The following is a 72,089-nucleotide window of genomic DNA, read 5'->3' as shown; positions in this document are numbered from 1 at the left end:
GATAAAACGAACTAAGATGGTTTAGAAAATAAATAAAATAATTTAAAGCATATAAAAATGATAACCTTAATTAAACTATTAAGCATATAAAAAACACAATATATGCCTATTCCAATAAAGCTCAATACAATTAAACATATATAAGCTTGTATGTTAAAAAAAAAAAAAAAAAAAAAAAAAAGCACGTGGAGAGAGAGAGAGATAAGATTTAATAATGTTTGGATAAAGCTATAATATTAATTTTTAAATATAAATAAACGAGATGCCACGCCATATCGGCGTCAGAATCGCATATTTCCCGCCGGCGACAAACTGCCGCGTCATCGCTGGCAAACCTGTTTGATCCTAAATTATTCTCTTCCACGTGTTTGTCCACGTCCTTAGACTTTGTTTAATTCTTTTGGTAACAATTTAATTTATTTGAGACTTTATTATATTTCAATTTCATTATTGTTTAACAAAATATTTCTTAACTTTAGTTTTTAATTCGGGTCATATTTTGTTTGTTGAGAAAATTATGGGCTCAAGACAAATATTTATGGATAAAACATGTTAGGTGTTGAAAGTTTGAAACCAACAAATTTGTTTAATAAACACTAATGCAACCTGGTCCCCAATTTTTCAAGACCCCTCATTTTTAGTAATATTATTAATTATATATTAAATATCATAAATTATTTATTTATATTATAATATAATATTCTTTTTTATTTATTTTCGTATAATATGTTAATTTTCTCCCTCCATATTATAAATAATAATATATTATTTTTCTCTCTATATATTATATAATAATATATTCCTTATTTCTCTCCATATTATATATAATATATATTACATTATTTTTTTCTCTATCTATATAGCAATTCATAAGCGTTATATTATTTTTTTTTAATATTTTTTATCCTTAATATTAAACTTATTTTCTATCTATTCCTATTTTAAACTTTTATATCACTATTTTTTATATTATCTTCAAATTTATAAAGAAAAATTGTAAAAATCTTATTTGAGGTTACATGTTAATACCCTTAAATTTACTTACATCACTTTGGGATCGATTTAAGCAATTTGAACTATAAAAAGAAATCTTTAAATTTTTATTCAATGAAAAATAAAAAATATTAGTGAAGATCCATTGTTGAAAAATTGTATTAAATTAGAAAGAAAAAAAATTGAAACACAACCAACAAATGAACATTAATGGTGATGCATTATTTAAAGTGCTTAATAATTTGAAGACAATGCTACCCGGAGAGAAAAATAAAAAATTGACATCCTTCATGATATAATTGGAAAAAAAAATTAGAATTTTGTCTTAAAATTTTAAAAATTTTAAAAATATTATGATATATTTTTTTATTTATAATTTATTATATTAATATTTTTAATATATATTTTGAAATGTTTTTTATGGGAAATTTGAGGAAATGACCCCAAAAAGGGGGCTAATTATGTTTGGTGCGGGGCTATAATTTTTATAGCGCTGGTGACCCCCAAACTTTTTAATGACCATTATACTCATGCGTCACGCACCCTCCAGATGCGTGACGCACTCCAAACCCTATAAAGTCTTAATTTTTTTTCATTTTCGATTCATTTTCTCTCTCATCCATGTCTTCTCCGCCGTGAACCCTACTGGTGGCGGAGAAGACTTTCTCTTCTTTTTCATCGCCGAATAACCAATCGAAGAGGCACCGTCGACCATTCCACTATATTCAATGGCCTAGAGCTGCGAATAACTTTCAACGGCGAACTGCGGTTCGCCGCGGCTCCAACGACGAACGACGACGACCGAAGCAAAAATTTTCACTATATTCGTTTATATTTTGTTTACATATGATTGTTTGTGTTGATTTCCTATACATATTATTGTTTGTGTTGATTTCCTTTACAGAACGTCATTGATTTGTCCTGATTCGTTGAATGCAGGTTGGTTGGTTGGATGCGTCACGTAGGATGCGTCAAGTAGGATGCGTCACGCAGGTGCGTCACATAGGATGCGTCAAGTAGGATGCGTCTCATTTGGTTAGCACATTCTCTGCCTAACGCTTCTTCTGGTTCCTTGTTTTATCGTAGACGTGAGAAATATATACCAACTTATTTAGGTTTCCGGAGGAAGGATCACTAGAATCAGTTATTATAGATAGTTATTGATTTATATCTAGGGTTTGAACATAGTGCCGATTTTCCAGCAAGCACACTCCCGTGGACGTGTAGTATCATATAGCTGTGGAATCTCTATATATGGTTTGGAACCTATTGCGCCCCATTTTTTTGTAACTATTGCTGTATCATTTTGAAAGTTATTTTGGCATGTTATTGTACCCTAAATAACTCATCTTGTGTTTTATAATTTGTTGCATCTTTTCAGTTATGTTCTGGATCTTCCTTTTGTTACCTTTTTGAGCATTATGCGGAAATTTGTTATTAGTCTTAGTTTCGAAAACCATTGCTAGTCGACTTCATACTGTTTTATTTTGAGATCTTCTGGTGGTGTAATCTTCGTTGAAAGCAGTATTTTAAAAGCATATTGCAGTTAATCAGCTTCTAGATTAGTGGTGGTTATTAGTAGAATGAAACTTGGAAGGAAACTTTTCAACTGAAGAGGCTACTGTTGTTATTAATATAGCTTCAAAATGTTTGCAGTATGAACCAAGAGAACACAAGAGACCTGGTTGCTACCCTTGCCCCATTGCAGAATAAACCTGATGTGAGTCCATTGTCTTTCTTTCACTCTAGTTTATTTTTTGTAGCAATTAATACAATTATATCAATTCCTCCTCCATTCCATTAATACAATTATATCGATTCCAATTCTACAGTAGTTGGAACTAAGGTCTTCAAAGAATAATTCTTGACTGTTTTGGTGCAAACACAAGCGCTTATTTGTTTATTTGATTTGTTCCAGCTTTCTTTTCAAGAATGGACAAACAGATGAAAGACACGCTGGATGCAAGGAAGCGTGGTGACTTGGCATTCCGTGATAAGGATTTTAGAACTGCTATAGATTGTTATTCTCAGGTATATAAAAATAAAACATTTTGGTATATAATATATGTATGTTTGGTTGTTTATAATTTGATTATGGTTATAAAAATGTTGCAGTTCATAGATGTGGGAACGATGATTTCCCCAACTGTATATGGAAGACGAAGTCTATGTTATCTTATGTGCGAGCAACCTGATGCAGCTCTCCGAGATGCCATGCAAGCTCAGTGTGTCCTCCCCGATTGGTCGACTGCTTTTTACATGCAGGCGGTTTCCCTTGCGAAGCTGGACATGCACAAAGATGCAGCCGATATGCTTAACGAAGCTGCTGCCCTAGAAGATAAGAAGCACAAAGGAGGAGGAACTGGCAGATGGCATTTTTTCTATTTTATTTGATTCCTCTTCTTGTTAATTTTATTGTTGTTGTTGGCTTTGACAGAACAATTGTTGTGTTTATATATATATATATATATATATATATATATATATATATATATATATATATATATATATATATATATATATATATATATATATATATATATATATATATATGCAAATGTATTGTTTTAGGGTGACATGCAATTCTTACAGAAAAATCATAGAAAGAGAATTAGGAAACATAAAGTTCATCTTTGCCATCAATAAAGAGGCTCATGAACTCTTCACCATCAAAAGTTTCTTTCTCTATGAGAAGTTGAGCAAGCTTATGGAGAATGTCAATTTGGCTTGTGATTATTTGTGTTGCTCTCGAGTATGCTTTATCCACCAGCTCCCTCCTGCATCCACAACATCTGCTGTCGCCATCGAGTAATCTTTCTGTGAAGACATCTGCAATCACAAACACAACACAACACAGACTAACTCTGTTACTACACATAACATTTTCATCAAATCAATGGATTTCGAATTTTTGATCAACACCTGTTGACCAAGAAGGGATTTCCACCGCCTCCACCAATGGCAATCTGGCCGATCTTCTTACTGAACCCAAACCGCTCCACCATCTGTCTAGCCACTCGCGATACTTACATAAAGTCATTTGATGCTCCTGTTGTTACGTTGTCTGGGGTGCGTTACGCAACTGCGTTACGCACCCAGATTTCGCCGCAACGGTGACATTCACCTACTCAATTCCTAATCACTAAACCCTAACAAACAATGCGTCGAAAGAGAGAAATAAAGGAAGGAGGAAGAATACAGTTTACAGATTATGAATATATAATGAATCTGAAATGCAAAAAGCTACAAAATGATCCATTTGTGGTAACCTGTAATCTGTAATCTGAAGGATAGCAGCGAACATCTCCTTCGTTGGGATTCCGCCGTCTTCGTCGGGGTCTTCGTCGGGGATCGTCGTCGGGGGTGGTCTTTTTAGAGAGAAGGAGGAGAATGAGAAGTGAAGAAAGAGAAAAGAAAGAAAGAAATGGGAAGAACTGGATTTTTTTTATTATATAGTAAGGGCATTGTGGACTTTTCACAATGCCCTCGGGTGCGTCACGCAACCGGAGGGTGCGTGACGCAATAGGGGTATTTTCGGCAGAAAATTTTTTGGGGGTCACCAGCGCTATAAAAATTATCCCCCGCACCAAACATAATTAACCCCCTTTTTGGGGTCATTTCCTCAAATTTCCCGTTTTTTATACTAGTTAATTTTGATATATATTAAATATGCTTTTGATAAAATATATAATTATTATATTTATTTTAATTTTGTGGGTTATCAAATTTGAATTTGCATTTAGCCTTCTCAATTATAGGACTGGCCTTAACAGGTAAGTTAAATATATTTGTAAGAATGTTTAGTTCAAATTTGTAAGAATGTTTAGTTCAAATTAAAAATTGCACACGAAAACATTATAAAATAACATAAAAAAGGTTAAATAACTAAATAAAATTTGGTTTTAAATTGTATGTCTCAATCTAACAATATTGAACAATCATGCAACTTTTTTAGAATAATTTTAAATATAAAACTCATTTAAATTTAATAACAACAACGATCAAATAAAATAAATTGTACGAATCAAGTAAATTGTGTCGAAAAATCTTTACCAAATATATACAAATAAGTAATAGTAAAAATTATTATTGCGCAATAGTTCAATAAATAATGATGAAAAATGTATAACAATGCGCGAACAGAAAATAATATAAAATTCATACAAATATATATTACATTATATAACAAATGAATATTAATGGTCATACATTATTTAAAGAATTTAATAATTTGAAAACAATGCAGAAGTAAAAAATTGACATCCTTAATGATATCAATTGAAAAAAAAAATTGTCTCAAAATTTGAAAATTATTATGATATAATTTTTTAATTTATAATTTATTATATTAATATTTTTAATATATATTTTGAAATATTTTTTATACTAGTTAATATTGTTATATATTTAATATGCTTTTGATAAAAATATATAATTATTATATTTATTTTAATTTTCTGGGCCATAAAATTTGCATTTTGACTTCTCAACTCTTGGGGTCAGCCCCTAACTGGTAGGGATGACAATGGGGCGGTTCGGGGCGGGGAATGTATTTACCATTTCCGCACCGTTTTAATTTTGAAGATTTTTTTAATACCATCCCCGCCCCGTTCGGTTTTTTCGGTTTCGGTGAATCCCACGGAGCACCGTGCATAAAAAAAATTAATTTTTTTTAAAAAATAAACAAAAATTATAGAATAAAATTATATAAACGAATTTTTTGATATAATATATATTGTAATATATTAAAAATCTATATTATTATAAATAAAAACATTATTACTCTTATAAAATATAGTGAATAAATAAATATATTAGTGATTTAATATATTTAATTATGGTGTTCGGGATAGAATCGGTGTGAAATCGATGCGGGTCGGGCGGGGGATACAAATACCATCTCCATCTTATCCCCGTTCGGTTTCGGGGAAAAACCATCCCAAACGGGATAATTCGGTTCGGTTTTCGCGGGGCGGCCATCCTTACTAACATGTAGGTTAAATATATTTGTAAAGATGTTTAGTTTAAATTAAAAATTGCACACTAGAAAACATTATAAAATAACATAAAAAAAGTTAAATAACCAAATAAAATTTAATTTTAAATTGTATGTCTCAATCTAACAATATTCAGCAATCATGCAACTTTTTTAGACTAATTTTAAATATAAATCTCATTTAAATTTAATAACAACAACGATCAAATAAAATAAATTGTACGAATCAATTAAACTCTGTCGAAAAATCTTTACCAAATCACGACCGTTCAATAAATAATGATAAAAAATGTATAACAATGTGAGAACAGAAAATAATATAAAATTCATACAAATATATATTATATTATAGGTAATATTAGAGTATAATTATATTTTAGTTCGGTATTTTGAAAGAAAAGAAGATGCATTTACTAAAATTAAGTCTGACCACCTTTTTACTGAAAATTGATTCTTTGTTGCCATCATTTTAAAATTGAAAATAAAACATAAATATTTATAATTATTAGTTATTATTTATTTCTTTATAAATATAATATATATATATATATATATTTTAATTTATAAATATTATTTTTTTATATCGCTATATACCAAATTACCAATATATTTTACCATATTAATAATTTTGGTATCAATATCATATCTTACCCTTTTTTTAGTATACCGAAAAAATATATATTTCAATATTTTATGGTATCGTATAGAGATGACAATGGGTACTAATATGTCCGATACCCATGAGTACCTGATAGTCGAGTTCGGATATATTAAATCAGGTTTGGGACCGGGGTCAGGAATGGGGAGGTGGAGAAGGTACTCAGTCGGGTATAGGATCGGAGATGAAGAGTGTGTGAAACCTAAACCCGATATCCGATACTCGACTATATTATTATTAAAAATAATTTTTTGTTAGTGTAACATGTGACTTTTTAAATTATTATCATTACAAATATCATTAAAAAATATATATCAAATTAATTAATTTGGTCTTATCCAAACATCATCATCATAAATACTCTACATTCCATATTAATTTTTATATTTCCAAAAATTTATATTTTTCTATATAAAGCTTTAACTTCACATTTTATTTTAATAACAAAATATTTAATCTTTAATTTTTTTAAATTTTATTATATATTTTCTCTACTCTAGTTAAACTTTTACAAAATTCATAAATTAAAAATTTTAAAAATAAGTATAAGTATGTAAATAAATAATATTTTTATTTATATTTTTAATATTTTAATTACTAATTTTAAAATCATTAAAGTTATGTTTCTTTTTCTTCAATATTATAATCTTATAAATTTTTTAATCGAGTAATGAGACACCTGTCGGTGATCGGGTACCCGACGAATCAAGGATGTGATAGAAGTAGAAGTATCCGTCGAGTTCAGGATCGGAGTTGGATAATAAAATAAAAATCAAATTAAAAAAATAGATACTTCTTTATTCGGGAAATTGGATGAAATGACCCTACAAATAGGCCAATTTGCATCCGTGGTAATGTTTCATAATTTTTGATCTGATGACCACTTATTTTTTTTTGACGAATTTACCCTTTTTGCGTAACGCGAAGGGACTCCGCGTTTCGCGAAGTGAAACAGTATTGATATATATACTCAAATTTTTTCATTTCTCTCATTTTCTTTCTCTCTCATGCTTTCTTTCCTCCTGAGTTTGTCGCCGGCGGCGTAAACTCCGGCGACGGCGACTACTATGAATGAAATCTACAAGATAAGAAACCTAATCCCCGAATCTATGTTTATATAACAGATTTATGTTCTTATATTGTATTTCTTAATGAAACCCTAACCCTAAATATGTTCTTTTTGGTGATATTGGTTAATATTGGTTCATATTGAATCATATTTGTTCATATTGGGTTATATTTGTTCATATATGTTCATATTTGTTCATATTGGTTTATTAGTTTGTTCATCTTATTGATTGTTCTTTTGGCTGTGATGATATTTGCAGATGATATCGTTTCTGCTAGTTACTTAACGAAGCGTTAAGTACTTAACGAAGCGTTATGTACTTAACGAAGCGTTAAGTACTTATCGTTTCGTTAAGTACTTAACGCTTCGCTAAGTACTTAACGATTCGCTAAGTACTTAACGCTTCGTTAAGTACTTAACGCTTCTGCACGCGCGCGTAGGAAGATGAAGAGGCGCGCGTATATGCACGCGCCGTACCATATATTTTAAAAAATAAAACATTTGGACATTCATTTCTTCCACTTTCCCTCTTCTATCCTCTCGATTCCTCTCTCTACAACCGTCTCACTGAAGAAGACATTGACAAGCCGATCTTCCCGTCCCCCTCGTGTCCTCCTCTCTATCATTGATTCCCCATAAATCTCAGGTTAGTTTTATTTTGGTTGTTGCATGTCTTTTTTTGGTTATGGGTGTTCATATTTGCATGTTTAGTTTTAGGGTTTTGGTTGTTTCAGTTTATTTGGTTAGGTTTAGCGTTTAATGTTTGTTTCTGGTTATTGATTATTGTATTATATTTGCATGTTTGTTTCTAGTTGTTGGTTATTGTTTCTAGTTTAGGGATTCACGAATTACTTAACGCTTCGCTAAGTACTTAACGCTTCGTTAAGTACTTAACGTTTGATGTGGTCTATGTATATGATCTTACATTTTTGTTGTTGTTCCTTTTGTAGATGGCAGAAACCACCGTTCCTGATTTCCCTGGACGGATTTCTTGGAAAAGCGCCCTCTGCCTGAAGAAGATTGTTATGAAGTTTGAGGAAATGGATCTTGTGGAGAAGGTGTACAATACCCAATTCCGATATATAGTCTCTGCGCCAGTGTTGCAGTTCTCAGGAACTATTGTACATCACATGTTGCTTAGGAGGGTAACCTCAACCTCCAAGGAGATTACTTTCAATATCAATGGGCAAGAACTTGTGTTTGGTATGAAAGAGTACGCCTTGGTGACGGGCCTAAACTTCGGAAGGTTTCCTGAGGTGAACGAAGAAGAATGCCGAGGTTGTCCACCTCTGTTGGTAAAATATTTTAAAGGGAAGTCGAGTGTAGTAATGCAAGACTTGGAGACTGCTTTTTTGAAATGTAGAGATAAGGAAGATGCCTGGAAGATGGGGCTGGTATGCTTGATTTGCCAGTACCTATTTTCATTTGACCCAAGGAGGGTGGTATTTGCCAAAATCCTCCACATGGTCGAAGACGAGGAAAGTTTCCTCCGATTTCCTTGGGGGAAGGTGACCTTTAGAGCCACCCTCAAGGGTTTGAACAAGAACATGAAACATCTCAGTCACAAATATTATAAGAAGAAGAAGAAGAGTACTGATCCTTATGCTCCTTTTGCTTATAACATTTATGGGTTTGCACTGGCATTTCAAGTGTGGACATACGAGGTCATCAAAGGTTTTGTTCCTAAATTTGCTAGAAAGAATGAGCTTAATGATCCTCTACGCCCAAGGTTGTTAGTCTATCATTCCAACAGGAAGAACACCTTGATCGAGATAAAGTCTGCCCTGGAGACAACGGATCTGACTGAGATGGAAGAGTCCTCCATGGAGAAGAGGTTATACAGTGGTGAGGACTTTGAACAAATAGATGAGTCAACTGATGAATTTTTTGAGGGATTTACAGAAGGGAAGTTAGTGAAGGAGGATTATGATGATGAAGAGGAGGGAAGTGAACCTGAGGATGAACAAGAAGAACCTACTTCCAAACCAAACACCCGGAAGAGAAAGGCTGCGCTTAATCTCAAAGAAGCAGTAAACCTGAAGAGGAAGCTTGCTTATGAATCTAGTCCTGCCAACATTCCTAGCCCCCCATCCGCTACTACTCCTGGATTACCTCCAACATCTTCTGTTGGATGTAAATGTGAAGAGCTGAAAGAGGAGGTAAAAGCGCTGAAGGAGGAGCTCATCAAAGAGGTGAAGGAGGAGCTCAAAGAGATGAAAACAACTTACGAAGAAACTCAAACAAATCACAAGGCTTATATGAAAAAGTTGGTTGTTAGTATGTGCGAACAGTTATTAGCCAAATCCAACCAAAGGATGGCCACGTTAATAGTCAAATTAGATAGTATGGAGGAGGAGAGGAAGAAGAAGAAGAAGAAGAGCAAATTGGAAAAGAAGGGCAAGACTGAGGTAAGATAAAGATACTTATCGCTTCGTTAAGCACTTAACGCTTCGTTAAGTACTTAACGCTTCGCTAAGTACTTAACGCTTCGCTAAGTACTTAACGCTTCGCTAAGTACTTAACGCTTCGCTAAGTACTTAACGATTCGCTAAGTACTTAACGCTTCGTTAAGTACTTATCTTTTGTTGTTCTTAACTGACCACACTGTTGTTTTATTTTTGCAGGAAGGGAATGTGGAGGAGATGAAGACGAATGACATGGAGATGAAGGATGGGAAGGTGGAGGAGGAGAGTGAGAAGGTGAAGGATATAACTGAGGTAAGTTTTACTTAGTGAAGTCAAATGTTGTTTCGGGAAGTAAACGCTGACCACACTGTTGTTTTCTTTTTGCAGGAAGGGAATGTGGAGGAGATGAAGACGAATGACATGGAGATGAAAGATGGGAAGGTGGAGGAGGAGAGTGAGAAGGTGGAGGATATAACTGAGGTAAGTTTTACTTAGTGAAGTCAAATGTTGTTTCGGGAAGTAAACGCTGACCACACTGTTGTTTTCTTTTTGCAGGATGGGAAGGTGGAGGAGATGATGACGAATGAGATGGAGATGAAGGATGGGAAGGTGGAGGAGGAGAGTGTGAAGGTGGAGGATAAAACTGAGGTAAGTTTTGATTAGCGAAGTCTAATGTTTCGGGAAGTAAACGTTGACCACACTATTATTCTATTTTTACAGGATAGGAAGGTGGACGAGACTGAGACTGATGTGAAGGTGGATGGTGGTGAGACTGAGAATAATGTGAAGGTGGATGGTGGGGAGATTGAGAATGATGTAAAGGTGGGTGTTGGGGAAATTCAGACTGATGTGAAGGTGGATGGTGGGGAGATGTTGCTCTCCGATATGATGTAAGAAATAATTGAGAAAAAGAAGGATAAGGTCAAGGTTGAGAAGGTTGAGAAGAAAGCCAAGGTTGGGAAGGTTAAACTCAAGGTTGGGAAGGTTGAGAAGAAAGTCAAGGTTGAGAAGGATGCCACGGATGGGAAGGATGAGAACGATGGGAAGGATGGGAAGGATTCGAGGGATGGGAATGATGAGAAGGATGATGATGATTTCCAATTATACAACACTCCACCTAAAGGAGTAGTTCCCAAAAAAAGAGTGAGGAAGCAGAAGAAAGATGAAGACTACACCAACCCTTCTTTGTCAAAACAGCCAAAGACGAATGATCCATTAACTATCAATCCCCTTCAAAAATTTGATGATGAGATGTTGGTTCAATTATAGAATTGGTTGAAAGATGAAGCTACCAATGATGAGACAAAAACTGTGTTTACTTGCAAAGCACGAAAGAAGTTGTTTGTTAGAGTTCTAACAAAGTGCACATGGCTTAAAGATCCTGTAAGTCTTGCATTTCATATTAATTCTTTAAGTTATGAATAAGGTTTTTGATATATGCTGCATTTTCCCCCATTTTGTAGGAAATCGACGCAGTCTGCCACTTGTTGCGCAAAAGGATTGAGCAATATCCTAAGACATATAAACATTGTAAAGTATCAATAGGGGATTGCTTATTAGCAGATATGATGAGGCGAGAGTACCCGAACTATAAAAAAGATCCTGAAAAATTTCCAATAGCAGACGTATTTTCTCAGTACTTCTGGGGAGCGCCTCATAGACATATGCCAGAATGGCCACTAGTAGACGATATTTACGTGCCTTTGAACATTGGCAACAAGCATTGGGTACTGTGCGTCGTTCGTGTACAAGATAATCACATTGACGTTTATGACTGCGACTCGAGTATTTATAGGAATCTCGATCCATACATGAGACCTTTGTGTGAGATGTTTCCACGAATATATGCAATGGGAGCCAGTGATGCTGAGCTAAAACGGTATCCTAATTTCAATTTCCAGAAACTGACATATAAAAGGTTGCCACACCCAGCCAAAAATGCAATCGCCAAATATGGGGAAGTCCCTAGAGCAGAAGAAAGTGGGGATTGTGGTGTATTTATGCTTATGCACATGGAATACTTGACTGCTGGTTTAGGTGTAGAGAAGGTGACTTCCAATGAAATGGAGTTTTTTCGACAAAAGATGGCGGTCCGGTTATTTCATCAAATTACAGAACCTTAGTTTGTATTGTAATCGTTTATTGATTTTTGGATAGAACTTGACTTGTGCTTATGTATTCTGAACTTGTATTACTTTTTGGGTAGAACTTCAACTTAAGTTACATTTCATGTTAAAATATTTGTAGTTTTAATGTAGTCTGGTTGGTTGGTAGTCTGATATTTACATACCAAATAATTGAACATATAAATCAATGTATGAACATATAAATCAATGTACCAAGTAACTAACTTAAACTCACTTAAACCAAGTTTTACTTAACGAAGCGCTTAACGAAGCGTTAAGTACTTAACGCTTCGTTAAGTACTCCTTCAGTACACAGATAAACTAGATACAACATACAGATTACAACTTATCCGATTACAACTTATCCGATTACAACTTATCCGAGTACAACTTATCCGAGTACAACTTATCCGAGTACATAATACAACTTATACAAAACACTTATACAACTTATCCCAATCAATCTAAAGGCTCATATTGTTGAGATGATGGCTCGTGCTGTTGAGAAGAAGAGTCATGATGCTTAGATGATGATGCTTTTGCAGTAGATGGAGCAGGCATGACTGCTTTGCATGTGGCCCTATTATGTCCTAGTCCACCACATGAGCTGCATCGTCTCGGAGCCTTACGTACCTCACCTTGAGATGACCTACGCTTTGTTTGTGGGCGCCCTTTCTTAACCTTGACAGGTGGTTTTAGACATACGCGTTCCTTGATCATTTCGGGAATATCCCAATCGTCTTCATCACCATCAGGGTAACATGTCTCCGCATATGCATTCATCCAAGATTCAGTTGTGTAATATCTGTAAGAATGGAAAATAAAACGATTAAAAAATTGGTTAAATAGATTGAACATGTGAGCTGAATAATACCTTGAACAAAAGTCATAACAAACCAAATTGCGGTGACGGGCAGCAGCCATTGCATGAGTACAAGGAAGACCAGAAACTTCAAATACCCTACAAGTGCAGTTCATGTCTTTCAAATTGACTTTAAAATGAGACTCATTGTCATGCACATAAAACTCGAATCGGTTAAGCGATGATACTGTATAGAATCTAGCCTTCTCGAATCCCTCACGTAACCACTTTTCATATGTTGGAGATAACACTTCTCGGTGGTTGGACGCTCTTTCTCTTCTCTCATTAAACCAACCTTGTATTGTCAATCTTAAATACTCGGCCATTGAGGGAATGGGGTACTTTCTGGCTTCCCTGCTCTGACTATTAAAACTCTCAGCATAATTGCTTGTCAGTTGATTGTATCGCTTACCGGGGAAAAATGCTCTACTCCATCTTTGAAATCCAATTTCTTCCAAATAGGCAGCAATCCTATTATCTTTAACCCTTATCTTGTCAAAAAAACGATTGAATTCGTGGACGGTGTACGCACGAGAAGCCATATCAAACTCCATATGACAATTATCAGTTTTGAATTTCGCGTTGATATTCATCTTTATGTGATATGTGCACGCACCGTGGTATGCTTCTGGAAAAACAGCACATAAGGCATTGGCGATGCTTGGGTGTCTATCGGATACGAAGACGAGATCATCAACTAATCCAATTGCTTCTCTCAATTTTTGCATAAAATAAGTCCAAGAGTTATTATTCTCTGAATCAACAACTCCGAATGCGACAGGATATAATTGTTCATTAGCATCTAATGCAATAGCCACCAATAGTTGACCTCCCACCTTGTGCTTAAGAAAACTGGCATCAACACACAATACGGGACGACAAAATGCTTTGAAACCCCTAATAGAGAGGCCTAGGGACATGAATATATACTTGAAGTGCCCGACCTCGTCTGTTTGGATGTCTGTTATGGTACCAGGATTATGCTTCTCCAACATGTATAGGTATGAGGGTAATTTTTCATATTAATCCTCAACCGTTCCTCGCACCGCCACTAATGCCATTTCCCTAGCCCTCCAAGCCTTATTATAAGTCAAATTTACCCCATAAGTTGCCTGCATGTCTTCAATTATTTTCTTAGGCAAGTGATTATGGTGATGGTCCATATACTTACTCTTCACGCACTGCCCAATAACCCATGCTGGTGTTTGCATTTTTTTCTCTAGCCTCGATAGAACTGAGCATGAGTGTTGTTGGTCGAATTTCCGGATCTCAAACATCTCAGATAATTTACCTTTCACGGCACGCAATCTCCACTTGCATTTCTCATCCAAACATTTCATATACCAAAGATGTTTTCTTGACTTCTCCACCTTGAATTCAAAATGATTAGCCATCGCATATTTATATAGCATCAGTTGTAGTTCTTTTTTATTTTCAAACAAGGCACCGACTTCCAATACAGTTTCAGTAGTTAACGCCAACGCAAATGAGGGGTCTGTCGGTGATATGTCTGTCGGTGATATGTCTGTCGGTGATATGTCTGTCGATGGTGTACCAAATGATGATCTTCTTGCACTACATGGTGTACCCAATGATGATCTTCTTGCACTAGTAGGTGTACCCGTTGATGCTCTTCTCGCACTATGTGGTGTAGGTATCGATGCATGCAAGTCCTGAGTAAGTGGGATGTGAGGCAAAGAGTTATCTCCGGCTTCATTACTTTCAACAAAGACCTCCGAGGGTAAAGCTTCTGGTACAATTTTCTGAGTAAATTGTGGGAGAATACTTTCTTGAGTTGGGTAGGTAAGTAGTGGTATCTTTTCTTTAGTAAATTGTGACTTCTCTACTACAGACACACACAATGGTGACACAGTTCGACCCAAAATCAAGCGTGATAAATATATGTTCAGATCCTCATCATCTTCAATAAAAACGGGTTTAGGATTTGTGATATTCGGAATATCATACTTCACTTGCAGCACTAAATCATACGTAGATTTCTGCACTTGAAGTCTTTCATGGAGTTTATCAATTAATTCAGCATAACGAGTACTTTGGGGTAAATCCAATGTTTTGATTGAAGAGGCATCAAAAAACCATATTCCATTAGCATCAACTTTCCACTCTCCATTATAGAAAACGAAAACTTCGGCTGCAAGAAAAATTGGAAACGGGATAATTAATACTGTGAAATGGAAACCCTTCGCGAAACGGGAAGTACTTAACGAAACGAGAAGTACTTAGCGAAACGGGAAGTACTTAGCGAAACGGGAAGTACTTAGCGAAACGGGAAGTATCATCAGATGAAACCCTAAACAACACAGTGATTCGAAAATGCATAAATGAACAACAATAAACTTGAAATACATAAACTTACCAATTGTTACAGTGCTTGTGCTCGTCGTGGAGCTCATTGAGTGCCGCCGTTGAACTCCGTCGTCGGCGAGATTAGAGAGAAGGAGGAGAAAAGCGGAAGGGAAGAAAGAGAAGGGAAGAAAAGAAATGAAAAAAAGATGGCCGGATTTTATTATATAGTAAGGGTATTCTGGACTTTTCACAGCGTCTCACTTCGCGAAACGCGAAGTCCCTTCGCGTTACGCGAAAAGGGTAATTTCGTCCAAAAAAAATTAAGTGATCACCAGATCAATTTCAATTATCTGATGACCACGGAGGCAATTTCCCTTATTTGTAGGGTCATTTCGTCCAATTTCCCCTTTATTCAGGTACAACATGTACCTATTGTACGATATTTACTATATACTAATAATATGTGTAATTTTCAATCAGCAAATTAAAAATAACTCTTAGATATAATGACTTCATGACAAACCGAGATACAATCCACTTCATAATTGAACAAATACGAATAACAAACCACAAGGTTTGTGAATTAAGAATAGGTAAGAATAAGTTGATTTGACTAAATATGACGTCACGCATGACAAATTAAACACTAATGCTTGAAAAACATGAAAGAGAGAAAAAAAAGTTTAATTTACTTAAAACATATTAAACAATAAATAGTATAATTCAAAAAAAAAAAATTTAAAATTTTTGACAAACCTTTCATTTCACTGTCAAGTCTGTCATATATTTAACTTCCACTACATTATTTAACAATAGAAAAATAGATGGATTCCTAAAATAATTAAGTTGCTCACCCAAACTCACAATTAAATTCAAATTCATATACATAATTAATAAGTTATTTTATATTATTTGTATGATTCAAACTTATTCTCGGAACTTTAATTAGAGCATTCATGAATCAAACTTAAAAATTTTAATCTTTTAAGTAATAACTTCACACTTAAATACTATTACTCAACATTATTTAAATTTTTGTCATTTATAATTAATTAATTTGACTGAAACCACACATAATTAGTCTATTTCTATTTTCATGTCTAAACTCAATAATACCCAAAAATAAATAACAAAAAAAACATATGTAGTTGTACATAGTTAATAAGTTATTTTGTTTTATTTGTATGATCCAAATTTATTCTCAAGATAGCTAGCTAAGTACAATTATGAATCTACTTTAATTAAAGTCTTAATATGAATTGAACTTAATTTTTTTTAATATTTTAAGTGTTAACTTCACACTTATATACACTTACTCAACATTATTTAAATCATTGTCATTTATATTTAGCTAATTTGACTGAAACCACACATAATTAGTCTAATTTTATCTTCATGTCAAAACTCAATAATACTTAATTCATGTTTTCTATATTCAAATATGAATATAGGTGAAATCGTCAGTGAATTTTAAATGAATCTGAAAAATGTTAGTCACTAAAAAAAATTATTCCTCAATTGATGCGAATATTAGGTTAAACTAGGGATGTAAATGAACCGAGTTGCTCGCGAGTTATTCAAATCTCGGCTCGACAAAAAGCTCGTTCGAGCTCGTTCGTTAGTCTTAACGAGTCGAGCTCAAGCTCGTTTAAAAGCTCGAAAATTTAAACGAGCCGAGCTTGAACTTCTCGATATTCGGCTCGTAAGCTCACGAACATGTTCGTTTATAGGCTCGCTTATAAGCTTGCGAACAAGTTCGTTTATAGGCTCACGAACACGTTCGATTATAATATTGTTTAAATATAATTTATAAATTATTAAAAAAATAGCAATATATAAATATATATTATAATAATTAATATTATTACATGATTATATTTATATTAATATAATAATAACTTATAAACGAGCTTTAAACGAGTTCTTAACGAGCTTTCTAAACGAGTTTTAAACGAGCCGAGCACGAGCGGCTCGTGAGCTCAAATAAATCCATACGAGTCGAGCTCGAGTTCGAGCTCGATTGTAGTTCGAGCCGAGCTCGAGCCGAGCTCGAGCCCGAATATATACTAGACGAGCCGAACTCGAGCATGATACTGTTCGACTCGACTCATTTACATCCCTAGATTAAACCTTCCCTAAGTATTCGATCACCAAATAGACTACATCTAATTTATTCTTTAGTCGAGTTTCCACGTCTCATCATAGATCTGAAAATATCCTATAAACCTAATTAACTAATATTAAAAGTAATCCTCTTGGTTAGTTGACCAATTAAATATTCTCACATTATTGCACCTCCAATAAATGTGGGTTTATACCTAACATCTTTTTAATTCAATTATTTTTCTAAAAAATATACTTTTCAATATCATTAATTTTAGGCCTAATTGATCTTGCATTATTTGATATTTCTTTGGATTATTGACAACAACCAAAAAAACTTAATTTATGTAAATAGTGGTTTACTGAATTATTTGAATAAAATAATTACAATATTAAAAATAAATAAATATAAAGTATTTTTTTAATAATTTGTTTTATAGCATAATTTATTGTATAAGAAAGAAAATAATCAATTATTAACAGTTTGGTTATGGATTAACTAAACAAAAGATGTTTGATGGAATGCTTATTATTCGAAAGTAATATCAATATACATCAAATCAACTTTTATAATAATACAATAAAAAATTAAATTGTTTGATGAAATTAAAATTTATAAATTGAATAGCATGAGACATAAAGAATTTTAGTATATTAATTTACTTTGAAACCAATATTTCATCAAACTGTCTCATTTAATTATTTCAGATAAATTTTATTTGTAAATGTGTATATTTGAACAAAGTTAAATCCATTTTCAAGAACGAATAATTAAAAAATTGCCAATGATAAAATGGGCATTGAAATGATTACAAATTGTAAAATTACATGATAAGAAAACATTTGAATAATAAACTAGAGATTTCAAGATTACACTATTTTTTTAGTATATTTCTATAATAATAAATGTATATAAATATTAAACCTATTATGGTAAAATGAAAAAAAAAAGATCCGAGGGATCAAATATCTAATATTTATTAATTTTTTAAATAAAAAATATGTTATAATATATTTGTAAAATATTATTATAATATTATAAATTATGATAATATTAATATTATATTAATTTCTTTTATATTTCGATATAATAGACAAAATTTATGTAACCAGGATAACAATTCAATACAATATTTCTTACTTTATTTTAACGATATGAATATCTCATTCCTTTATCCCGAACCAATGATTTGAACTCGTACATGGGTAATATATGAATTATTTGAAGTTTATCAATTGATACATTATATATATATATATACATAAAACTGTATGACTTTATAAGAGAGAAGTATTATGGCGAGTCGATACAACGAGACGTCACTTTATTTGTGTTTACATTGCAAATAAGACAAATAAAAAATATGTTATAATATTAAACCTATTATGGTAAAATGAAAAAAAAATGATCCGAGAGATCAAATATTTAATATTTATTAATTTTTTAAATAAAAAATATGTTATAATATAAAATAATATATTTGTAAAATATTATTATAATATTATAAATTATGATAATATTAATATTATATTAATTTCTTTTATATTTCGATATAATAGACAAAATTTATGTAACCAGGATAACAATTCAATACAATATTTCTTACTTTATTTTAACGATATGAATATCTCATTCCTTTATCCTGAACCAATGATTTGAACTCGTACATGAGTAATATATGAATTATTTAAAGTTTATCAATTGATACATTATATATATATACATAAAACTGTATGACTTTATAGGAGAGAATTGAGTATTATGGCAAGTCGATACAACGAAACTCACTTTATTTGTGTTTGCTTTACAAATAAGACACTAAAATAAAATTTACTTTAGATCAATATAATTATTTAACGGTGATACTGAAGTCAGTTATCTTTGGTTTGAGACTACGTGTCCACTTGGTTTGCCGATTATGCGTTCAAATATCAATGCATTACTTCATGATTATATAACAATATTATTATGAAATATTTAAATTAACAACCAAGTTTATGTTTTTTTAGAATATATGTTAATAATTTTATTTTATTTAAATTATATTGGTAAGACAATTATATATAATGATATATTTTATATTATTATATTATTTTTAATATTATTTAAAGATATTTTTCATTTATTTTAATTTTAAATTAAATTGTATGTTATAATATATAATGATTATTAATTTATAGACTATTAAAATATTTGAAATAATTTAATTAATTTGACATTTTTTGGGATATTAAGTACATTTTCCACTATTAATTTTATTATTTATTTGAAAGTCTTAATTTTAAATGATTTAACCGTAATAATTAATAAATTAGTTATATATTATTAAAATAAAATATGTATATATAATTTATTAAAATACAGTAAATTTTAACTTAATTTTAAAATTAATTATATAATTATTAAATAATATAATAATATATTAATCACATCATATCATGTTATTTGATCATCATATCATGTTATTTGATATCTGGTCCGGACCTACTATGTAATAAGTGAGACAATTGCCTCAGGCCCAAATATTTTTTGGGCACCAAAATTTTTTAAAAAATAAAATAAAATTATAATAATATGTTAATGGGCTTATTTTTAAAAAGTCCATAAATAATAATTGATAACCTATCAATGATAAGTCCTAACTTAATTTGTATCAAAAAAATAAAAATAAAAAACACTATCTTACTTGGAGAAAAGAATTGTACGATTCCCATTTATCAACAAAATCAAGGAAAAAAAATAAAAACAACATTCTAGAAAAAGAAAATGAAACACTTCCCCCAAACCCCAATCCCAAGGCCGTCGTCGATCCTCCAGCTTGCCGGAATTAGAGCAGAAAACTCGGTCGTCTCCTTCCCCGAGCTCTTGGGCTTATTTCTTTTCTCCAAGAGTTTAGAGAATCTGGATTTGATCAAGCTTTGGTTGAAGCTGAACATATTGCAAGTGAAATGAGAATTGAACCTATTTTCCGAGAAAAACGCATCATTCGGAGAAAGAGACAATTTTATAATATTAACAGTGAAGAGGTAACTTAATCTCCTAAAGAATCTTTTTGAGTTAATTACTTCTTATTTATAATTAATCAAGCTCTTTCTTCACTTCAAACTCGGTTTGAGCAATTCCAAAAGTACGAAGAAACCTTTGAGTTTTTATTTAGTTTGGAGAAGTTGAAGTCTATTGATGATAATGGTCTCTTGAGCTCATGTGTCAATCTTCAAAATTCTTTAATACATGATGGACACTCCGATGTTGATGGATCAGAAATGAAATTAACTTATTAATACAACTGTATCTATTTTATTCCAGCAATCTAACCATTAATAATAAAAATCAATCAATTCATGCGTAAATCTATAAGCACTTAATTTAACTAGATTCTTTTAAATCACATTTTTATTACTTTATCAAAAATAAAAAACAGTTTTTTTTTTATTTTTTTTTTTTATCTATTTTATGTTAAAATGTATATTGGTTATTCTTAAAATCTATAAAAAAAAAGTTGTTGGGAAAATGTTCTTTAAAAATATTAATTATTATAAAATGCTATTTTAATTTTTATAATATATATATATGGATAATACTTGTATTTATCCTTAGAAATAATTGCACCACGTAGACTTGACAACATGATGAGTCATGACTCATGGCTATCCAAAAAATAAACTTTGCCATAAATTATAGATTAGGATCTTAGTTTATTTAAAAAAGATTTTTGTTATGAATTTAAAATTTAATTTGACCCCAAAAAAGTTTATCTAGAATATTTAAGTTAAAGTTAAATTAATAAAATAATTTATTTTTAAAATATTAAATAATTTACAGCAAACAAACAAGATCTTATTATCAATTGTTCTCAGTTCTCACTACTGCTTTGTTGTTCCTGTTCCTTTTTCCAGAGAGAGAAAGAAAGAGAGAGAAAAAGAAAGAGAGAGAGAGAAAGAGATTTGTACTACTACTACTGTGACTAAGACCTATCGATCTTGAGGGTACGAGCGTGGGACCGGCAAGTATATGATCCTTCTCTTTCTGTCTGACTCCGGTTTTGTTTCCCGATCAGGACGACGGAATTCTATCGCTGTGTTCGTCTATTTTTGTTTCTATTTTGATGATGATGATGGAAAATAACAACGAGAGTTGCGGTAGTAGAGTTGTGGTGGCGGAATCGTCTTCTTCTAATTCGTTTTCCAATAGTAATCGCCTGGAACGGAGGAAACTAGAGGCTTACAATGAGGTTCTCCGCCGTCTTAAAGATTCTGATATAGAGGAAGCTCATCAACCTGGTTTTGAGGATGACCTTTTCATCCATTTCAATCGCCTTCCAGCTCGGTCGGTAACTTTACCTTTTCTTTTTACTAACTTTTCTGACTGTTTGTATCTTTAAGTTGTTTATGCTTCTGAATCTCATTCTTATGAACAATAAAAGGTGGTGGTGGTGGTGATGTGAATAATGAATGTTATTTAGGAACTGAAATAGAAGATTTCTTTTGTATTAAATTGATAAATTGTACTATAATCTGGTGGATTAATGTTATTTTTTTACTTGATTTGGTATATACTATATAGTGTGGTTTTAATCTTTATTTAGTATAAAAATGTTGATTTTACTGGTAGGATCATGATCCAGATAAACAAAATGCATAAGAAAAACAGCCCATTGTTTGCAATTTCACAATGATGTTTTTTTTTTGTTTCTTAATCTGTTTCCCACTCATAAATTTATCTTCTCTTCTTGAATATGATAAAATCTCTACTATTTTAGGTCATAACCTAGGTTTCATTACCAATTTGATTCGACGTGTTTTGATGCTTAAATGATTTAGTTGTTGTTCTTCATGCTTGAATGGTTGAGTTGTTCTTTTAGGACTTGATATAAACACGAAAGTGTCAGTTTGTATTGTTAGAAATCATCTTCATAACAACACTAAAACTCACCTTTTAAATTTAAGCCAAGAAAACTGAATTTTTTATATGTTATTGGTCTCTACATGCTTTTTTTTTTGGAATTAAAGGAGAACTAACATGACAACCCACAGAGCCATGGCCTCCCCGATTAAACTTGCATCTTTTCCATAATTTTATTGTTTTGTACTCTGTTATGCAGTTATGCACTTGATGTGAATGTTGAGAGGGCAGAAGATGTTCTCAGGCATAAAAGATTTCTTCAGTTGGCCACTGATCCTTGTAATAGACCTGTCTTTGATGTTCGTTTGGTCCAGGTAGGTAGACTGTGTTTCCTTCCTGCATTTTGTTCATCATTTTATGGCATGCAATGTTCATGTAACTTCGATTTCATTGCTAGATCAATTCATCTTGAGTTAGATCCTTTGTTCTAGTGACAGTTCTTTTCATATGATGTACTGGGGTTTCCTGTTAAAGATAATTATTAATACTTTGTTTATTGTCATTATTCCTATGTTTTAGATATTTCAGTTTTTATTTAGTAGATAGATATTAGATTTGATAGTCTAATATTAAGGGATCAATTGAATTTGGTTAACATAATTCTTTGTTTACATAAAGATAAACTGTAAAAAACTACTCCATTGTTTTAGGATTCTCTCTTCAACTCTCGTCTCTATCATACACGCTTCCGTTGCTAGGGTTGCTACTTTTCTTAATTGTGGTTTTCTCATCTTCTGTTGCAGGTTCCTCCAAATGTTGCTGATGAAAGTACAGCCGATTCCCTTTCTTCAAAGGCGGAAGGAAAGCTGCAGGCACAAAGGTTTGGTTCTTTTTTGTGTTTTGGACATATATTGGTGAAGCTCCTCTCTTGCCGGTGCTAATGTGTTGCATCTTAATGAAGAATTCTTCCACCACCTTCTTTTGGTTCGTCGCCTAACCTTGAAGCCCTTGCACTCGAATCTCAAGTTCAAAACGACGAGGACACTTCTATTTCTGGCGGACAGTCTTTCCGGTAAGATTTATGATATTAATAGTGAAGCTGATCTCATCATCTTCTTGATTGAAGGTATTTCCAAGTGTTCATCATATTTTGTAGATAATCTTGTTTGCAATCAAATATCTTTGCAGACCAATGCATGAAATCACATATTCTTCTGACGACAAACCGAAACTCCTCAGTCAGGTATTGACATGATGCAATGAAAAGAAAAAAATCATCAAAATATATACGAAGCCCATATATCACACTTACCTCCTACCTAGTAAGAGTCTCAAACTAAAAGGTTGAGGTCTCAGGTTTGACTCCCACTAAGACACCTTAATTGAACTAAGAGGCTGAGGTCTCAGTTTAGACTCCAGACAACGGAAATGACATGAAATAAAAGATGCGGTTTATGAGGAAACGATACAATTTGTCAGCAAATTTGCATGGCGACATAAAAATCTCAATCATCTCAATCCGTCCATCTCAAGATTTCCGTAGACACTAATATCAACCTCCAGCTTAAACAGGACTTATCCTCTAGATAGATGGCTTGTCGTTCATATCCCATTCAAGTTTTTTCATTTCATTCTCCTTGGTTTTGGAAGAAAGTTAGATTTTGATATGGTACTAAATTGACTGATTCAATGAATTAATATACACAGTTGACTGCATTGCTAGCTGAGATAGGGCTGAACATTCAGGAAGCACATGCTTTTTCTACAACAGATGGCTATTCATTGGATGTCTTTGTTGTTGATGGCTGGCCATATGAGGTAAACTTACTTTACCTCCATATTTATCATTAAAAGGCTAGACAACATTTGCTTACCACTTTTGCTTCCAATAGTTTATAAATGGGATAATGCTTGTTTTGCTTTGTATAATATTGTTACACAAACTTTAAAAAAAGTCTGATTTTGCTTTATATGTAAGTGTAACCGAGAGTCTGTCATGTGATTGTTGTCTTGGATGGATTTTTACACTTTGTCTTAAATGCAAGGATTTACTTGAATGTCCAATGTTTCTACTTTTTCATTTTTTTTAAGAGTAATATTTTCAATTTTTTCCTGCTCCCTATAGTAGAGTTCGTCTGATTAATCAAAAAAAAAAAAAAAATCTGGTTTTGCTCCATTTGTAACGCCTTTAGTTAGTGCCACATCACTGCTGCCGTGGAGTCCAACTCAGCAACATGTGGCACTGACTTCACGAGGTTAAGTCTATCACTATCAGTTACAGAGTGAGCAAGATCAGGCTTTTTTGCAAGTTTAATGAGCAACATATAAGACAAAATCTGCTAAAGGAGCAAAATCCTTAAATTCAATCATCTTTCATTCAAAAATTGGAACAGCTTCCAACAAAAATTACAGATACATTGTTTGATCTTGGGTTATTTTGAGAAAAATCTTGTTTGTTGTAAAAGTGGGTTATTTGGATAAAATGACTAAAATATCCTTATTATTTAATATTTTTTTATAAAAATAAAGTAACAGTATTTCTAGTTAGTATTTTGGTTGATAATTTGACGATGTAACTGTAGAAGTAATGGCTGATTGGAGGATAGTGAAAATAATCCAAAATAAAATCTACATCAATCAAAGCCCAAATGCATACATGTGTGTTTTTTACTAATCTGGAAAGATAAGATTATCTCTTTTCTTCTGCATTTATTTGGATGGTTTTACTTCAAAAGTTTTACTATTTTTGTCATTGTGCCTTTAGGAAATTGAACAACTTCGAACATCATTAGGGAAAGAACTGCTAAAGATTGAGGTACTTATTTGCTTATTTAGATGTGTTTGTTCATTATATATATGATGTTCTTCTGGAAAACTAACATTTTTGGATCACTATTCAGAAACAACAATCATGGACTAGTACCTGTCATCCCTTTTCTCATTTACATCAATTTGAACAAACTGGAGTTGATTGTGGACTTAATCATCTTTCAATACCTAACGATGGAATGGATGTCTGGGAGATAGATCCTCGATTGTTGAAATTTGAAACCAAAGTTGCTTCTGGTTCATATGGTGACTTGTAAGTTCATATCCAAAGGCTGTTCCTGATCATATAATTGCCATGTTTAAATTTTATTCTTGAATTGTCAGGTACAAAGGTACATATTGTAGCCAAGAAGTAGCTATCAAAGTACTCAATCCAGATCGCGTAAATACAGACTTGTTGAAGGAGTTTGCTCAAGAAGTGTTCATTATGAGGTGTTGTACATATTTCCACCACCATTTGCTTATATTTATTTAATTTTTATTTCTTTGAAAGGGTGAAACACGCCAAATAGAGATCTAACTCTCAACCTCCGCTCAAAGAAACAAACACTCTAACCCCACTCTAACCTATGAACTACACTACATTGACACAATTTGCTTCTATTTATAATATCATAAAATCTAGTTTCTTATTGTCGTCGTTTCCCAACCCGCTCTCGCATTGACTCTTACAGGAAAGTCCGGCACAAGAATGTCGTGCAATTTATCGGTGCATGTACCAAACCGCCGACCTTGTGCATCTTAACAGGTCTGCTTGAATACTTTTAGTGTCCCTTCAGATTTTTTCGTGCATAATAAGCATATACAAATTCAACGTGGCCTGATGGATGAGTTGACTTGTTGTATACATTGTTTGGATGCATATAAGAAGTCAGCATTTGGATGAGTTGACTTGGTATAACTCTGTTAATATAAACTTTAACATTTAAAAAAAAACATGTCCTACCTTAGTAACTAAGTTATATTACTTCATTTTCGGAGAACGTTACGAAATGCATTTATTAATCTACTTTCTTTATGCTTTCATATAATCTAAAAAGTAGCTTAGTGAAAAGAGGCTTAGACTAAGAGGATTACTAATAGGCTCGATTCTCATTAAAATCATCTGAATTGGGAAGTCATGACGGTGGGTTATTATGCTAGCCTAAAAAGTAAATATATACATGATTAAGTAAAATATTATGGAAAGATACTCCTCTTTCTGAATATTTTCGAAAGTGTTGTTGTAGTAGTATTTTTTTTAAAACACTAAATTAGGTTTGAGGATTTGATTCGAGAAAGTAGAAAACCTAGAGAATTTAGAGATGAGACTAAAATAAACACTTTTTGTATTAATTCCAATAGTAGTATAGTGATTTAATATTTCTAATTAGAAAGAAGGTCACGTGTCATCATGTGGTTGGCTCTTCGAACACTAATCTCTATTTCGTATCAAATTCTTTGTTTACATATCTGATTTTCTTTTTGTCTACTCAGAGTTCATGTCTTGTGGAAGTTTGTATGATTATCTACATAAACACAAGGGTTCCTTCAAGTTAACGTCTTTTCTAAGAGTAGCTCTTGATATATCAAAGGGCATGAATTACCTCCATCAACACAATATCATTCATAGGGATTTGAAAGCTGCCAATCTTTTAATGGATGAAAACGATGTAAGTTGACCGCCTTTCCCAAAATGCTAATGTTGTATATTTCTTATCAGCTTCTTATTGAACATGCACAAGATTGTTTTGGAATTTTATTTCAATACAGGTTGTTAAGGTGGCTGATTTCGGAGTTGCTAGAGTTAAAGATCAATCTGGAGTGATGACTGCTGAAACCGGAACTTATCGATGGATGGCTCCCGAGGTTTCTCTTTATTTTGCTTTTATTGATCCTGATTATACGAAATAAACTCGGTTAATGATGCAAATATTTCTTTTTTCATTTGTGCAATTAAAGGTTATTGAACATAAGCCCTATGATCACAAGGCTGATGTGTTCAGCTTTGGAATTGTTTTGTGGGAATTGCTAACTGGGAAGGTATGGTTTTATTTCATCCACTACAAAGCCTTCGAAGCTATGGTCCTATTTGGAACAGATTTTAAACATAAATAAATTTCAAAATGTCTCTAACTAAGTTTAGTTTCCAAACGTTTATATATCTGGACCAAATTCATAAAAAAAGTGTTTCCCAATGGCACCTTTTTTGCATACTAAGATGTTTAGAGGTTTCCAGCTCCCTTACGAGTACTTGACGCCATTGCAAGCTGCTGTTGGTGTTGTTCAAAAGGTATTATAACTTCTTTTAGACTATATTTTATGTTTATCTTTCTACTTGGCTTAAAAAGTTGTCCTTAATCGATGCATTATTACTTTCTGATAGGGATTACGGCCTACCATTCCAAAGAACACGCACCAAAAAATCACGGAGCTACTACAAGATAGATGCTGGCAGAAGGAACCGGCCTTGAGGCCCGATTTTTGTGAAATTATCGAGATTCTACAACAAATAGCCAAAGAGGTTGGTAACATTTCTGTAATAAAAACTCGTTATACTGATTGGAAACCTGTTTTAGAAATGAAAGTTATGGAAAATAAAAAATCTTCAATGAAATCATTTTCCTCGGTTTGCCATCTCTGTCTTTTTTGAGTTTTTTTGTTTGTTTGTTAATGTTACTTGGTTATCTTTCTCCTTTGTTCATCGGCTCCTTTGACACCTCTCAATCTAACAAACCGAGTCTATTTTCCTTGCATATTTCTTTTTTTTTAAGAAAAAATGGATAGGATAATTTTATTACTGCAATGGTAAGGACCAACTCCTAACCAATAAAATAACTTCCCTAACAGATAAGAAAACATCCAAGTTACCTAAAAACCTAAAAGGGATATGATCATATGAATAAACTAGGAAATCTTTTTTTGTATAGAGCATGTAGTTTCTCGATTAAGTCCACATTATCACTTTTTAATTTCCGCCTAGGTCATTAATACTGAACTAATTATTGAATGAGCATCTTATTGGTAAATGTTATCTTATTTTGTTTAATCCATATTATCCACCAAAAGATTATAATTTGAAGAGTTTTGCATATCACATAATTCATGATATCATGTATCACCAATACCAAACTGGATTTCTTTATTGCAATCATGATCGCATTAACTAGACAAAACATTATCATTCTATTGTTGTTTGTCATGAATATGGATTTATAGTTCAAGTTCGAAAAAATTAAGGAAAAGGGAGCTATGTAAGATATTATGCACTATGTTGGAATAGGTTGGAGAAGAAGATGGGGAGAGCGGGAAGAGGGCTGGTGGCTTTCTATCTGCCCTCCGGCGAGGGGGATGAAGTCCGAAACGAGTTACCGTTTAATTTTGTTGATTAATTTTGTTGATCGAGTTCTTCATGTACAGCGGATATTTGCTCTTATTTTTAGATGGTTCCTTTATCTTGAACTTTTTTTTTAACATTTGATCTAGATCTATCAAAAACCAAAAAAGACAAGTTTATAATTTTTTTTCTTAAATTATTTAGGATTTGGTGACAAGTTTGATTGATTTGTTCATGCTATTATTTTTTCTCTATATTGATTTCTCATTTGGAAAAACTTTTTATTTATGTTTTCTTTTATCCAATTTCAGATATATAAAGTAAATAAATTTTTTAATTTGTTTTTTCTAATTTAAATGCTGAAAGAAACCTAATAAGACCTAAGGCCGTAAATAAGTCAAATTAGTTAGACTCGATTAAATATTTATTAGATTAAACAAATTTATAAATTTAAACTTAAGATTGACTTTACTATTTACTTATAGGTTTCACTTAAAAACGTAAATTAAAATTAAAATTTCAAATATTTGTAAAAAAAAATATTTATTTTTAATTTAAAGTTTTAATATTAAAATAATATATATATATATATATTATTTATTATTGGATTCGACAAAACATGAGTAGTATCGAATATTAAATGAGTTAGCTTGATTAAGTGAAATTCAAATTAAGCTTGCGGTTCACAATCAATAATACCAATAATGACTAATGATTTAGGAGATCAAAAGTCATTCACAATCTTATTAGTATAAATGTTTTATATTTATTTTACAATCTTAAAATATATTAATATTATATTTATTTTTAATAATACAATCATTCGAAATAAAATATATAAGTTGTAATTAAATTTTTTATAATAAAAAAACTCAATTAATCTTAATTTTAGCATATTTTACAAGAAATCAAATTAAAAAAATTAATATTATAAATTATAATACATTATATTATTATCACAAAAATCATTATCGATTTACCATCTTTTAAAACAAAACTCATGGCTAACTCAAATGATAAGAGATTTATATAAGAAACCAAACGTTTTAATACACTTGTCAGTTAATAATATAACATATTTTTATTATTGTGTCACCAAATAATCGAATTAAAATTGAAGCTCCTTATTAGAGGTAGTTGAGATTTTTGTTATTTTTTTTTCAAATCTTACAATTTAAGCCTCATTATTGTTAAAGTTATACAAAACGAGGTTTCAAACGTTATTAACTTATTATCTTCGTGTTATTTATAAATAAATAAATATATAAATATAGAATTATCAAATTGTGGCTCCTTATTAGGGTTAATTGAGATTTTTTAGAACGAAAAATGAGACAACGGATTAAGTATGTACCCCGCAAATACACTTAACAATTTAACTAGGCGCATAACTTATGTAGCCCGTAAATACACTTAACCATTTAACTAGACACATAACTTGCCGCCTAACGGGCTCGAAGCCAAGAACTTAAGATTAGTATCCACATCTTATTGCCGCTAGGCTCGAAGAAAGGATGAGTCAATTGAGATTTCAAACCTCTTTTTTCGAACTTTACAATTTGAGACTTCTTATTGTTAAAATTATACAAAACGAGATTTATCTTAATCATTTCAAACATCGTTAACTAATTATTTACGTGACATTTATAAATAAATAAAATATCAATGTTACTAATTTAACTATCGAATTTAAGTGAATTGAGAATTTTGACTACTGATTCTCTGAAATTTGATAGTAAAACTCTTAATTTGTTAAAATTCGATTAAATTAGTGACATTAATCATTTATTTATTTATAAATGACATGTAAATTATAAGTTAAAAATATTTGAAATTGTTAAGAGACGATTTTGTTGTATATAATTTTAATAAGTAGCCTTAAATTGTGAAGTTTGAAAAAAGATTACCGAAATCACAATTGACCCCAATAAAGAGCCGCAACATGACAAATAAATAAAAATTTTGAACTACATTTTGTGTTGAATGAGAATATTGAAGTTTAACTACAATTACAATTGTTTGTGAATTTTATTGAATAATTTAAATTTTGAAAGATTTGAGATATGAAATTTTATATATATTTGATTATATTGTAATAATCAAGTTGCTGTACAAAACATTTATATATTGATTGGTAGTTTTATAAATTATGAAAAGATAGGTAATTGGCAATTAAAAAAAAACAATTGATTTATCGATCTTAAGAACTCGATTACTTCCGAAAGATTTGATATTGAGGGAGAATATTGAAATAAATATTATGATTAAGTTTTATATTTTAAATAGTACTAATGATACTTATCTATTTTAATGATATTTATAATAGTGGTTTTTAATGAAATAAAATAGTTTAAGGGTTAAGTGATATTTGTATATAATACAATGGGTATATCACCCCCATTTAATCACTTTGGTCAGTCTAAGAGCATTACTAACAAACAGTTCAGATTTTTTTTAATGATTTTATTCAATTTATAAGGAATGCCGGTCCCCCGAGTTTTGGGATGCTCTATCCGAATAAAAGAAAACTTTTTTTTTTCCTATAAGTTTAGTAATAAAAATTGATAAAAATATATTGTTTTTGGTGGGATTTGAATTCATAACATAAGAAAATTATAAATCTGTATTTTGAAACACTGTGCTACAATATTATATGTTTAAAAGATCATATATTTATCTATATATGTTATATATTTATCTAAATGGGCTACTCTGGGGAGTGGGCTGCCCTAGTCCGAAGACTTGTCGTGCTTACTCAAAAGGACCGACCCTGTTTATGTGATAGTTAATGACGGTCATCTAACTTCATTCCAAGAAATGAAATGGGCTGTACATTTTAAAAATGTTGAATCAAAATTGATTTTTAAAAGGGCTTGTAAAGTGATATAAATTTTTTTGTGTGAGTAAAATATGAAATCACTGGATATTATTAATAACAAATGTGCACAATTGTTCTTTTATAAAGATTTCATTTATTTTTGTTTACATTTAATTTGCATTACTTTCGGCCATTCATTTATAAATATTTTATTCAAACAAAAAACAATTATTGATTTAATTCCATAATATTCTTCAATAAGAAATGTATTTAGCACTCCATTAAGGAGATTATCTATACATCATATGAGATTATTTGACGAACATGATATAATATCTCTTCCTCAATACTTAATTCAATAAAAAAAAATTAAATCATAAACTAAAATTAGAATTTTACTTTATTTAAAAATAAATGATATTTTAATCATTTAATATATGTGTTAAATTAACCTATGCAGCATGAAAGACTATTATGAATTATACAATAAATTATTATAGAAAGATTACAACTAAGTCAATTTTATCAAGTCAATTTTATTACATTAATCTTAATTATTTTATTCATGACAAGCAAATAATTTTTACACAATATCTTTTTATTATAGAAATAAGAAATAAGGGATTGGGTTGTATATTTTTTATAACAATAATTTCATTTATTTACTTTTCATTTGAAAGTTGAGTTGCGTCTTAAAAAATTAGTGATTGTACAAAATAAAATAATATTAAAATTGAATGAGAACTTTCAATAATGATCACTTGATACATTAAGAATATAAATGAATTTCTAAAACAACATATTTTTATTAAAAATTCATATAACATATTATAATAAAACTTGACACAAATTAAAAACAAATCACTTATGACTAATTTGGTTTACACTAGTAAGGGCTAAAAGATTCAATGAATTCCAATTGCTCTTAAACCTTTTCTGTTCTTCGAATACCATCTTTAGTTTTTCCATACTTGCAATCTTCTTTTGTATTTGGTGTAAGGTCATTTTCTTGATTGGTTGTTCCCACCATTTCCCAATAGCATGGTTAGTCATCTCTAGTGATAACGTTTTCGCACGTTGTTCCTCAAGTTTGAGCATTGCTTCACCATTCATTATTTTAGCTTCCATCTCTTGAATACAGGAAATCTTTTGCGCCTCAATGGTTTTACGTGATGCTGAATTGAACACTCTTTGGGGATCTAAGCCCAAAAAGCGATCCAATATGACATTTAAAGTAGGATTGCCATAAGAGAAGGCTTTTCCGCTTTCATTGAACAAAATTAGTGCCATATCAATTCCACACATAGTAGAAAGTTCACTCACCTTTTTCAAAACTCCAGATTTTCTCTTGGAGAACGCTACCGAACGCTTAGCCTTATCTTCAATCCACTTTATCGGAATTTTCTGGCGACCTCTACTTGATTTTCCGGCCATAACAATTTTTCTCTATAGTTTATAGATCTATATAACTCTCTTTGTTGATATACTTCGATTTCACATATTTTTGAAACATATAAAGGGTACACTATTGAAATTTACCTACCAATAATAAATGTGTCATTTAATACATTTATTACAATAATATATTTTTTTTATCTTTTCATAAAGAATTTAATGAGTTATTTATTTATGGATAAATTTAAATTAATTTTATACAAATTGGGATAAGATCAAATTAAATTAATTATAGTTTGGATTCTTATAATCCAGTAAGTTGTTTTAATATCTTGTATAACGTGGACTCTAATAGACACCCATTTGACATATTTTATTCACAATTTATATTTCTTGAAACTCTTTCAATGACCATGCATTACCTTTTTTTACCTTTATTGCGATTGTTTATGTTGTTATATTTTTGTCAATATGTATATTTGTTTCAAGAATTCTCTATCTTGAAGTAATAGGTTCAAAAAAATAAGCCAATTTTCTTGATATAGTTAATAAAGTTCTTCATATAATTGTTAATTGTTCTTGTGTCAATAACATTTTTTTAACCCTTTAGAACTATTTATTTTGTCGGACCGTTCTTGAAAGTATTTAAGCTTATTTAGACACTTCAAATTATAGGGCTCAGTTATGTGTGAGTACATTTGTCGTATATACGGAACAAAATAATTTTTATTGGTATATAATTTGTTTTCAATTAAGACATTAAACATTTCTAATATATATATATATATATATATATATATATATATATATATATATATATATATATATATATATATATTAAGTTCAAATTAGTCAATATTATATTATTTTATTAATAATTTTTAGAATAAACATTTTATTAATATTTTGGTATATCAAGATATACAAGAATAATATTTATAAATTAAAAAATATATATTATATAATACTTATAAGGAAATAAATAGATTTAATATTAATTTAATTAAAAAACATAATTTTTAAAAATCAAATAAAAAATATAATTATATTATAATATTATTTAATATATTCAATCTAAATATATTATATTTTATAAGATATAAAATTAATTTTATTTCACGTATTTTATTTTTTAAAATAAACCTAATGGAGTCTAATATGTTTTTTAAGTTTATCTCAATTATAATATACCACTTCCACAACCATAATGCAAGAAGACTCAAGAGACTCCCTATTGATACTTTTTCAACAAACTTATATCTCATTTAGTAATCCTAAATATCGTTCCGGTAAAACCCTAAATCTTGTTTAGTTATTTTTTTTGAATATAAGAAATTAATATATAAAAATATTTAAAGTCGAGTCTTCGATCTTTTCGAATCGAACTCGAGCCTATGATTATAGAGCCGAACTCGAGCTAGGGCTAGTTCGAGCTCGGCTCGTTTACACCCCTACTGGATAGTGGACAAGCAAGGCAATTTCGGCAGCCGAATGCACTATTTATTTTGGTCTGCCGGATACGCATACGTGGCAGTTTTTTGTTCAACTTCGGTATTTTTAGATATCCAGCCGAACTGGACACTTTCCTAAAATAAAAAAATCTCCAATTGCACTTAGTAAGATTTGAACCCATGTGACCAATATGACAGGAAAAAGTATTTACCCATATACTATAACACCTTTTTGTTATCTATATATATATATTAATATAATTGATATGAATTAACAATTATATATATATATATATAATTTAACTTATATATAATTAAACTTATTTTATCCATTCATTATGAAAAACCATTTCATAAATTATAATATAACAATTTTTCACTTTTTGACTATTTAAATAAAATTATTAAAACCAAGTGAAATCATTTATAACTTATAAAAATAATTATGTTAATTATCTTAAATTTTTAAAAGTTTAGTCTAACGGTAAGATATCTAAACAGAACTATTTAAATAGTAATATTTTTTATACAAGACATATCTGGAAGCATATTTAGATTCAAATTGATCTTTTATATAGATTTCTAGATTAAACATATATAGATTCAAATTGAAAATTCAATATTATTTTAAACTTAACAACAATTTCTAGATTTTGTGTTGAATAAGAATATAGAAGTTTAACTACAATTACAATTGTTTGTGAATTTTATTGAATAATTTAAATTTTGAAAGATTTGAAATATGATTTTTTTTTTATATATATTTCATTATATTGTGATAACCAAGCTGCTGTACAAAACATTTATATATTGATTGTTAGTTTTATAAATTATGAAAGGATAGGTAATTGGCAATTTAAAAAAACACTTGATTTATCGATCTTAAGAACTCGATAACTTTCGCAAGATTTCATATTGAGGGTGAATATTGAGATAAATATTATGATCAAATTTTATATTTTAAATAGTACGAATGATACTTATCTATTTTAATGATATTTATAAATTATTATATTTTAATAAGTTCGATGGTGATTTTTAATGGGATAAGATATTCTAAGGGTTAAAGTGATATTTGTAAATAATACAATGGGTATATAATCCCATTTAATCACTTTTGTATATCTAATATTACTAATAAACAGTTCAGGTTTTTTTTTTTTTTATGATTTTATTCAATTTATAAGTGATAGTTAATGATGGTCCATCTAACTTCATTCCAAGAAATGAAAGGGGCTGTACCTTGTACCTTTTAAAATTGTTGAATCAAAATTGGATTTTAAAGGGCTCGTAAAGTGATATATTTTTGTTGTGAAAGTAGAATATGAATATTTTTGTTGTGAAAGTAGAATATTTTTGTTGCACAATCTTTTTTTATTATATAAATAAGAAATAAGGGATTAGGTTGTATATTTCTTATAACAATAATTTTATTTATTTACTTTTCATTTAAAAATTGAGTTGCACCTTAGAAAATTAGTGATTGTACAAAATAAAATAATATTAAAAATGAATGAGAACTTTCAATAATGATCTCTTTGATACATTAAGAATATAAATAAAACATTATAATACTTTTATAAAATATATTGCCACCAAAAGTCACAAATGAATTTCTAAAACAACATATTTTTATTAAAAAATCATATAACATATTATAATAAAGCTTGACACAAATTAAAAACAAATCACTTCTGACTAATTTGGTTTACACTAGTAAGAGCTAAAAGATTTAATGAATTCCAATTGTGTGTGGCCATCTTAATCCTTTTCTGTTCTTCAAATACCATCTTTAATTTTTCCATACTTGCAATCCTCATTAGTATTTGGAGTAAGGTCATTTACTCGATTGGCTGCTCCCACCATTTCTCCACAGCATGGTTAGTCATATCTAGTGATAACGTTTTCCCACGTTGTTTCTCAAGTTTGAGCATTTCTTCACCATTCATTATTTTAGCTTCCATCTCTTGAATACGGGAAATCTTTTGTGTCTCAATGATTTTGCGTGATGCTGGATTAAGCACTGTTTGGGGATTTAAGCCTAAAAAGCAATCTAATATGATATTTAAAGTAGGATTGTCATAAGAGAAGACTTTTCCGCTTTCATTGAAAAAAATTAGTGCCATATCAATTCCACACATAGTAGAAAGTTCACTCTCCCTTTTCAAAACTCCAGATTTCCTCTTGGAGAACGCTACGGAACGCTTAGCCCTATCTTCAATCCACTTTATCGGAATTTTCCGGCGACCTCTAATTGATTTTCTGGCCATAACAATTTTTCTCTATAGTTTATAGATCTATATTACTCTTTGTTGGGTCAAATTATTTTGACTAACGTTATTTTATTGAGGTATTAGTAAAACTTTGATTAAGAATGAAGTTAAGTCGTCTAATTGTTTTTGTGCAAGTGTATCAAAAATATGCTAAGTTAGACGTGCAGTCTAACGGATACGTAGTTAGATGTGCTGTCTAACGGATTCGTAGTTAGACGTGCAGTCTAACGGATACGCAATTAGATGTGCTGTCTAACGGATTCGTAGTTAGACGTGCAGTCTAACAGATACATAGTTAGATGTGCAGTCTAACGGATACGTAGTTAGACGTGTAGTCTAACAGATACGTAGTTAGACGTGCAGTATAACAGATACGTAGTTATACGTGTAGTGTAACAGATACGTAGTTAGACGTGCAATGTAACGAATACGTAGTTAGACGTGCAATCTAACAGATACGTAGTTAGACGTGCAGTCTAACGGATACGTAGTTAGACGTGTAGTCTAACGGATATGTAGTTAGATGTGCAGTCTAACAGATACGTAGTTAGATGTCCAATATAACAGATACGTAGTTAAACGTGCAGTCTAACAAATACGTAGTTAGACATGCAGTCTAATAGATACGTAGTTAGACGTGCAATCTAATAGATGAAAGTTAGACGTTGGCGTCTAACTCCTTCAGACAAGTCTGAAGTGAAACGTAGTTAGACGCGTAATCTAACAGATACGTAGTTAGACGTGTAGTCTAACAGATACATAGTTAGACGTGCAATTTAACAAATAAGTAGTTAGACGTGCAATCTAATAGATACGTAGTTAGACGTGTAGTCTAACAGATAAAAGTTAGACGCTGACGTCTAACTCCTTCAAACAAGTCTGAAGTCAAACATAGTTAGACGTGCCGTCTAACTTCATTAGACTTGGTGGACTAATGGATCTTTCAATTAGATGATGATATCAAACTTCCTTTGACTTGGCAGTCTAATTGAGCACGTCTAATGCCTCGCTTCAACAACTTCTTAAAGTTAACATTCGTCTACCCTCGATCAACTAGTTGTACCCTACTCCTGCTCTACTGATCCGTGCAGCTCAATACCACCGCCAGTTACATCCAATGAATGAATGTCACACAAGTAAATATTCTTTCCACTACTTGTTCTTTGCAGGACAGTTCTAGAAGAATGTTTGGCGCACTATCAGATTGGTACGACCACGATCCTTGTGCACAGAGCCTGATGTACTCTTGTACTATAGACGGATTTTCAATGGACGCTCGCCACATGTCAATATAGAAGATTCGACCGTTGGTGTCTGTTTTCTATATAAAGATCCTCAAGGACAACGAACGAGCTGTAAGTTTTTGGCATTGTCTCACGAATTGCTATATGCTTGCTCACTTGCTTACTGATTTTGTACATCATCTTCAAGAGAGAAATATAATCCAAAACATTGTTTAGCTGAGTGATATTCTTAAACATATTGTAAGTTGAATAGAGTCTATTTTGTTCAATAGTTAGCTAGCCAATAAACTGTATTTGATTCAAAGAAGTATAGTGAATTCTTCCGGTGGTTGGAAGAAGGGGTGATATATGGGAGTTTACTCCGAACATCCATAAACAACTTGCTGTGTCTTTTATATTCTGTCTTTCCTTCTCTCATTGGTTCGTAGCTTCAAACTTGAGCAAACGTTTCCGCACTTGAATCGCTTCAAGAGTTTGCAAGGGTTTGGGAAGAATATAAAGTGATATTAATCCTTAACAAGATATCTATCAAATCGTTTTCCAGAAGTTGTCATCAATAGTTAGAACTCCGTCTCTATTGATTACACCGATCCTATCAATTGGTATTAGAGCCCTGTTTTTTATTCTCAAGCATCAAAAACCTAAATCATGTCTATCATTAACGAAATTCCTCTACTTTCGAAAGAAAACTACGATTATTGGATGATGAGAATGGAAGCTCACTTGGTTGCTCTTGACTACAATATGTGGAGTGTCATTACCGATGGTCCCATAATGATTGCAAACCCAAGATGTGAGTGGACAACTAAAGATAAGATGACTAATAACTTGGACAACGTTGTCAAAGATATCCTATATCAATCAATCAACATGAATATATTCTGCGAGATTAAGTCCTACTCCTCTTCTGAAGATATTTGGGAAAAACTGATTCAGATCTATGTCCATAACGTTCAAACTAAGAAGAACCAAAAAGATCAGAAGGTTCTTATATGTGCTGAAAACAAATCTAAATGGGCCGATAGCGACTCAGAGGACTCACCTAGTGAAAATGAAACAAAAGTCGTCACATGCTTGATGGAAACTGATCAATCCAAGGTAACTGATCTTTCATCATAAGAGTTTACCAACGAAGAGTTAACTGTTGCACTCAATGACATGGTCATTGAGTAAAAGAAGTTATCAGATTCTTTTAATGAAATGAAAGCAAAATATGAGACTAATATCTCTTCTTCATCTCAAGTTTCTGAACCAAAGTTTTCTGAAAACAAAGTGGCTGAGCTCTCATCTGAGAATGAGATGCTCAAAGAAAAGATTCAAACTCTCTCATATGAAAAAAACGCTTAAACTATATTGTTAGTGCTTGAACAAGGTTTGGAGACGCTATCAAATATCAGATTAGTCTGTTGAAACCTACTGGATCCAAATCCGGTTTAGGATTTGATAGCAATGACCCAGACCAGTCCCGTAAGAAGTTAAACTCAACAACTGACAAGCTTAAGCTAATAAGCTTTATCAAAACGAGTTTAACTGATACTGAAACTGATCCACTCCGTGAGGAGATAGCTGTAAAGGATGAAATAATTTATGTTCCGCCGACTGTTAGCTGGATAAAAATTAAGTTAGACGTAGCCACCAAGTCTGGCAAACCAAAACTTGACAAGAAGTCAAAGAGTTTTAAAAGAAAATCACCCTCTAAAGCTAAGGGATCAGTGGCTAGCATAAAGACGTCTGCTAAGTCAAAATCATACGCATTAATTACAAAACAAAATGGGAAATCCATAAAATTAACTCAAATATGGATTCTTAAGGGACTGATTGACCGAGGACCTAAGTGAACATGGGTACCAAACAATTGTAAATACTTTTTTGTGTAGGAACATCCTAGTGACTGCCTGGAGGATTCTATTTGGTATCTGGACAACGGTTGTTCTAGACACATGACAAGAAATAGACGACTTCTAACTAATATAGCAGATTGCTCAGGTCCTAAGATCACCTTTGGTGACAATAAGAAGGGTAAGACCATGGGTAAGGATAAAATTATCCATGGTAATTTAACTATTAATGATGTGTTACTTGTTGACAATTTGTGCTATAACCTGATTAGTATTAGTCAATTATGTGACAATGGTTTATCTGTTGATTTTCAAACTCATGCATGCCTAGTTAAGGATCAGTAGGGTAATACTCTGTTGACCGGAAGTAGGGTAGGAAATTCTTATAAAATGAAACTGGAAAAATAAGACATCTGACCCTATGTGCATGATTGCCAAGAATGATAAAAAATGGTTATGGCATAAAAGGTTAAAGCATTTAAATTTCAAAATCATCAACAACATTTGTTTGCATAATTTAGTGTTTGGTTTACCTAAATTACAGTTTTCTAAGAATAAGGTTTGTCCTGCTTACCAGTTAGGCAAACAGGGAAGATTATCGTTCAAAAGTAAAGGAAAATCTCAATGCAGCCGTTGCTTAGAACTTTTACTTAAGAATCTGTTTGGTCCAATTCCTGTAAAAAACTTAGGAGGAATGAGATTTACCCTAGTAGTTATTGATTATTTTTCACGATTTACATGGGTATCATTTTTGCAATCTAAGGATAAAATTGCTAAAAATTTGATTAAAATATTTAGAAGAATTCAGAACCAGAAATCTTTAAGTATTGCTTCTATTAGAAGTGATCAGGGAACTAAGTTCACCAATAAATACCTATCCTCTTATCTCAAGGAGTCTGGTATTAGACACGAGTTGTCTAGTGCCAGAACTCCACAACAAAACGACATTTCTGAGAGAAGAGTAAGAACATTGGAAGAAGCAGCGAGATCTATGCTTGTTGAATCAAGTGTTACTCAGAGGTTCTGGGAAGAAGCCATAAACACAACATTCTACACACAAAATCGGTCGATAATCAACAAACGTTTTGACAAAACACCCTATGAACTATTTTATGGGAGAATCCCTTAAGTGTCTTACTTTAAAGTATTTGGGAGTAAATGTTTTATCCATAACAATTGGAAAGATTATCTAACTAATTTTGATGCTAAACCAGATGCTGGAATCATGTTGGGATATTCCTCAATAAGCAAAGCTTACAGAGTATATAACAACATAACACAAACTATTGAAGAATCCTTACATGTTGTTTGTGATGAGTCTATTGAAAGTAATTCTATTGATCCCATCGATCTTGCTAACAGATTATCAACGACAAGTCTTGAGTCTATATGTGAGGATAAAGCTCTAGCTAAATGGATTCCACTGTCTGATCTTGTGGCTGATCCGGTTGAGAACCAACCAGATGTCCAAACTCCCGTTCAACAAGATGTTGAGAGTTCAGACGTCACAAAGCCATCTGGTCAGACGACTAATCGTTTAGGACCCAACATCAGATGGAACAAAAATCATCCACCAGAATTGATAATCGGTAATCCTAACTCTCCTCGTAGGACAAGACGTCAATTAATGGATGAAATGGCCAACTCTGCATCTATCTCTCAAATTGAACCCAAGAAAATTGGTGAAGCAGTGCTTGATCCAGATTGGATCAATGCTATGCAGGAGGAGTTAAACCAATTTGTGAGAAATAAAGTGTGGAATCTAACTCCAAGACCGACTGATCAATCGGTCATTGGAACTAGATGGGTCTTTAGAAACAAGCTTAGTAAAAATGACTTAGTTATAAGAAACAAAGCCCGGTTGGTTGCCCAATGATACAAACAGGAGGAAGACATCAACTTTGATGAGTCATTTGTACATGTAGCTAGACTTGAGGCAATTAGAATCTTCCTAGCTTATGCATCATTTAAGAATTTTAAAGTTTTTCAAATGGATGTGAAAAGTACATTTTTAAATGGTAAACTAAATGAAGATGTTTATGTTGAACAACCCCTGGTTTTCTAGATCATACTTTACCAAATCATGTTTTTAAACTTGACAAAGCTTTATATGGTTTGATACAAGCTCCAAGACCTTGGTATGATATGTTGACTAAGTTTTTGTTTGATCATGATTCCGCTATTAGAACTGTTGATAAAACACTATTTGGATTTGTTAAAGATTCTCACATTCTACTTGTTCAAGTATATGTTGATGACATTATATTTGGATCAACTAACCCTAAATTGTGTGAGAAATTTGCCAAGCTGATGTAGGATATGTTTTAAATGAGCATGATGGGAGAATTAACTTTCTTCCTCGGCCTTCAAGTTTGTCAGTTGGAGAAAGGAACGTTCATCAATCAAGCCAAATACACCAAAGAGTTGCTGAAGAAGTTTGGGATGACGAACTGCTCTGCTGCAACTACTCCAATGAGCTCTTCCAGTAAACTAGACAAGGATAATGACGGCTAGGGTGTAGACATCATTGCCTACAGAGGTCTCATCAGATCTTTGCTCTATCTCACTTCCAATAGGCCATACATTCAATTTGCTGTTGGTGTCTGTGAAAGATGCTAGACTAATCCCAAACTCTCTCATTTTACTACTGCTAAACGTATTTTGAAATACTTAAAAGGAACTCAAAATGTGGGACTGTGGTATCTGAAGGATTCCAGTTTCAATTTAACTAGTTTCTCAAATGCAGACTATGTAGGGTGCAAAATAGATAGGAAAAGTACGAGTGAAACTTGTCAGTTCCTTGGAGATCGTCTAATCTCATGGTTCTACAAGAAGCAGACGTCGGTTGCCACGTCTACAACTGAAGTAGAGTACCTTTCTGCAGAGAGTTGTTGTTCTCAGCTCTTGTGGGTTCAACAACATCTAAGGGACTATGGGATTGAGGCAGAAGAATCTCCAATTTTCTACGACAACACAAGTGCTATAGCCATCACCTACAACCCAGTTCTGCACTCTTGGACAAAGCACATCGAAATCAGACATCATTACATCCGAGAGCATGTCAGTTAGAAGCATATTCGCCTTGAATATGTCCCAACAGATAAACAAACGGCAGACATCTTCACAAAGCCTCTACCCGAGACTAAGTTTTCTCACTTTAGAAATATCTTAGGACTTGTTGATCTTGACTGATTTTCTTATATGCATATACTGAGGGGTAACATGTTGTTCAAATGTAACTGGACAGACAAGTAGACAAAGTGTTAGGATCGGGATCGCCGATAGGGGACTAGGGTCCGGCTAAAGGAGACCACTTTAAACACACACACGTACAACGGCTGGCACTAATCTAGTTAAGAATTAACACCCGTCTTAACACCACACAGACTGTCACAAACTCTTAAACCGAGTTTAAGGGCGGAAATGTTTGTTTCAGCCTAAAAAACACACACACAGATCGGTTAAAAAAGAGAGTAGAGAAGGATCAGTTAGAATGAAGGGAAACCGGTTCGGTTGGTTTGGTGACCGAAAGTAAATGAAGAACACAAGACACAAATTTTATGGATGTTCGAAGATAAAACTCTTACGTCACCCCTTTTTCTCAAACAATGAGAATGATATTCACTAAGGAATATTCAACAACACAATAATACACACGATCGAGTCTTATTTACTACTCGATGTTCACTTTACAACACTCACATAGTATTGTAACACACTTTTACATATATGTAAACACACAGAACTTTTCAGTTTGTTCTTATCACTCAATAGTTTTGTAGATTTCTCAAAGTATATTCGTAAGATTCAGAATCCAAAGCTAGATAGTGAGCGCAAGATTAAGGTCGAAGAAGAGGCTTTTCTTTAGTCTTTTTGCTTCCTTTTATAGTGGAAATATGACAACGATCATATTTCTCTCTCTTAGATGATTGGTCAAAGGATCATCAAACCGGTGGAAGCTTCCCAAATGATGATGTCGTGCCGGATTGAAATTAGGTAGCTTGTACATTTGTGTTTTTGTACACTTGGCAACTGTACATTGGCCGACTGCCTGCTCCTTGAAGGTTGCTTCTGGATTTATACTAAATCCGGTAACTGTCTGACATCTTCCTTCAGTGTAATCAACAGGCTTGTTTCAGAATACAAGTGATACAGTCTGAACCTTTGAAGATCTTCCTCTGCATATTCCGTGGAATATATGTTTGTATTGACACGTCAACTGCCATTGTTTCCATATTTTGAGCTTGTTTGGATTTAACACTGTCCGGTGAAAATATATGTTGCCTTAATATTTGATCTTAACTGGACACATATCGGTTGATAATCTTAACCGGTTTTGAATTCTAGCCGAGCCGTACTTCCGAGAATATAAGTAAGTTGTTTCGGGAGAGTAGTTTTGACAGGCCAGGTAGAAAATATGTATCTGCACATAGAGTTGAAATTAATTAAGTTCTTTTAGATATTTAATTACTCATTAATTAACTTATCTAATTTTTCTAACAATTTCTCCCTTTTTGATTATTTAAGTTAAATATTCAAAACTCTGTAATCGATGGCCGGTTTGAAAAGAACTTATATTTATTTGGCCGGTTTATGGAAAAACGGTTTGATTTAAGGAGAACTTTATTTGGGGGAAAATTTTGTATATTTTTTTGTATACTTAACACAAAGGTCTTAATACGTCCAATGGATCAGTAGTCTAAGAAGCACAACTACTTAGACGTGAGTTTGTTCAAGTAGTCTATACCTCCTTTTGGATACATTTCTTAGTTAATAACCTGCGTGGTTAGACGTCGATGTCTAATAGACGTTTAGACGTTTATAAGACAAGAGCAATTGGAAGCTCACGTCTAACCAAACACACGTCTAGAACGTGGTGTATATGCGTAATTAGACGTTCAAAGTCTAATAGACTTTTGTATGTCTATAAGACAAGCGTGATTAGACGTTGACGTCTAATAGACGCATATACAAATTAGAGGTAAAGAATGTGGAAAGTAAATTAGACGTCTAACTACTTATGTAATTAGACTGTTCATCTTCTGGCTATAGGGACAACTGTCCACTGCCACTATATCTATCCATGTACCTTTCCCGCCAAAAATAAACAGTCATCTCTTCAATAGTTTGAAGACATGTTTCTTTCAATGTTTAAAGAGTGACTAAAATGTCTAATGACTTTTCACTACACGTCGAACATCAATAGCACTCTTTCATAATTAATCTTAAATGATAGTTGCATCTCTTGGGAATAGGTTTCTTAGGCTTTTGACGGTTCATATAATCATCAATTTAATGGTCACACGTCAGCTCTTCTGTATTTAAGAAACGGTCATACTCAAAGGATTAAATATCTCCTTCCTGAATCCCCGATTCTCTCTATAAGAAATCCTTCGTGTAACTTTTGAATCCTGAAGCTTTTTCTTTCATCTTATTGAAATATCTTCTCTCACTGCAAAATCTCTTTAAATAGATTTTGAATCTATCTCCTCCCTAGTGATTTCTGAAATGATTACAATGTTTCAATCTTTAGAAACTTCTGGGCTAAAGAAGTTTCTACGTACCCAATACATCTTTCATGAACAGGCGGTTCGTGAATTCCTTGAAACTGCCAGATTTTATCATAACAAGTATATTCGCGCGTCTATTCTTGGTAAAAATGTTTGTTTCTCAAAGGAAACATTCACCATGTTTTTTAGGCTTTCAACTAAAGGGATCTATGAGTTCCCTCCTTCCTCCGATGAAACTCATTTTCTCGGATCAATCATTTGAAGGGCATCTCTTTCCTATCGCCTCTCACGGAAAGAGTTCCTATCTGAAAGTTGAGTTTTCCCTATTCAACGACATCATTTCAAAATCTATTCCATCTAAGGATTCTTCCTAAATCTACTGCAATAAAGTCTTTGAAATAATGGTGGCCATCACAAGGGGTGTAGCCATCAATTGGTAGAAATTTCTTTTCAATAATCTGGTAAAGATGATTTCTTCTCCAAAGAAACTCTATGGATATGATGCTCCTCTCAGCACGTTCCTTTGTTGTCTCCTCTCTGAAGCTGGACACAGTGTTCACTTCAATACATCTAGAGTCTTGAACAACCAAAAGGTTCTCGACTATGTTCTACGGGTAGGTAGGCTTAGGTTGAAGAGACGAAATCGGACAGCCTACTCGGCTGAAAGAGCATATTAGGATTCCATCACCCAATGATGTTAAAAAGGGGGAAAAGGGAAAAGATTGGTCTTAGACTTAGGGGAAAGAAAATCTTCTGTTGATCTTTTACTGTTTTTGAAAATCTCGTTATTATCGATCATACTATGTGTCCTCTGAAAATATCAATATATGATCTTTTATTTTTAACTGTGTGATGATTACGAATTTGCATATACATTCTTAATCTTTTATTTAAAGTTTTAACATCATCAAGAAGGGAGAAATTGTTGGGTCAAATTATTTTGACTAACGTTATTTTAATGATGTATTAGTAAAACTTTGATTAAGAATGAAGCTAAGCCGTCTAATTATTTTTGTGCAGGTGCATCAAAAATATGTTAAGTTAGACTTGGTTTGAAACAGGCTAATTAGACGTGTTTCTAGTTAGACGTGCAGTCTAACGGATACGTAGTTAGACGTACAGTCTAACAGATACGTAGTTAGAGGTGTAGTCTAACAGATACGTAGTTAGACGTGTAGTCTAACGGATACGTGGTTAGACGTGCAGTCTAACGGATACGTGGTTAGACGTGCAGTCTAACGGATACGTGGTTAGACGTGCAGTCTAACGGATACGTGGTTAGACGTGCAGTCTAACGGATACGTGGTTAGACGTGCAGTCTAACGGATACGTGGTTAGATGTGTAGTCTAACGGATACGTGCTTAGACGTGTAGTCTAACGGATACGTGGTTAGACGTGCAGTCTAACGGATACGTGGTTAAACGTGTAGTCTAACGGATATGTAGTTAGACGTGTAGTCTAATAGATACGTAGTTAGACGTACAGTCTAACAGATACATAGTTTGACGTGTAGTCTAACAGATACGTAGTTAGACGTGTAGTCTAACAGATGAAAGTTAGACGCTAGCGTCTAACTCCTTCAGACAAGTCTGAAGTGAAACGTAGTTAGACGTGCAGTCTAATATATACGTAGTTAGACATGCAGTCTAACAGATACGTAGTTAGACATGCAATCTAACAGATACGTAGTTAGACGTGTAGTCCAACAAACACATAGTTAGACGTGTAGTCTAACAGATGAAAGTTAGACGTTGGCGTCTAACTCCTTCAGACAAGTTTGAAGTAAAACGTCGTTAGACGTGCCATCTAACTCCATTAGACTTGGTGGTCTAATGAATCTGGCTATTAGATGATGACGTCAAACTTCCTTAGATTTGGCATTCTAATGGAGCACGTCTAATGCCTCGCTTCAGCAGCTGCTTGAAGTTAGCATCTGTCTACCCTCGATCAACTAGTTGTAGGCTACTCCTGCTCCACTGATCCGTGTAGCTTAGTACAACAGCCAGTTGCATCCAATGAATAAATTTCACGTAAGTAAATAATGTTTCCTCTACTTGTTTTTTTTCAGGACAGATCTAGAAGAATGTTTGGCGTACTATCAGATTGGTACGGCCACGCTTCTTGTGCACAAAGCCTACTATACTCTTGTACTAGGACGAATTCCAATGGATGCTCGCCACGTGTTAATATAAAAGATTCAACCGGTGGTGCCTATTTCTATATATAGATCCTCAAGGACAACAGACGAGATGCGGGTTTTTGGCATTGTCTCAAGAATTGTTGTCTGCTTGCTCACTTGCTTACTGATTTTGTACATCATTTTCAAGAGAGAAATATAATCAAAAACATTGTCTAGCTGAGTGATATTCTTAAACATATTGTAAGTTGAATAGAGTCTCTTCTGTTCAACAATTAGCTAGCCAGTAAACTGTATTTGATTTAAAGAAGTATAGTGAATCCTTCCGGTGGTTGGAAGAAGAGACGACGTAGGAGAGTTTGTTCCGAACATCCATAAACAACTTGCTGTGTCTTTTACATTCTGTCTTTCCTTCTCTCATTAGTTTGTAGCTTCAAACTTGAACAAACGTTTCCGCACTTGAATCGCTTCAAGAGTTTGTAAGGGTTTGTGAAGAATATATAAAGTGATATTAATCCCCAACAGGATTTCTATCAAATCGTTTTCCAGAAGTTGTCATCAATAGTTAGAACCCCATCTCTATTACTTACACCGATTCTATCACTCTTTTTGTTGATATACTTCAGTTTCACATATTTTTGAAACATATAAAAGGTACACTATTGAAATTTACCTACCCAATAATAAATGTGTCATTTAATACATTTATTACAATAATATATTTTTTTATCTTTTCATAAAGAATTTAATGAGTTATTTATTTATAGATAAATTTAAATTAATTTTATACAAATTGAGATAAGATAACATTAAATTAATTCACAATTTGGATTCTTATAATCTAGCTAGTTGTTTTAATATTTTGTATAAGGTGGACTCTAATAGAAATCCGTTTGACATATTTTATTCACCATTGATATTTCTTAAAACTCTTTCAATGACCATGCATTACCTTTTTACCTTTATTTCGATTATTTATGTTGTTATATTTTGTCAATATGTATATTTGTTTCAAGAATTCTCTATCTTGAAGTAATAGGTTAAAAAAATAAGCCAATTTTCTTGATATAGTTAATGTTCTTGTACTTTATATAATTGTTCTTGTGTCAATAACATTTGTTTCAACCCTTTAGAACTATTTATTGTGTCAGACCGTTCTTGAAAGTATTTAAGCTTATTTAGTCACTTCAAATTATAGGGCTCAGTTATGTGTCGGTACATTTGTCATTAATGCGGAACAAAATAATTTTTTTTGGTATGTAATTCGTTTTCAATTATGACATTGAACATTTCTAATATATATATATATATATATATATATATTATGTTTAAATTAGTCAATATTATTTTATTAATAATTTTTAGAATAAACTTTTTATATTTTATTGATCATCATCAATCTAAAGATTTAATTATTTAAATATTTAATATGATTAAATATGAACAAATTTATTATTTGTCATCTTACAATAATAATAATACATAAATCTAAATTAAGGTAGCAAAGTGTCACGTCCCATTGGTATGGGGTGCAAACACCAAGCCACGAGGTGTATTTCCAGAACATTTCAGGATGCAAGTCTATGCAATCCATGCTCAAGGGGCTTGTGCACAGATACGAGGGACCGTGTAGGGAATGTTTCAAGGAAGAGGTTGAAGAGTATCAGGCCAAGGTCGAACCGAGGACGGCCACGACTAAGGTGCGGGAGTATGTCACGACCCATTAGAGTCACTACCCAACCCAGGGGATGTCGAGGCTTAGTAAAGTCTTGGCCTGGTAGTGCGCTAATCTTCTTAGCCCAAGGGGAGACCCAGTTGCCTACGTGGGCCCAATGGATCTTCTAATCAAGGAAGAGATTGGAAGATATTCTAATTAAGGAAGAGATTGGAAGATATATTCTAATCAAGGAAGGGATTAGAATATATATTCTAATTAAGGAGAGATTACAAGAGATATTCTAAATTAGGTAGGGATATTCTTGTTATGGAAGGAATATCCTAAATTAGTGTAATTAAATTGTAATTAGACGTAATTCCTAATTTAATACGTGTAAGTCCTACAAATACCCTGAAGGTATTCCATTATAATTATCAACCATTCTTTCAATATAATCTTATTCTCAAGTTTGTTTCTCTCTCTAAGTCCGTTGTTTTCTTCTTGCATCGTTTAGAAAGGCTTTCTAAGCTAGAATCAGGGTCGATTTAGCTTAGTGCCGCACGAGTCGAATTTTAGCCCGTGAGGGCCGTGACAAAAGCTTGCAAACCCATTATAAGAAATAAGAATATAATAACCACAATGTGGCGACTTTGATATGATTTTTGACGAATTTTCTCACATTAACCTTCTAATTACATCGATACTATTTGTTAATGTCGTCAATAAATAAATTGCTTTATCAAAGTTTAAATATAAACGTATTATTCCGTCTTTGATTTAGTTTTAATGTGTGGGTTATGGATCAAGAGCACTATGTAATGTTGCAATATCTTTTATTATCAAACAAATTTTGATTAAAAAATGTTTGTATTTTCTTCATCCTTTTGATCTCTTCTTTCTCTTCTTGAGGAGTTTTATTTCTTCTCTTAGAAAACTAATCTAATTTTTTTCAATGTAATTTTTTTGAAGCATTTGAACATATTGGATGAAGAATAAAGAACTCAATAAAAGTTCTCACATTCTTAATGGTTGCACTATGTTCTATAATATTGTCTCTAATAGTCACTCGGTAGAATACCAAATATACACTAAAATAATAATAAACGTTCCAAAATATTGAAAACAATTATCAAATAAAAGAATGAAATATCTTGTGCAATTTATATATTTCTTTATAACAATAAAAAGTAATTTTCCGCACAAAACCCTTCAACCAAGGTCTTTGTATCATCGCTAACATATATTTGTTTAGACGCTTTGAATGCTGAAAATGTCGAAATCGAAATAAATGTTAGGGATTCATTAGTGATGATGGAATGACGATAATACATATTTTTACAGCGAAAAATTATTAGAAAAACTTATTCACCAAAAAATATTTGAAAAATTATTAACTCCATTCCCAAATAAAATGTGTTATTGGGTTGAGGCCCAACTCCATTCTTAAATTACAAATTAATTTTAAAAATTGGCTCATTTTGTGTAACCTCAATTTATTGAATTTCAATCACGAGGCCCTAAATATGAAAATGCAATAACCTTATAAACATAGAAAATAAATATATAAGAATCGAATTAAACCCAATTTTAACGTGCAATTAAAGAAGTAACTATTTATAGATGACTCAATTACTATTTGGGGTTAAAATATCAAACATTTTGACATTTGAGGCGTTTCACAAACAAATGTTTAGTTCGTCTGTTTTAAATGACGTGTCATTAAAAATAATACTCCGCTATCTTTGTCATACTCATCATCATGAACTTCTCATTCGACCATCACCTTCTCTCGATATGTATGCCTTTCATAACCTTGATTGGGCTAAATGTCCGGATGATCTTTGCTCCAATTCTTATGACGTGAACTTTATATCTCACCACCTCAACCTCCCATTCTATGGTGTGACAATATTGATGATGTGTTTCTCTCAACCAATATAGTTATTAATGCTCGTACATAACATATTGTTAGGATCTAGGTCGCGGCTGGAGGACCGGGGTTGGGCCGATCAGCGCGTCTCATTCAAAGGGTGGTGATTAATCCTGTTAGAGATTAACATCGGGGTTTCAATACTACACAAACTGTCACAAGCCCTTGAACCAGGTTCAAGCGCGGAAGAGGTTTGTTTCAGGTTGAAGCAGCACACTCACAAGATAGGTAGAACCGGTTTTGAATAGGACAGGTTTGGAAATTAATGGGTCAGTTTTTATAACTTGATGATTCGGTTTAGATGGTGTAGAGTCGGTCAAGGCGGTGTAGGTAGGTTAGTACAAGTCGGTTAGAATGTAGAACCAGCAGAAAGTAAATAACAAGACAGGTTTTTATGGATGTTCGGAGATAAAACTCCTACGTCACCCCTTCCTCTCGAAACCGCGAGAAGGATATTCACTAAGGAATACAAATACAATCCGATCGAGACTTATTTCCTGCTCGATAACGCCCGTACAATTTACACCGAAATTGTAAATACACACTTCAACTTAGCACTTATGCTTTCTAGAGAGAGAACACACTCTTATCACTTGTAGATTAATTGTTCACTGTGTTCCCTTGAAATCACTCTTGTCCCGCATTTACTCTTCTTCAGCTGCTCCTTTTATAGGTGAAATATGCCAACGGTCATATTTCACTTCCTTGAATTTGATTGGCTGAGCAGAGGTTCAGTGATTCAGACCTGGCGGTCAACCTTTCAGACCTGGCGGTCAACTTTACAGACTTGGCAGTCTGTTCTTCCAGTGTGTAAGACAAACCTGCTAGGTTTGTCTTTTACTCAATATGGTGACTGTTGGTTAGACAGTTGTCTGTACTTGGAAGATTGCCTCTGATTTATCCTGAAGTGGAAAGATCTTGTAGGACTGTCTTCTGTAGCCTGCAGACTTTCCTCAGACTTGTATGAATATGGCAATGTTCAGTCTGTTCTTTGGTATCGTTCTCAACAGATACCCGAAGTATCTTCTTATGCTGGTCGGTCATTTGACTTAGCCTGATGACTTTCGGTTATTGACCGGCTGTCTTGGTGTTTCCAGCCTTCTTTTGAGCGGTCATGTTTCTGGTCGGTTTGATAACTTGACCGGTGGAGCTTCTTAACCGGTTGAGTGATCTGACCGGCCGGTTTTCTCAATCCGGTTGGGTACTTTGACTGGTCCGGTTCTTTGTTCATGCATGGAAGGTTTATTTATGTTAAGCTCTGTGAACCGGTCTAATTTTATCTAACATATATAAAAATTGATTTTCACTTCATTCATGAATGTGTTGTACATAAATCTTTTCATCTGTTACATAGCCTCACACTTGCGAGATTATCAGTTTCAGGCTTAGGTAAGCTACTTACGTATTAATTCTAATTCTCCGGCTTGATTCCCTCACTTACGTCGGTCGGTAATGGTTATCATTCCTCCCGCAACAAAATGATCAAACCTTCCACGTCCCATACTTGACTTATAGATTGATTGCCAACATTCTCACCAAAGAACTTACATCAAACTTATTTACTTTATTATGTAATAAATTCACCAAAGAACTTACATCAAACTTATTTACTTTATTATGTAATAAATTCATGGTGTGTGCTTCTCTATTACATTCGTGGGAAGGTACGAAAGACTTACAATTAAAAACAAAGAGTAAACCAATCAAGTCTCTTAAGTAGACATTAAAATCTTTAATTATTATAACTCTTTAGTTATCATTATCTTTTTTTATAAATTCATATGTACTCCTGTAATTTAATCACACACTCAAAATATACTCTTTTAACACTTAACAACTTCTTTACTACTTAGTCTTATTTAATTGACAACATCTTAGAGTAATTCAAATGCATAAATAGTCAGAGATGACATTGAAGATCACAACCAACCATCTAACTTCATCACAATAGAAATGAGAAATTTTTATTTTGAAACAAGTCTAACATATGGTGAATTTTCCATCTAATGTAGGAATGAAGAACCATAGAATTGTTGTACCTTATACAAACATGAATGCCACAATAAAATATTTAAATTGGGTCTAAATATGTCATATATATGTAAGTAACAGTGGTTCCTAATAGTTCTTGTTCTTCTATATATTCATTCTACTTCAAAAAAATTCTATTTTTATGAGATTTTGTTTGTGATCGAGAAAGATGACTTAGAATGTAAAAAGGAAACATTATTGAACCAAAAATCTTGTCTCATATATTTACCTATATAATGTGTTACATTGTATTACTAGTGACAAAGACTAGCAAAAGTTTTTTATTTCGAGTATGAGTCCTTATGTAAGTGTAATTTTTGAACTCGTATTAACAAATATCCTACCATCTGAATAATTTTATTAAGAGATATTTGTCCACTTCATTTATGTCGGTTTTATCGATATGGCTAAATATGTCATTCAAATTTAATACATAGTTTGATAATTTTTAATAGTTTCACATTAATGTTCTGATTGACAACATAGAAGAGGCAATTGAAAGCAAGTCATTTTTTGAAAAATATATTAATTAAATTTTGTATGCAGTTAGTTATGGTTGCGTTTGAGATTTCCTTATAAACAAAATTCATAATCCAATATTTACTATTTTCATTTCATAATAGTTGGTGGGTTATGATTTTATATGTAAACATAATAGGAACTTGTATATGAAGGGTTTCCTTAATAGATTCAAGTTGAATTGAATAGTTTTCAATTTATGGGTGAGATTCATCTGAATGTCATTAAAATGTAGTTTATTAAAGAGATGTATAATGTAGTTAGTGATTGTGATAAAGTTATGAGAAACAATGAATTCATTATGGAGTTACTTAAAGAAAACTTAGTTTTTACTTAAATTTTGTAATATTGTATTTTCAGTGAATGAAAACATGTACTCAATAAATCCAGTATTTGTTACCAGTGAAGTTGAAAATTAATTACGCAAAATGTTATTGAATATGTATATATTATAATGACCTTTTAAATTATTGATTGCGGGAAATATTGCATTTCAGCACTCAGTTTAGATTAATGCATAAATTATTGCTAGGTAAATATGCAAAATTTTATACGAGAGTTAAAAATTAATTACGCACAATGTCATTGTATCTGCAATATATACTTCAGTGATCTTTCAAATTAATGATTGCGATAAATATTGCAATTCAGTGCTCAGTTTAGATTAATGCATAAATAGTTACTAGGTAAATATGCAAAAATTTTACACGAGAGTTCAAAATTAATCACGTAAAATATCATTGGATCTGCAATATATACTGTATTGACCGTTTAAATTAGTTATTACAGGAAATATTATATTTCAGCGCTAAATTAAGATTAATGGTTATATAATTGAAGAAACCTTTATTCCAAAATTATTTAACATTAAGTATTGTATAATGCAAACATAGTTCTAGTCCCTTCATTCAAAATTTTTTAATATGTTACGTAAACACTTATTTTCCACCAATATATTACACCCAAATTTCAGGGACTTACAATAAATTTTCATTTTCCCTCATTTCATTGTCTCTCCCCGACTCAAAATCTTCCTCCAACAGGACCAACACCAAACTCTAACCCATGGCCAAAATCGCCTCCTTCAACCCCATCTCGCCGACATCCAACTCGCCGATTCCATAGCCACAACCTTGCCCAAAGCCCCTTTCAATCTTCAATTCTTCATAATCATTCTTCCTCAACATTAATCAACACAAATCTATTATTCTTCATAGATGTACATGTATTAGGGTAGATTATTCATTAGTTTTCATTTTTGGGTTTATAAATTATGTTTTTCCTCAAAATCTTCAGACTCGTTCTTCACACGTTTTGTGTGTATGCTTTAAACCGAGTATGATATTATTGGTCTTTAGACTCATTCTTCAGTTATTATTGTCGAGTGGTAGTGAATGTTTATATTGTAATTCTATTTATGGATGTTTATAGTGTATTACTATTCCTAAATTGGTATTAGCATCTGTTTATAATGTAATGATATTCCTGAAATGGTATTAGCATTTATGGATTATTTATACTGTAATGTTATTCCTGAATTGATATTAGTATTTATGGATTTTATCTTGTTATCTAACACAATATTAATATTTTGTAATTTATTTTTAGTTCAATTACAATAGTGGACAACCAGCTCCTAAATTGATTACTAACAAGATATATGGAATACACTTTCTGTAAGTTTATTCTAATTATCCTATATTGAAGTTCATTGTTAAGAATCTCAAAGTGGGTAAAGATTATTGCATTATGAATAAATAAAACATTAAGAATATTAATTATAATACTTTTATAAAAACAATATTGTCACCAAAACTTAAAGATGAATATTTAATAAAACCTATTTTAATAAAATTCATATAACATATCTATATCTATATCTATATCTATATTTATATATTTAATGATGCTTAATTTTTAAAATATCCGGATTGCCGGGTCGAGAACTGTGGTTAATTTGAATATATTTGAGAGTAAATAAATACATAGGTCGGATTGTGGGTTGACCCGCCCATAAACTTAAAACGGTTAAAAATAAAATTGAAAATGCTATAGGTATGGTTCGAACTTGCAACCTAACAAAAACAAGTACAACATTTTAACCAACTAGGTTAATAACACTTTATATTTTAAAATCAACACCAAATTTGATAAACACGGGACATTTTGACAATACAAGTTCAACTTTTTAACTAACTAATCTATATATATATATATAATGATGCTTAATTTTTAAAGTGTTCGGATTGTCGGGTTGAGAGATGTGGTTAATTTGGATATATATGTGAGAGTAAATGGAGATTTAGGTCGGATTCTGGGTTGACCCGCCCATAAACTTAAAACGGTTAAAAATAAAATAAAAAATGCTATAGGTATGGTTCGAATTTGCAACCTAACAAAACAAGTACAACCTTTTAACGAACTAAGCTAATAACACTTTATAGTTTAAATTCAACACCAAATTTGATTAACGCGAAACATTTTAACAATATAAGTTCAAATTTTTAACTAACTAATATATATATATATATATATATAATGATGCTTAATTTTTAATGTGTCCGGATTGTCGGGTTGAGAGCTGTGGTTAATTTGGATATATATGTGAGAGTAAATGGAGACTTAGGTCGGATTGTGGGTTGACCCGTCCATAAACTTAAAACGGTTAAAAGTAATATTAAAAATGATATAGGTATGGTTCGAACTTACAACCTAACAAAAAAAATACAACTTTTTAACCAACTAGGCTAATAACACTTTATAATTTAAATTCAACACCAAATTTGATGAACGTGGGATATTTTAACAATATAAATTCAACTTTTTAACTAACTAATCTATATATATATATATATATATATATATATATATATATAATAATGCTTAATTTTTAAAATGTCCGGATTATCGGGTCGAGAGCTGTGGTTAATTTGGATATATATATGTGAGAGTAAATGGATACTTGGGTCGGATTGTGGGTTGACCCGTCCATAAACTTAAAACAGTTAAAACTAAAATTAAAAATGATATAGGTATGGTTCGAACTTGCAACCTAACAAAATAAGTACAACCATTTAACCAACTAGGCTAATAACACTTTATTTTTTAAATTCAACACCAAATTTGATGAACGCGGGACATTTTAACAATATAAGTTCAATTTTCTAACTAATTAATCTATATATATATATATATATAATGATGCTTAATTTTTAGAGTGTCCGAATTTCCGGGTCGAGAGCTGTGGTTAATTTAGATATATGTGAGAGTAAATAGATATTTGGGTCGGATTGAGGGTTGTCCCGCTCATAAATATTTTTACCGTAATTTTTTTTTCACGTTTTTTATATTATTACTCGTGAAAATGCACGGGATACATGCTAGTTCTATTGACCCAACTAATAACAAATCACTTATGGACTAATTTGGTTTTAGTAAGGGCTAAAAAACATTGCCTTTAACATTTTATGTTCTTCTTATACCATCTTTAGTTCTTCCATATCAGTATTCCTCATTTGTATTTGTACTAAGCTCATTTTCTCGATTGGCTGGTTTGTCATCTCTAGTGACAACTTGTCATCTCTAGTGACAACGTTTAACCAATCCTCAAGTTTGAGCATTTATTCATCATTCATAATTTTAGCTTCCATCTCTTGAATACGGGAAATCTTTTGTGCTAAAATTGTTTTAAGTGAAGTAAATCAAGCACTATTTGGGGATCTACACCCAAAAAGTGACCCAATAGGATATTTAAAGTATGATTGCCATTAGAGAAGGCTTTACGACTTTCAATGAACAAAATTAGTGTCATATCTATTCCACACATTAGAAAAAGTTCACTCACCTTTTTTAAAACTCTAGACTTTCTCTTTGAGAACGTTACAGATTACTTAGCCCTATCTTCAATCCACTTTATCGGGATTTTCTTGCGATCTTACTTGATTTTCCGGTCATTAAGATCTTTCTCTCTAGTTTGTATATCTTTATAACTCTCATACACTTAGGTTTCACATATTTTTGAAGCATATAAATGGTACACTATTGAAATTTACATACTCAAGAATAAATGTGTCGTTTAATACATTTATTACAATAATATATTTATTACGTAATTATTTCACCGTCAAACATTGCTGGCACAAAATATTATATTACCTTAAGTTTACTATCAATAACATTTGTTTTAACGCTTTGGAACTATTTATTGTGTCGGACAATTCTTGAAAACATTTAAGCATCCCAAAATTTAGTCACTCAAATTATAGGGCTCAATTAAGTGTCGGTACATTTGTTAAATATGCGGAGCAAAATAAATAAAATGTATGTAAAATAAATAAAATGTATGTAATGCGTTTTCAATTATGATATCGAACATTTCTAAATTATGTTATTAGTCAATATTATTTTATTAATAATTTTTAGAATAAACTTTTTTTATATTTATTCATCATCAATCTAAAGATTCAATTATTTAAATAATTAATATTATTAAAAATTAAGAAATTCATTTATTCGGCATCTTATTATTATACATAAATCTAAATTAAGATAGAAAGATTGCAAACCCATTATAAGAAATAATTACATAATAACCACAATGTGATGAATTTCACATGATTTTTGACAATTTTTCTCACATTAACCTTCTAATTACATCGATAATATTTGTTAATGTCTTCAATAAATAAATTGGTTTAACATAGTTTAAATTTAAACGCATTAGTCCGTCTTTGATTTAGTTTTAATGTGTGGGTTATGGATGAAGAGCCCTATGTCATGTTGAAATATCTTTTATAATCAAACAAATTTTGATAAAAAAAGTTTGTATTTTCTTCATCATTTTGATCTCTTCTTCCTCTTATTTAAGAGTTTTATTTCTTCTTCTCTTAGAAAAGTAATCTAGTTGTTTTTTCTTTTTCAATGTCTTTTTTTAAGTATTTGAACATATTGGATATTGGATGATGTCTAAATAACTCAATATATGTTCTCACATTCTTACCGGTTCCACTATTTTCTATATTATTTTATCTAATAGTCGCTCTGAAAAATACCAAATATACACTAAAATAATAACAAATGTTCCTCAATATTAAAATCAATTGTCAAATAAAAAAAAAATGAAATATCATGTGCACTTTATATATCGCTTTATAACATTCAAAAGTGATTGTCGACGCAAAACCCTTCAACCAATGTATGTGTATTGTCCCTAACATATACTTGTTTCGACGCTTTGAACTCTCAAAGCGTCAAAATAACGATAATACATATTTTTGCAGCGAAAAATTCTAAGACAAACTTATTCACCCAAAATTATTTGAAAAATTCTCAACCCCATTCCAAAATAAAATGTGTTATTGGGTTGAGTCCCAACTACATTCTCAAATCACCAATTAATTTTAAAAGGCTCATTTTGTGTAACCTATATTTATTAAAACTAAATCACGAGGCCTAATGCATCAAACTAAAATGGAATAATCTTATAAACATAGAAAATAAATATATAAGACAATTGAATCAAACCCAATTTTAACGTGTAATTACAGAAGTAACTATTTATAAATGAATCAATTAATATTTTGGCACTAATATCAAACATTTTTGACATTGGAGGCTTTTCACAAACAAATGTTTAGTACATCTATTTTAAATAACGTGACATTATTTTAAAATAATACTTCACTATCTTCCTCATACCCCTCATCGTGAACTTCTCATTCGACCATCCTCTTCTCTCGATCTATCTACCTTTTATTACCCTGATTGGGCTAGAGGTTCGGATGATCTTTTCTCCGATCCTTACTACCTGAACTTTTTATCCCCCACCTCAACCTCCCACTCTATGGTGTGACAAAATTGATGACGTGTTTATCTCGACCAATATACTTTCTCATGCTTGTACGAAACATTTAAAGATTGATTTTCACTTCGTTCGTGAATGTGTTGCTCATAAATCGCTCTTCATCCATTACATACCTATTGATGATCAGATTTCTAACATCCTCCCAAGAAATTGCATCAAACTAATTTGCTTTATCATTTAACAAGCTCATGGTGCGTGCCTCTCTGTTTCATTTGAAGGAATGTATTAAAGACTTACAACTAAAACAAAGAGTAATTCAATCGAGTCTTTTGGTTTTTATCTTCTAGCTCTTAAGTAGATTTAAAATCTTTTACTTATTATAACACTTTAGTTACCCTTAATTTGGTATAAATTCACTCTTGTAATTGTAATCACACACTTTAAATATACTCTTAACACATAACAACTTCTTTACTACTTAGTCTTATTTAACTGACAACATCTCAGAGTAATTCAAATGCGTAAAAAGTCATAGATGACTTTGAAGATCACAAAGAACCATCTATCTTCATTACAAGATATAAAACTCATACATTTATGATAAATGTTGTCACTTCTATACACCAAGATGTTCAACAATTTTAATGTTTTATCCTCTCGTACTTTTAAAAATTATTGAATGAAAGTGGATCTCAACACTAATTTTCGTCTTTCACACAAACTTTCGAGTTGTTTAATTGTACTACCGACTAACCATCCCACAAACAAAGACTAATTGATTACAATTCAAATCTTATTTTAGTCTAACCTGATTTAAAGTGAGTATTGGATAAAATTGATTAAAGGAGAAAATCAGACTTCATGAAGAAAATCACCCAATACCAACACCGAAAAGCTATGACAAACAAATTTGAAGGAGGAACTTATTTCAAACGAGATCCCAAGAGCCAAATTGATCAAACATATTTATTGGCAATAAATAATCAAAATTGTATTTATAATTGAATTATTAATATAAAACTTTAAGTATATTAGTGTAGTTTCTTCAATTGACCTCGTCATAACTCATTGTATCAATAATTGTTTATTTGTTTATTTCTCTTTATTTTCAAAAGACTGTTCATTATAAGGAAGTTGTGGAATCCAAACAAGAGAATGCAATGAGTAAGGTCATTTAGTTTTGTGTGAATAGGAAAAATTCAAGATTTAAAATTAGGGTGCGTTTGAAAAATACTTATTGTGGGCTTAAGGAAAAAAAATGAAAAAACTAAGTATTTCATCGACAGTAAATTATATTGAAAACATTAGGGAATTCTGCAGTAATTTCTCCTTATTTTATTAAAAGAAAAAGAATATTTTTTTAGTAGGCTTGAGCCCAGCTAGGCCCTAGTGGACACTTTTCTTCCGACCCGTCCGAAGTCTTTGTCTCCTCTAGGAATATTGTGTAGGGTTTATCAGTTGGGCCAAGATTGTTTATCTTCATACTCAATCGACTACTATTGACGTTTCATCACTAGCCACCATTTTTGCCTATTTTACTAATAGTGAAGAGAATATGTCTAGTCTTGGATGAGACTATATATATAAGTCGTCATCGGTCCAACCCTACGTCACGTTAAACCTTTTTTGATAGATTTTTTGATACAAGAGAATCAACCTAATATTCGTTATTCATTTCCAATCATCCATCATGAAGCGACAAAAAGAGTTAGAATTGTTTTCTTTTTTTTCTTCATTTGTTTGTTTCTTTTGTTGTTATTTATGTTATTTTAATGTTTGTTCTGATTTTACTTGTTTAGTAGTTAATGTTTTAGAAAAGAAAATTAGGATACTAGTGTGTAGTTTTTTTCTTGCAAAATAATAACAAATTAAAAATATTATCCTTAAAATGAAAATAATTTTAGACTGAAGTTGTAGACAATCTTGTAAGAATGTCTTAAATAAATTTATTATTGAAAAATATTCTGGAATTCATTTAAATAAATTTATTAAGAATATTGTAGGGTAAGAATGTGTTAATACAAAGTAATTGTTTTTTTTGTGTAAGAAGAATATGGAAATAACTATGGATTTTATTTATTTTGTTTACATTCAATTTGAATTACATTTAGCCATTCATTTATAAATATTTATTGATTAGTTGCAAAATCTTCTCCCATAAGAAATGTATTTAACACTCCATTAAGGAGATTATCTACCTCACAGGGCTTCTTTAATAAAATTCATATAACATATTCTAATTATATGTTATTCCATAAAGGCATTCTACCATCCCAATATGACTCTACCAATCCTGATGATGATATTCATCAAAGGAATCAAGATCAACATCATGAAAGGATGTTGTTTCTGGCTTTGTGATCTTCATATAACATATTCTAATTAGATGTTATTCCATAAAGGCATTCTACCATCCCAATATGACTCTACTAATCCTGATGATGATTTTCATCAAAGGAATCAAGATCAACATCATGAAAGGATGTTGTTTCTGGCTTGGTGATCACATTTTGATCGATCAATTCATGGAACATGTGTTTGAGGGTACTACAACTATCAGTAATGTATCCCTTTGCTTGATGATAGTCCCACCAAGAATCCTCATACTTTCCTAAGAAAGGTAGGTATGTTCTTGGGGAATGTGGTTTGACATGATTCTTTTCTTGGAGAATCTTCATCACTTGACTTAAATGTATCCCTAGGTCGTCAAAGACTTTAAGGGTTTAGGTGCCTTTGGATTTGTACCTTTGGAGGAGTTGTTGCATCTATTTTAGGTAGTGGAGACATACTTGGGCTCGACTTTTAAGGCAATTGCTCTTTCCTGGAAGCAGATACCTGTTGTACTTGCATCTTTTCCTTTTTCGAGAAACGACTTGAAGGTGGGGTAGCTTTGATAGTTTTTCCCTCTTTTCATTCCTTCTCTATAACGTCATCAAGGTTAATAACGATTTTCAGAAATTTATTCATTGTTTAGAATGTTTTGACGAAAAGTCCAACAGAATATCGTTCGTTAACGTTTTCCAAGATCATATCGATTTGACGTTGTTCGCTCGAGAGGGAATCGATTTCCTTGGCGACAATTTTTCATTGTTCGATAAACACGAATAATATCTCACTTCCCTTATTTGATTTTCTTCAACCTCCTTTCTGGTCGTTCGAGGTTGAGATGCATTAAGAAGCGTTCTATGAATGCTGCAGCCTGTTGATCTATGCTCTGTAGATATACTATCTTTTGCTGGTGATACCAGTGGAGAGCAACATCATCAAGATAATGGTGGAATAGGGGGAGAACAATTGCTTCTCTGAGTCGTAATGGGGTCATTGCGTAAGTGTACATTTTGAAAATGATAGATGTGTCATTTTTTCCTATGTACTTAGAAACAGTTGGAGGATTAAGGGGAACTCCTTCTACTCATGGTAAAAGGCTTAAATGAGTTGTTCAGGCCCATTAGCATTTTTGCTAGAATAACACTAGAGGGATCTTTGTTGCCTCTTCACATTTAATGTGCTACCTCAATGATTCTCGAGGAGGGTTTACCGTTTACTAGTGCTAGAAAGAAATATGTCAGTAGGATAGACATCGTTATCATGGATGACCTTAGCTATAGAGAGAGATCTCCATTTATTATTTCCATCTTGGTCCAAGTCTAGAAATCGATGTACGTCCTCATGAGGATAGTATCTGACATTAATTTGAATTATTCGTACTCCTCTTGCAAGAGATTTCCGATGGAAATTGAATTTAAAAATAGTATTAAATGTAAAATAATTTTATTGTACGTCATAAGAATCGCCCGTAATTCCTCTATGGTTGGGAACATAGATCTTTCACCGTGGAAGTAAGCTCGTTTGACAAGATTACACATTTGTTGCATTTTATCATAAAGGTGAATTTCACTTTGAAGTTTATGAACCTCATGATAGGAATGAGTCCATAAGATCAATAATTCCATTCAATGGCATGAAAGTTATCGATCTAGGGAACCAACGCGACATCTGTCAGCATGGAAATCGTTTGTGACTATAAATTTGCGTTTGTTTTAAAAAAAAAAGGAACATGCTAAAAATTCTCACTTGATTATACATGAATACACATAATACGTATATAGTAGTCACATAAGGGATGTAGTGATGAAGTCTTTTGGTTGTCTGGACACGACAAACAATCGGCTTGATGATAATAATAAGGTTTATTGTTCTTAGGGTAGAATGGGTAAGAGAGTCTCATTCCTAGATAGTGGAAGGGGTAAACCCCTACCATAAACCATGGAATATCAACTCAATTGGGAATTTACCCCAACCTCCACAATGCTTACGTCCAATCGGACGACTCATCGCCAAAGGGTTGGTCGTTCCCGGTTACCTAGATTTTCCTCTCGCAACATCAATCGGTTTGTAACAAGTTGTCATTCCATATTGACGATCTTTGCACGTAAGTGTAGAAGTATTGATCCCGGTCGAGTACTTATTTACAAGAAGAGGGTGATTTACTCTTTGCACATAAAGGATACATGCTTTAAATATGATAAAATCATTGTGTCTTTTAAGGTGTTGTGCCTTGTAAGACAAGCCTATTAAGTGTGAAAACATTATACAAATGTTTTATAAAGAAAAATTTATGTTTTCAAGTTAAACATTTTAAATACTCAGTAAAGATTATTTATTTGAAGATAAAGTCTCCATTTGATTTTAAAAAAATCAATAAAAAGGTGTACGTGTACAAATGTATTTTTACTAGAGTTTCATTTTGGTTCAAAGTATGGTGATATTCTAGAAATGGATTTCGCACTTCATCCTTTGTACTCGTTCAAAAACGGTCTCTACTTATAAGTTGACTTTTTCAAAATCGGTTGTATAACGTTTTAGTTTTAACAAATTATTTTTTTGGTACTAGTCATGATTCTAGGTTTTAAAGTTATTTAAAGTGCTAGTACCTGTTGCAGATTATAACTAGGGTTGAAATACCTGAAGAATATTAGTCGTTTTTAAAGGCATTAGAGATTTGAAATAAATACCAAACAAACCCAATATTTTTGTAGAAATATCCCAAAAATATTTAAAATACATTTTTTTTATAAATATTCAGACTTTTTAGAAAATTATTTGGAATCCTAAAATTATAAAAATAATTTTATATTTTAAAAAGTGGAACCAAACAAGCCTTAGGACCGGAGTCCTAAGGCTTGAATCCGATTTTATTGGTCGGGTTTGGACATTCTCGTCCTGGGCTTAGGAGCTATCGGTTTGAGTACCGGAGTCTCTCCGATGAGGTGCTAAGGATGCTGGTCCTTAGCTGATCTTACCGGTCTAGGTTTACAACCCTATCGGTCCTAGACTAGCCCGGGTCTAGGTTTCTCGTTCCCAGACCTGGGAGCTCTTAGTCCCATGTCACACCTCTCGGTCAAAAGTCCAAATTTCACCAGTCATAGATCAGACCTCTCGGTCCAAGGTGAGAATCTTTAATCAAATTCCTTGGTCCTAACTCGAGTACATCGGTCCTAGGTCTCGGTCATAACTCAAGAACATCAGTCCTTGGTCTCAGTCCTAGGTCGAGTTTCTCGATCCTTGGTCTCGGTCTAGACCAAGGATCCTCGATCGGTCTCTCTGTCCTAGACTCAAAGGTCTCGGTCTTCAAGATCATAATAATTTATTTGTTAAAATTGGTTTTTTAACTCTAATTCTTTGATTTAAGAACTTGTATAAATTCACAAAGTTCCTAGGAACATGTTAATCTTCATCTAAAGGTATGGATCGACCTGGTTGATGATTAATTTGTTTAAAATAGTTTTTGATCAAAAATTGTGTTTTTGATTTTAAGGCTATTTTTAAGTGAAAGGAACCATTCAATAACTTCCTTATAACACATATACTTGGTTGGTACCAAAACAAGAACATTGGCTGTTTGTTTTGATCAATTCAAGAAATCAAAATTTCATTTTATTTTGAAAATTTTGATTTTGATCAAACATGATCGGGAAGGATCAAACATGATCCAAATGGTTATCTAACATCATTATAATCATATTGGGAAGTTTTCTGGGTCGTGATTCGATCAAATTAATCATAGAACAGCAAACCTGTTTTTTTTTTAAATTCAAATTAATTTTTTTTGTTAGATCGATTCATCGATTCTATCATATCCATATAGTTTCTAATTGATCATATTATCAATATTCAATCATAAAATAACATAAAGAGGAAGCATACACGATTCTGTAATTTGAAATATAAAAATTTGAAATTCAACTGTGAATATAAATTTAAAGATGATTGGAACCTTACCATGAATTGAAGAATACTCCTTGATCCTTATAGAAGCTTTCTGAATGCACAGATCCAAGCTTGATAGCATTAAACAAAAAATTTGAAAATTTTGAAACTTTAAAGCTTGAATGGCGGATTTTGATTTTTTTTTTATATATTTGAAGCTTCTGTGTTGCTAGGTTATCTTCGGAATGGTCTTAGGGGAGGTATTTATACTATCTCAAGGTCGGTTAAAACTTCTAGTGGCTTGAATTAGTCAAAAGCCTTGTCAAGTGGTTGCCGGAGTAGGCCATGAAAAGGCCTATGATTGTAGGGAGAATGATCACCGTTGTAGGGTGATTATTCTGGCTTTTGAATGAGTCAAAACCATAACCAATGGCTGAGTTCAAAAAAAAAAATCAACACAGTTGTTCATCCTTATATTCGCGGCGTCGCGATGAAGAAGAAGACTAGAGCTATAAACGTAGTCGTTTCGTGCCTATTCTGGCGTTCCGTTTGCGTCCTCTCCAGCATAGTTGGCGTTTGGGTGTATTCGTCTAACGGATTTGATATCCCATTAGTTGAATATGTGCTCCTCGGTGTGTGCTTCCTTCGGTTACAACGGACTACGCGGAGCGTTCTAACACGTTGGATTGGGTTCGAGCATCCATCCGATGGACGCGGTTCTTACTGCACTGAATTCGTCTGTTTTTGGCTACACTCGATTACAAATTTATTTTTATTTTAAAACCTTAAGGGTTTGTTTTATATTATTTTTTTCTTTCACACTTTTGTCTTTAATTTTGATCTTTTTAAATACATAAAATATTAAAATACATATGGTAAATATTTTACCAATTTAATTTATTTTTATATATTTTCCGAATTTAAATAAATAATTCTATTTTGATGAAATGAATATAACAATTCATCAAAATTATTTATTTTTGTCCTTTAATTTTTCTAAAATTATTTTAAGACATTATGAATAAAACATTTAACCCAAATAATTTTTTTATTTTTTATTTTGGCCTTAACCCTTAATTATTTTGACTAATTAATTTTTTTAAATAAATTTTCGGCCAAGGGGATAATTATATTGATTTTATTTAATTAAAAATAATTATTTTAATATTATAAATTGGAGTGTAGATTTTTTAGTGAATACAACTTCCAAATATTTTAATTAAACATTATTATATATATATATATATATTATTGAATTCATTATATATATATATTATTGTTTTATTATATATAAAATAAATAATTATGTAATATTATATATATAAATATAAAATAATTAATTAGACCATATATATTTTATATAATTATTAAATAAATTAAATTTATTAAACTTAATGTTGAAAAACAATAAATATATATAAATATATATATATATATATATATATATATATATATATATATATATATATATATATAATGAAAGAGAAAATAAAAAATAAATTAATTAACTATTGTAGGAGAAAAAAAATAAATTTATTGTGGAGAGTGCATATTATGCACCTCCAAATCATTTTGTTTTCTTTCCAATATTTGTTTACAATTTCAATTATGTTTCATCTACCACCATTATATGTTATCCTTCAAATTCACCCACATATAATAATTATTTTAAAAGATTCAAAAACTCTGAATATTTTAAACTCTAAATTAAGTAAGATGGTTGAAATAATTTTATATTTTGTTATTTATATATATATATATATATATATATATATATATATTAATATTATAAGTTAAATTTTGTAACCAATATATTTTATTATTTTTTCTCTCATTTTAATCTTATATTTTTATATATAATATTTATACATATAGATTAGAGAGGAAAACGTTTATAATTAATTAGGAATTGTATGAGAGAAAAAATCAATTAATTGTAAAAGATAACGTATTATACACCTCCAAGTCTTTTTATTAATCATTATATAATTATATAAATATATATATATTTTTTTTTTCAAAAATTAATTTAAATTTATCAATACATAATAATCTTATTTATTTCTTAAGGTAATATATTACTATAATAAATGTACTAAATTACAAATTTTTTCTTTGGTAAACAAATTTTAGTAGTGTACCTTTTATATGCTGCAAAATATGTAAAATGTATATCAACAAAGAGTGTGATAAAGATATACAAAGCATAAGGACTAGCCAGAAAATCAAGTAGATGTCGTCAGAAAATCCTAATAAAATAGATTGATGATAGGGCTAAGTGTTTCGTAGAGTTCTCAAAGAGAAAATCAGGAGTTTTAAAAAAGGTGTGTGAAGTTATAATATCTCACCTTTTTTTAAAATTCCAGACCTTGTCTTTGAGAATGCTACAGAGTTTAGCCCTATCATCAATCCCCTCAAGATTTTCTAGCGACCTCTACATGATTTTCTGGCCATAACTATCTTTCTCTATGGTTTATATATCTTTATCACTTTCTTTGTTGATATACATTTCACATATTTTTGAAGTATATAAATGGTACACTATTAAAATTTCTTTACCAAAGAATAAATGTGTCATTTAATACATTTATTACAATTATATATTTTATTAAGATAATTATATATAGATAAATTTAAATTAATTTTTTAAAAAATAGGATAAGATCATATTAAATTAATTGACAATTTGGATTCTTATAATCTAGCTAGTTGGTTTATATTTTGTATAACGTGGACTCTAATAGACACCCGTTTGACATATTTTATTCACCATTAATTTATTTTTAAATAAAAAAATCAAAATAATTAACCCCATGGCTAAAACTCAATTAAAACAATTAATTAGGTTAATTATTGTGATAATTAAATCCTTAATAATTAAGGAAAATGGTCAAAATAATAAAAATAAAATTATTTGGGATAAATGTTGTATTCATTTATCTTATAGTAAAACTCAAGGGATTAAAAGAAATTATTTAAGATGAAATGAGGGACCCATTTCATCTCCCAAAATTATTTATCTAACCCTAAAATATGCAAAATAAAATAAATTTATAAAATATTTGTCATATTTATTTTAATATTTTTTGTATTTAAAAGAATCAAAATTAAAGCCAAGAGGGTGAAAGAAAAATCAATTTCAAAGAAACCCTTAAGGTTTTGTACATTTCTTTCCAGTAGAATGATTTACCGATTTCAAGAAGTACCAGCCATCCGACTTTTATCTGACTGATGCCTCATTCTTTTATATACTTATGCACATAAGATATGAAAATAAGTATTCGATCGGATTTTTAAAAATGCTTGTGTTTGTAGAGGCCGACCGATTTAAATGCAATGTCGAAGACATGATGTTTGAGAAGAGAAAGCTTCTCCCTGAGACCATTCCTGGTTTTTCATGAATGCAAAGGTTAGTTTTTTTGTGAATGAGTTTCTCCCTAAATGCATGTTGGTGTTCTAAGGAATAACTTGACTACTATCAGTAAGACCCAAAATAATTCTGAAGTAAGAAAACTTAGTTTCTTGTAGCGGCTTAGTAAAAATGTCGGCCACTTGTTGCTCGGTGGAAACATAATCCAGTCGGATATGTTTATGTTGTACGTGTTCTCTGATGAAGTGATGTCGAATATCAATATACTTTGTTCTTGAATGTAACATCAGATTATATGTGATAGCAATGACACTTGTGTTGTCGCAGAAGATCGGTGATTCCTCAGCTATGATGCCGAAGTCCCTTAGTTGTTGTTGGATCCAGTGGAGTTGAGCAAAGCAGCTGCCGCCACAAGATACTCCGCATCTGCAGTTGAAGTTGCAACTGATGACTGTTTCTTGCTATACCATGAGACAAGCCAGTCACCTAGAAACTAGCATGTCTCGCTGGTACTCTTTCGGTCTATTTTGCATCATGAGTAATCTGCATCAGAATAACTTGTTAAATTGAAACTGGAATCCTTTGAATACCACAGTCCCACATCTTGAGTTTCTTTAAGATATTTCAATATTTGTTTAGCAGTAGTATAATGAGATTGTTTCGGATTAGCCTGGAATTTCCTGCAAACTCCTACTACGAATAGGATTTCCGGTCGACTTACTGTCAGGTAAAATAGTGAGCCGATTATTCCACGGTAGGCTGTGATATCAACACTTTGACCATCATCGTCCTTGTCTAATTTGATTGAGGAGCTCATTGGAGTAGAGGCAGCAGAACAGTTGTCCATGTCGAATTTCTTTAATAGTTGTTTTGTATACTTGGATTGATTTATGAACGTTCCTCCTTCGATCTGTCAGACCTGAGGACCTAAAAAGAAACTCAATTCTCCCATCATACTCATTTTGAACTTGTTAGTCATCATTTTAGAAAAAAATTCACATAACTTAGGATTTTTTGAACCGAAAAACATATCATCTACATAGATCTGAACAAGTAAAATTTGTTCCTTTTTCTCAAATTTGAATAGGGTCTTGTCAACCGATCCTATGGTGAAATCATGATTGAAGAAAAACTTTTTCAGTGTATCATACCATGCTCTAGGGGCTTGTTTTAAACCGTAGAGTATTTTATCTATCCTGTACATATGACTAATTAAATTAGGGTTTTTGAAACCAGGTGGCTGCTCAATATATACTTCTTCACTTAACTCACCATTAAGAAATGCACTTTTAACATCCATTTGAAACACTTTAAAATTTTTTAAAGTAGCAAAAGCAAAAAAGATTCTAATGGCCTCTATTCTAGCAAAAAGAGCAAATGATTCTTCAAATTCAACGTCTTCTTCTTGTTTGTATCTTTGGCCCACTAGTCTAGCCTTGTTTCTCGTACCCAAACCGTTTTTATTGAGTTTATTTCTAAACACTCATCTAGTTCTGATGAGTGATTGATTTTTCGGTATTGGAACTAAGTGTTAGACTATATTCCTCTCAAACTGGTTTAATTCCTCTTGCATTGTTAAAATTCAATCGGAATCCAACAATGCCTCATCCACCTTTTTTGGTTCAATCTGTGATATGAAAGGAATTTCATATTCTTCTAACAGTTGATGCCTAGTTTGGATGGGTAAAGAGGAGTTACCTATAATAAGCTCAGGAGGATGATCTTTGTTCCATTTGATATTCGGTCTAGATATGTCTTCTAATTACCAGTTATTTGATCAAGGTTAGACAGATCGGTAGGCCAAACAGAGTCAGGCCGACCGGTTTCCTCAGCGATCACTGAGGTGTCAACTTCCTGGTGTAAAGCAGCTTGATCCTGTTAAGTCTCAGCGTTAACCATTTGGTAATATACAAATCTTTTGTAGACCGGAACCTCATCTTCACCATCGGTTTGAATATTTAAATTTTCCAATCGGTTGTGTAGATCAATGAATGAAGCAATATTACTCTCAACGGATTCATTCAAAACAACACGTGATAATTCTTCAATAGTAAGAGTTCTAGTATTGTACAATCTATATGATTTACTAACTTCGGAATATCCTAACATGATACCAACATCGGATTTAGTGTCAAAAGTATTCAAATAAGTTTTTTTATTGTTATGAATGTAACACTTACATCCAAAAATCCTAAACTACCGGATATTTATGATAGAATCGGCTTTATCGATAGAAACGGGGGTCTGGCTAAGCATGAAGGCTTATGAAAAACGGTTTGAAAGAAATCTTGTTAGAGATTTCTTTCGTTTTCTATTCTAGGCAAACACTCGTTTACTTGGGTTTGAAGTACAAGATGAAATATGAAAAGATGACAGAATGAAAGAACACAGCAGTTTGTTTATGGATGTTCGGAGAAACTCTCCTACGTCACCCCTTATTCCAACCACTGGAAGGATTCACTATAATATGATTCGAATTAAATACAGTTTACACACACATAGCTCACTATTGAACAGAACACTTTCTGTTCAATTACAAGATGAACAATATCACTCAACTAAAGGTGTTTTGATTCTAGCTCTCTCTTGATTCACACACAGTATAATCAGAAAGCAGCTTCAAAGTATGAATGTTCAAAGGCTTGGATTCAGTAAGCAAGAAGATAGAACAGTTTCTCTCTCTGTAAAATCTGATTGCTTGTTCGTTGTATGTTTGACAGATTGTCTGTTGTCCTTTAGATTTGTTAAATACAGAGCAGGAGCTAACGGTCGAAACTTTTAGAATGATACGTGGCACTCTTCCATTGGAAAGCCTCCATTGTACACAGCAGGTTCTGAGCACAAGGATCGTGGCCGTACATCACTAGTAGTGCGCCAAATATTCCATCAGGGATGTACCTGCAAAACAAGTAATGTGAGGAAAATTCTCTTACATGGTTTTCCTTGGTTGGTTGCATATAGCTGTTGTACTAATCTTCACTATAAAGTGGAGTAGGAGTAGAGTACAGCTATAGCACGTGAGTAGGTGAAATGCTAGCTTCAAACATACTGCTTAAACTGAGTATTAGACGTATTTCAGTTAGACGGATTGTAAAATATGTCTAATGAAATCACACATCTCCTTTTAATAATAACGTCTATTAGACCGCCTGGTCTAATAGAATTAGACTCACGTCTAATTATCCAATAACCATTAGACTGCACGTCTAACTCCACTGAGTTAGACTGCACGTCTAATTCCGGTTCTACCTCAGACTTGTCTGAAGGAGTTAGACGCACGTCTAACTTTCATTAATTAGACTACACGTCTAATTATCCAATAACCATTAGACTGCACGTCTAACTCCATTGAGTTAGACTGCACGTCTAATTCCGGTTCTACCTCAGACTTGTCT

At 31.8% G+C, this 72,089-nt stretch overlaps 3 protein-coding genes and 1 pseudogene across 3 annotated transcripts; 2 read left to right on the top strand and 2 right to left on the bottom strand.

Annotated features, from left to right (window-relative positions):
- The first annotated feature begins 2,650 nt into the window (after positions 1-2,650).
- LOC124913192 lies at positions 2,651-3,387 on the top strand (annotated as a pseudogene).
- An 18,117-nt stretch (positions 3,388-21,504) lies between these two features.
- Positions 21,505-28,729, top strand: LOC124911964 (serine/threonine-protein kinase STY46-like). The gene is made up of 16 exons (XM_047452509.1): positions 21,505-21,846; positions 22,622-22,736; positions 23,166-23,242; positions 23,324-23,434; positions 23,551-23,605; positions 24,070-24,180; positions 25,127-25,177; positions 25,263-25,444; positions 25,516-25,623; positions 25,866-25,939; positions 26,668-26,843; positions 26,944-27,039; positions 27,133-27,213; positions 27,410-27,463; positions 27,557-27,694; positions 28,454-28,729. The coding sequence occupies exons 1-16, from the start codon at positions 21,626-21,628 to the stop codon at positions 28,523-28,525; spliced, it is 1,722 nt and encodes a 573-aa protein (XP_047308465.1). The 5' UTR covers positions 21,505-21,625; the 3' UTR covers positions 28,526-28,729.
- Positions 28,730-32,186: 3,457 nt separating this feature from the next.
- LOC124913191 (agamous-like MADS-box protein AGL62) lies at positions 32,187-32,759 on the bottom strand. The gene has a single exon (XM_047453796.1). The coding sequence runs from the start codon at positions 32,757-32,759 to the stop codon at positions 32,187-32,189; it is 573 nt and encodes a 190-aa protein (XP_047309752.1).
- Positions 32,760-36,012: 3,253 nt separating this feature from the next.
- Positions 36,013-36,441, bottom strand: LOC124913190 (agamous-like MADS-box protein AGL62). The gene has a single exon (XM_047453795.1). The coding sequence runs from the start codon at positions 36,439-36,441 to the stop codon at positions 36,013-36,015; it is 429 nt and encodes a 142-aa protein (XP_047309751.1).
- Between the last annotated feature and the right edge of the window lie 35,648 nt (positions 36,442-72,089).

This window comes from Impatiens glandulifera, chromosome 8 (assembly GCF_907164915.1).
Source record: "Impatiens glandulifera chromosome 8, dImpGla2.1, whole genome shotgun sequence".
Taxonomy (NCBI): domain Eukaryota; kingdom Viridiplantae; phylum Streptophyta; class Magnoliopsida; order Ericales; family Balsaminaceae; genus Impatiens; species Impatiens glandulifera.
This window is presented reverse-complemented; position numbering and strand designations above follow the sequence as displayed.

Coding starts and splice junctions, on each gene's coding strand:
- LOC124911964 (XM_047452509.1), top strand. CDS start 21,626: ATGATGATGATGGAAAATAACAACGAGAGTTGCGGTAGTAGAGTTGTG. Junction 24,181..25,126: donor TTGATGGCTGGCCATATGAG/GTAAACTTACTT, acceptor TTGTGCCTTTAG/GAAATTGAACAACTTCGAAC. Junction 25,178..25,262: donor AAGAACTGCTAAAGATTGAG/GTACTTATTTGC, acceptor ATCACTATTCAG/AAACAACAATCATGGACTAG.
- LOC124913191 (XM_047453796.1), bottom strand. CDS start 32,759: ATGGCCGGAAAATCAAGTAGAGGTCGCCAGAAAATTCCGATAAAGTGG.
- LOC124913190 (XM_047453795.1), bottom strand. CDS start 36,441: ATGGCCAGAAAATCAATTAGAGGTCGCCGGAAAATTCCGATAAAGTGG.